Here is a 52,268-nt window from a genome sequence, read left to right as displayed (position 1 = left end):
TATGTATGCAGTAAAGAAACCTAAACTCAGGCATTCAGGTACACTTAACAAATATACAAACCACAATCAATTCACACATGATTGCCTTCGTTGTGGTCTGTCTGTATGACATAATTCAGTCACCACAGCCACATAAATCTAAAGTTAATAACTGAAGGGTCAAGATCCCAACTAAAGCAAACACTGAACACTATAATGGTGACACACAAATTGTGATTTTCTCAGTTGGTGATTCTGCTTGTTAACATCAGGTGTCTTCAATAATGGTCAATCATAACTCAGTTAACTTCTGAATTATGTCATTAACTTCAACTCTGCTTCAGTGTTACTTTTAACATTGCTTAGTGTTTATATGAGTCCACACTCAGAGTGTTAAATTAACACTGGGGATTTTGCTGTGTAGGAAGCAAGGTGGCTGGTGGCCGATATTAAGCTGATATATATGATATTACATAATTTAATTTTAAAACATGTATATGTATAATCTTTTTGTTTGTTTGTTTGTTTTTTGGCCCTTTGTGATGTCAACCACTATTTCTGAGCACTTTATATATGTGGGACAAATTGCATGGGATCATTTTGTGATCATTTTGCATCATTTATTTGAATCTTGAAGACTTGAAGTTACTATATGCTGCCACAAGTATTCTTAAATAAAAATCTCATCAATGGCAAATGAACACCAGAGCAACATAAACGGATTTCATTTTCAATTCGGGGGGTTTAACTGTCCCTACAAATCACTGAAATCCAGCAAGATGATACTGGAAGTCTAAAACAAGCCACTGCTACCTAATGTTTAATGTGGTAAATTCTTAATGGTTTTTCTGTTATGTTGCATGTGTAAGTACCTGTTTGGACAGCAGGCAGTGCATGAGGAAGATGAGCGCCCCCTGGAGAGTGTTGAGGATGATGAAGAGGTACAACATCACTTCAGTCCCTTCCTCCTTGAAGAGGAAGAAGCCAAAGACCCACGTTCCTCCGAGAACACACAACTGAGCCACAGCAGTCACCGTGAAACTCCTACACACCAAATACACTTCATCAAAACCAATGACAGAAGTCAAATCAAGAATGACTGAATCTGTTCAATACAATACAAGATCGCACACCTGATCTGGTTGAGTTTGGAGAGGTCTGGATTGAGACTGGAGAACTTTTTAGCCAGTTTCCACACAGTGATGATGAAGACAAAACCATTGAGGATCACAATGATGCAGACGGGTGCGAAAAAACTCAAGATGAAGTAGCGATCAAGAGAGAGCCAACAGCTGGAACATGTTAGAATGATAAATTAATCACAAGTTCATCCCTCTTTCCCTTTCATAATTCCTTTGAAAACGTATTTCTTATTCAGACAAGACTCTGGGGACATTTTTCTACAGGCTTTAGTTTATATATCACAGATATGTACCCTAATTTAAATCATGTGTTTGCACCTAAGATGAGACGTCAATACTTCTGGTACATTTCTGAATATCAGTATTCATAACTGTCAAAACTTTAAGAAGTACTCTAGCATATAGAGCTTTATAGTTGAGTCTTTATTATATACTCTATATTATATACAGCGAGCTGTGTGCATGATTATTAGCCAATTTACTGATCATATATTTTTTCTAAGCGTATTTTACCAATTCCAGAAACTCACTGTCTACTGGTCCCATATCCTGCTGGGAAGGCGATGGCAGAGATGGTGACGATGAAGAGAGGGACTCCGTATCCGACCAAATACATGTAGAGGTGTTTTAATGTGGTGTGAAACACCAGCACAACCATCCGGTAGAGCTGAACCCCCTCCAGCAGCATCCAGCAGAACGCAGACAAGAAGAAGAAATGAAGCAGACCGGCCACAATCCCACACGCTACCTGAGAGAGAAACACACGTCAGGGCATCCTCAGGATTGCTTGCATTTGTCTTTTTTGACTTCTTTTCATCTTTAAGGTAATGTCCAAACTAGTTAATCAAATCAGGTTCAAGTGTGCTAAATATTAGATACCCCCAACTATAAGCAAACCACAAGGTGACACTGGCAAGGAACACAAACTCCATCAGTGACAGAAATGGAGAAACAAACTTTAGGAGAATCCAGGCTCAGTCGAGAGCCAGTCCTCCACTGGCCAGGCTTCAATACAAGTAAGATTGTGGATTGATTTCTTTCAGAAAACTCATACAGTTCCTTGTCCTTGACGAGTAGGATACATCAGGATGCTTTCTTTAATGATGATTTGTGCCTATGACTGTATTGTTGACAAGGTCTATGCAGTGGATTTGCTTAAAACCTCTCACTGCCCAGTATGGACAAGGAAGCCTACTGTGAAGTCTTCTGTGCTCCCTGTAATGACCATGAAGGCATTATTTGAACTCTGTGTCTCCTGTCACGGCCACTAAAGCTGTCCGTGGACTCTCTGAACTCCCTGCTCCAGCATGGGCTTCTGCTCCACTAGTCCCACTGAGGAAAACTAGATCCACCCCTTTTTCCACATTTGTTCTCTGCTCCATCATGGTCTCCAACTCCACTGTGGTTGATTTCCTGCTCAATCTTGATGGGCTTAATTTGCATCTGGTCTGCCCTAGAAATCTCCTGCTGCCCATTTGCTCTGTTCTGGTGGTCTTCTTTCCCATATGTTACAACCCTGCTCTACCCTCCTTTGTGGTCTTTGACTCCGCTCTGGCCACCTGCCTTGTTGGCTTCCACACTAATTACCTGCATTTGCTGGCTTCATATTGGTGCCCTGCACTGCCTTGTTCCTTCCCCACTTCCACCTCACTGAAGGTGCCTGTCTTCCCTCCCCTGATCCACCTCCAACTCTACCACCCATACACATACACAATTATGTTTTATAAAAACAAAGATTAGTGAAATATGTTTTACAAGGAAATATTACTTCAGTCTGTCTACTTCAAAATGGTACTTTTTGTGAAAAATTACTAGCAATTTATGAATGAAGAAATGCTTTATTCACCACGTTTTTCATTATAAAGGTCATCTTTCTTGGTATTCAGTGAGCCATCTTTGATATTGTCAGAATAATGTCTAAACACTTTTCTTATTCAACACACCTGATTGGTGAGTCATGGAGATCCCACAGAGGAAGACGAGGTCTGCGATGAAGAGACAGATGCTCAGATGGAGATGAATGCTGGTTTCGGGTTCCTTGGATTGGAGCGGCAAGAACAGGAATGTCAGGATACAGAGAAACAAACAGACCAGAGACAGAACTAAACCCACACGCGTGAATCAAACACCAAATCAAATGCGTCCTGGAGGAGAGGAAGTAAAAATAATATCATTTAATTTAATCTAAAAATCCAAATGAAAAATGTGAAAATCTCAGTTTGCATGTACCTGGACAGGATAGAGAGCCATGAGCACAGCGAAACTACTGAAATGAGACAGTAACACACTGTATGAGTGCGGTTAGACCACGACCTCTCACAGCCCTCCTCAGACCACGCCCCCTCAGCCTCATCCCAGTACACACAGGAGTAAGCCACGCCCTCAGACTCCGCCCTCTCCTGAAGAAGAAGATTGATGGACAGTTCAGAAAACAGATTGATTTTCTGTAAATGAAATGTGTGTGTCTCCAGTGAGATCTTGTGCTGGTCATTAGCTGATCTGTCAGTATCTTCACCTCCACGTGTCTAAAGACGAGCGTCACCGACTCTGACAGATGCTTGGTTTTCTGCATTACTGACGACGGCCGTCACCACTTTAGAGTTGAGTTGATAAGTGACACTTCTCTCTTTATCATCTGATCTCTCATTGCTCATCTTGTGGAGCAGATCACTAGATGAGTTCAGATCTTTATAACTGACCAGAGCCACGAACGCAAAACCTGTAAACAAGAGAACATTCACATTTCGTGAAAATACTGATGGTTTCGTTGGTACCTATGATATATGTGCACTGGTTTTAGTTGTACCTGGATATGATTTGCCTACAACAGCTTCCCAGCTGGTGCTGAAGAGGGCGGAGTCTGTGCTCAGAGTGACACGCCCACTGGGTGGAGTCTGACCCTGCATGACTGCAACCTCAGCAACTGTCAATCACATGGACATTCAATTCAATTCAATTCAAGTTTATTTGTATAGAGCTTTTTACAATACAAATCGTTACAAAGCAACTTTACAGAAAAATTATGTTTTCCACAATATTTAGGACATACAGAACAACTGATTTAAGTCTTAATTAAGCACCATTAAACCTGAATGTGCGTGTAAATCCCTCTGAATAATAAATATGCCTTATTTTCAGTATTCAGTAACACAGCCTGACTGTGTCTGAACTGTAATGCATGTGGTTTCTCACAGGTGTTGTGCGTCTCCATCCTGGTCACAGGCTCTTTCAGCTGAGGTTCCAATCAGACGCATGCTGTTCTCCACCGTGTCCAGAAACTGATTCAGCGTCTCACTATCAGCAATGTTTCCTTCAGACAGCAGCTCATTGGTGGAATTGCACACATTCTTTGGAATAAATCAGAGACGTTCATTCATCAATGGGCAAGTACATTATCACAAACTACAATCTGAATAAATACTATATCGTACAATGTGTGTTTCACCTCCAGTAATTTCTCTCCAGTGGAATGTTCTCTGCGTGGATCATTCAGAGACTCACAGCTGTTCTTCAACAGTGACATCAAATACTTTAACTAGAATAAAATACATGGAAGTCTACAGGTGCTTCTCAATAAATAAGAATGTCAATGAAAAGTTCATTTATTTCAGTAATTCAGCTCAAATTGTGAAAACTCATGTATTAAATAAATTAAATGCACACAGACTGAAGTAGTTAAAAGTTTTTGGTTCTTTTAATTGTGATGATTTTGGCTCAGGTTTAACAAAAAACCCACCAATTCACATCTCATCAAATTAGAATATGATGACATGCCAATCCGCTTATCAACTCAAAACACCTGCAAAGGTTTCCTGAGCCTTCAGAGTGGTCTCTGACAATCATTGACACCCTTCACAAGGAGGGTAAGTCACAAAAATTAATTGCCAATAAGCTGGCTGTTCACAGAGTGCTGTATCCAAGCATGTTAACAGAAAGTTGAGTGCAACGAAAAAGTGTGGAAGAAAAAGATGCACAACCAACCGACGAGAACCGCAGCCTTATGAGGATTGTCAAGCAAACTGGATTCAAGAATTTGAGTGAACTTCACAAGCAATGGACTGAGGCTGGGGTCAAGGCATCAAGAGCCGACACACACAGACGTGTCTAGGAATTTGTCTACAGTTGTCATATTCCTCTTGTTAAGTCACTCCTGAACTACAGACAACTTCAGAGGCGTCTTACCTGGGTTAAGGAGAAGAAGAACTGGATTGTTGCCATTGGTCCAAAGTCCTCTTTTCAGATGAGAGCAAAATTTAATTTGGAAACCAAGGTCCTAGAGTCTGGAGGAAGGGTGGAGAAGCTCATAGTCCAAGTTTCTTGATGTCCAGTGTTAAGTTTCCACAGTCTGTGATGATTTGGGGTGTCATGTCATCTGCTGGTGTTAGTCCAATGTATTTCTTGAAAACCAAATTCACTGCACCCATTTACCAAGAAATCTTGGAGCACTTGCACATGCTTCCTTCTGCTCACCAGCTTTCTGAAGATGCTGATGTCATTTTCCAGCAGGATTTGGCACCTGCCCACACTGCCAAAAGCACCAATAGTTGGTTAAATGACCATGGTGTTGGTGTGCTTGACTGGCCAGCAAACTCACTAGACCTGAACCCCAGAGAGAATCTATGGGCTATTGTCAAGAGGAAGATGAGAAACAAGAGACCAAACAATGAAGATGAGCTGAAGGCCACTGTCAAAGAAACTTGGGCTTCCAGACCACCTCAGCAGAGCCACAAACTGATCACCTCCATGCCACGCTGAACTGAGGCAGTAATTAAAGCAAAAGGAGCCCCTACCAAGTATTGAGTACATGTACAGTAAATGAACATACTTTCCAGCAAGCCAACAATTTTACAAAAATGTTTTTTTTTTTTCAAGGGGGGGGGGGGGGGGTTATGAAGTATTCTAATGGGTGGGATTTTGTTAAATTTGAGCCAAAATCATCACAATTAAAAGAACCAAAGACTTAAACTACTTCTGTCTGTGTGCATTTAATTTGTTTAATACACAAGTTTTATAATTTGAGTTGAATTACTGAAATAAATGAACTTTTCCTCGACATCCTAATTTATTGAGAAGCACCTGTACTGGCATATTTACACGACTGAATGAGGCTGCTCTGTGCCTGTTTAAATTTGAAAACAGTGATTTGCAATGCTTATGCAACGTTAAAATAACATCCTCTTAATCTTACTCACAATGCAGCACTTGTATAATGTTAACATTCAGCAAATATCAATAACACAATCACAAATAATGTTTTTTTTCTAACAGCATATTCTATCAACATTTTATGAGAACAGACATAATGTACAAATAACATCTGAGAATGTTGCTCACAGAGTGTTTTGTCTTTACAATAAGATGAGAATGCATATCAGATATTAACAATTAAAGAGCATTAAATGTTTGTTATTTTAAGAATTTTTTATCATGACATAACTAAAAAGAAAAAGTGGAGATGTCCCCTGGGCATACTACTACTACTAATCAAAGGCAGAAGACCACATGCTACCTTCTCTGGTGTGTGGTCTGCATCAGACTCAGGTTTAAACTGATCACAGTCCATTTCTGTGCACAACAGCAAGAAAGAGCAACATAAGCAAACAGACAATACTGATGAACTTCCATACAATTCTCATTTGCAAAAATATATCAGTGCATTTAAAATGATGCAAATAATAGTTTGCCCTACTGTTGTAATTCTCACCGAAGCATTTAGTCTGGTTGTTGCCATAATTACTTTAACCCTGGTGACATTTGCAGCTGTAGCTGCCTGGATGATTGAAACAGTCTGCATTTCTGCCACAAACATTTGGATCCAAACACTCGTTGATGTCTGAGAGAGAGAGAAAATGGGAAAACAGTCTCTGTTAATGTGTAATTGCACATAATTAGACACACATTGCACATACAGCTGATCTGATCTGATCAGCATCATACAGTGCAAACTGCATTGTAGATTTTGTTAAACATATGTCAAATTACACTGATAGGCCAGAAAAACAAAGCTACCTTCACATTCTGCTTCAGAGCCAGTCGAGGTCTGAAACGCCATATCACCAGATCCAGAAAATTCATCCTCGGGACACTTGTTTTTATCTGACCGGAGGGAAAGACAGCATATGGCATGAATTATTGTTTTATTAGAAATGATCTAATTATAAATTAAGCCAGATTGTGTAATGCAATATTATCAAATGCTTTTACATTGTTTTGTAATTCCCTTTGAATTAAATGCCTTGTACCTTCACACGGGAAGATCTCTTTGAATCCTACATCACAGATGCAGGAGTAACTTCCCCATGCATTTACACACTGAGTATTATCACCACACACACTCGGAAAAATCCCACACTCATCCACATCTGTGTGAGAGATGGACACATGCCGGGAATCAGGAAGGAAACCTGCATTTTAATGTAGTAAGACTAGAACTACAGGTCTAGAATTCCCTCTTTTAGAGCACAAAAGGACAGACTTTCACTTTTGCACTGTTCAGTTAAACCACAAGCTCATAATTACCAACACATGTGTTTTTAACACGTTTAAATCCAACGCCACAACCACTGCATGTTGGCAGAAAGAGACCTGGGAAGAGTAGGAAAAAACAGAGATAAACTGAAATCATAGCAAAAAAGTTCAAAGCATCTAGCATGCAAGCCACACAATGGAAATTGGGTCATAATGAAACTGAAACTCTGTAAGGTAAACAACTTCACTTTATAAATGTGGCTTTATCATTTATTTTCACATATATATTAAATATTAGAAATGTATTTGTTTGATTTGAGCTAAGCGTTTACACCACAAATAAGGCAGGAAAACACAAATATGGAAATATTATTTGTAGCAGTGACATTACAACACACACACACACACACACTAAAAATATATTTATCTATTCAGCAACTTACATAAAATATTTAACTGGGAGAGCATTTGAAGCAGGTTCTGTGAGTAAAATATTTAAAGTGTTACACATTTATTCTTCCAGAGTGAACTTTATTACACTCCGAATTTTTGGCTTGTATTTCAAAAGTGGCTTCATTCCAGACATATGTCATTATTAGACTGTGATCTTAAAGTGTGAGTATTGCTGGAGGATAAATACCTTGAATTTTTGCTAATAGCATGATTGTATTTAAGGTTTAAGCTCCATTTAACGGATGGCAATATGAAGCGACAGTATTTGCAAAAACCTCTTCTTTCATAACATGACAGACATACTTGTGGGTTTCTTTTGTTCTAGTGGTTTTATGTATTAATGGCATATACATATAAGTTATATATGAGTGTGAAGAAAATAACTACATATATATAGATATCACACATTTAACAATCATTTTCTAATCATTAACAGTCCTGTACTGGTTGTTGGTTCAAAACAAAGAGGCATTGTTCATGTTTCAGACTTTTAACAGCTGGTCGAGCTTCATAAGCAGTCTTTGTTACTCAGAAAAGAAACGCAGTTAGTTTCTAACTGTCTCTGAAACATAGGCTATATTTGATCTGAACATCTGCACATCTTCAGTACTTCACAAATGCACTGTAAAACCCGACAAGTTAACTTAACTCAAATCGTTTGAGTAAACTGATTGCCTTGACTGTAATACCTGACAAGTAAACTTAACTCAAACGGTTTGAGTAAACAGATATCCTTAAGTTATGTTAACTCAAACCGTTTAAGGAAACCGATTGCCTTAAACCATTTAAGTTGAAAAAACTAACAGTTATGAGTACTCTGAACTTAATTCAGTTGAGTTCCCTGAAAGAAGATATACATTGCAATTAAGTGATTAAGTGATTAATTGAGCTTTAGTGATGAACACCTGCTGTTAACAAACATAATTACTGAAGAAAAGAGAGAAAGGAACAACAGCTGACTTCAGACACAGCCTAACTCAAACCTGACAAGTTATGTTAACTCAAACCATTTGAGGAAACTGATTGCCTTAAACCATTTAAGTTGAAAAAACTAACAGTTACGAGTACTCTGAACTTAATTCAGTTGAGTTCATTGAAAGAAGATGTACATTGCAATTAAGTAATTAAGCGATTAACTGGGTGCTGATTGAGAATTAGTGATGAACAGCTGCTGTTAACAAACAGAATCACTGAAGAAAAGAGAAACACAAGAACTACTACAACTGACTTCAGACACAGACTTAGATGAAATCAACTTAAATAAAATACATGAAATCTCTCAAGATCTGATTAAACAACCCCACAAACAGCATCACCAGCTCCACTTATTAATAACCAGACTGACTTTATTTCTGTCAGACGTCTACAGAAGATCTTATTGAGAATGAACTAAGGTTTAGATGTTGATTTATTGTTTCATTTGAAGTAACCATGTTAGAGATCAGTGTTTGCTTTAGTTGGGCTCTTGACCCTTGACTTCTGTCTTAGTCTTTTCTCTGGCTGTTATAACCGTGTGTTTTCTAAAACACATTTGTTGTAACTCAAAAGCCCAGAATAAATATAATCAGGTGTTAACCTGTACTTAGGTGTAGGCTGTTATACTTCATATAGGTGATGATAATTATTCATTATTATTCACAAATATTGATCTGTACAGAGTCTAATCTCTGAGGAAACAAATGTGTAATTAGTAGAAGTGGATCTAATACAAGTGACCCTAAGAGTCTGTGATAATCAGTTAATATAAAAATGGATTCATAAACATTTTGTACACATACATTTGTCTTCTATGCAGTAACGGGTCAAACACAGACATCAATAATCAGAATATGAACCTCAACAATGGTGACAAAAAAACATGCTGCAATGCATGCTGGGTACTATTGTAGTACAAAACTCATCCATGGCTCCCAGCATGCTCTGCAGCATTTTTTTTTTTTTTTTTTTTTTATGGTCACCATTGTTGAGGTTCATATTCTGATTATTGATGTCTGTGTGTGACTGTTTGACACCGTGGAAGACCAAACTGTTTGGAAAGTCATTGTATTAACTGATTATTACAGAAGCACTGGCTCTTAGAATCACTTTTACTATAATCAATCAAATTACACAACACATATTTCATCAGAGATTAGACTCCTAGCAGTTCAATAATTGATGATTATCATCACCAATATAAAGTATATCCACCTACACCTAGATACAGGTTAACACCTGATGGCATTTCTTCTGGGCTTTTGAGTTACAACAAATGTGTTTTAGAAACACACGGTTATAACAGCCAGAGAAAAGACTAAGACAGAAATCAAGGGTCAAGAGCCCAACTAAAGCAAACACTGATCTCTAACATGGTTACTTCAAATGAAACAATAAATCAACATCTAAACCTTAGTTCATTCTCAATAAGATCTTCTGTAGACGTCTGACAGAAATAAAGTCAGTCTGGTTATTAATAAGTGGAGCTGGTGATGCTGTTTGTGGGGTTGTTTAATCAGATCTTGAGAGATTTCATGTATTTTATTTCAGTTGATTTCATTTAAGTCTGTGTCTGAAGTCAGTTGTAGTAGTTCTTGTGTTTCTCTTTTCTTCAGTGATTCTGTTTGTTAACAACAGCTGTTCATCACTAATTATCAATCAGCACTTAGTTAATCACTTGATTATTTGAATGCAAAGTTTTAAAACTTACAGGGTTTAAATCAAGGCAATCTGTTTACTCAAACGGTTAGAGTTACGTTTACTTGTCAGGTTTTACAGTGTGTATTCACCACACAAGTCGAAGTCAAATCTACTCACCCACAAGAAGTGCCCACTTCAGCTCCATGTTAGAAACCATAAACATCTGCTGTCTAAGTCAAATACAGTTAATGCTTTTTGCAGGTTTAAGAGATATTAAATTCCTAAAGAACATCTGTCTGCAGCTGTAACTTCGCGTCTCAAACTCTTCAGCTCTTCGTCTGGTACCTTTAGCGGTCTTGATATTCCTCCTGCTGGAAAAAATATATTTCAAAGAAAGAAAGAAAAAAAACTTGGCTACTCATTTTCTTTACAGCAGTGGGCGTGTCTACGGTCAATTCGAGAAAAGATAGACGAGGGTAGACTTATGCCACATTTCCACTGAAATTACCCAGAACATTTGTACCAAGAACTTTTTCCCTATTAACTATTTTTCCCCCTAGACCTAATGCTTTCTGTTTTTCCACCGCGGTCTAAAGTACGGGGTTAGATTTGGCAAATAGTCTGGTGACGTAGGTCTGTGTGTGTTTCTCAATACAAAGTGCGCTGATTTTGGACGTGCATCCTCCTCGGTAGTTCAGACGCATTAGTCTCGGGAGTGTGATTTCCGCGACGACGCGAATCCGGTAATTCTGCAAACAGCAGCGTGCTTGATGACATCAGTCAGCTGACTATGGCTACTGCAATTTTCCTCACTGTATATTTAAATAGGATATTAAATTCCACTGCTTACTTTCATTTTTCATTGAAGATAATAGCCGCAGAAATGATCAATCAAAATGATTTTTAGCACTGTATAATTGATATATGCTTATGTTTTATTTATTTATTTTCCTTTTTATTCAAAACAATTCCAAACATGCTTAATATATCAGTAAATATCTCGATTCTCAAATATGTGTAAGTGAACGCGTTTTTGCACCTTTATAGATTGTTATTTGATCAATAAATGGTGATGGGCAAAGTAGTGTAATCTGTTTAACTACACATAAAAACCCGACTTTTATTTAAGTGCCTTTTCATGCCATAAAATATTTTTAATACGACTGAATTTGAATTTAATGTAAATTTTTATAACAATATTGTAAGTAACTTATTTTAAAACTTTCATTTTACAGAGAGTAAAAGAACGTTATCAAAGAACATTTTCATTCAGTCTAGCCAGAGTTCAGGCACTCTCAAAAACTCCCATTCAAATCACTGAAACACTTCACATTATGAAACGAATATCTTACTTACATTCGTACGCACATCTGCACTTTTTGTTGTTTCTGATGAGAGAATTCGCTAAATAATTCTGTCAGCGAGCAAGAGAACAAAACACCGCGTTTCAGTGATGACTCTTCTCCACGTCTCTGATTGGCCATTGCATTCATGAGCGCAACAGAATAGTTTCTGATTGGTTATCATGAAGCGTTGCACGAACGCGTGTGTCTCTGTCTCTGGCTCAGCGCCAGCCAGCGAACACAGCTTTAAATTTCGCATCTGATGCACACCGAGTACCGACCCAAAGACCCTAGTTCCTGGGTAAAATTCCTGTGGTGGAAAAGCGGCTTTAAATGCTTTATAGATTAAAAGGAATATGATATATGAACTAATTGTAATCATTCCTGCTTAATTCCATAATTTCACTGTAAAAAAAATAAAAAATAAAAAAGGTTGAAAACGATGTTAATAAATTAATTCTGTCGGAGTCTGGTTTACGCTTTTGTTTTGGGCTCTGCAATTAATTCAGGGCACGGTTTATGAGAATCAAATTATTAAAAACAAATTACAATTATAACTGATAGGATACAAATGTCTTTTAAAATGACACTTACATGTGCACTTTTCTATGCGCATCACACATGCTAATATATTCTCATACTTTGTACATATAGTCATTTGTCAATGCAATTAATTAATCTGTTATTTGTAAGTGCATTTTTATTTATATGTACTGCTGTAGAAAGCCTGAACCTCACAAAGAGCATTTAAATGATCACTGACAGCTTGCGCATTATAATTAAATTCGAAAGTGAAAGGGAAAGTAAAAACAAGCGTCTCTACAGTGCTGAAATGTAAAAAAAAAAAAAAAAAAAAAAAAAAAAAAAAAAACTTTAGTTCTGAAATGAGTCCATTAAACTATTTTCAAAAGATTCAGAACAATGTCTCATAATTAAGCCTCTTTAACCTAGCCTAGCAGCTGGAAGAGGTCTATATTTGTACTTATTCAACATTGAGACAAAAGCAAAAACGTATTGATCAATTAGTGGTTACAGATCCAGAGGAAGAAATGTTTTAGCTTCTATACTAACTGTTATTTATTTATTGCAATTATAAAATGAATGACCTTCACAGTCTAATGTGAACTAAACCAAAATACCTGCACACACTTAATAATAAAACAACTAGAGAATAAATCCACACACCAACATGTGATCCTAGTGTTTTTATGGGTCATGATTATTAATGATTTATCAATCTTTCTCCCGCATTCTCCGATCATCCTGCAGAGGTTACGTTTGTCGTCCAAAAACAGAAAAACGTGCACATTGATGTTAAAATATGTGCGTTGCTTGGCTTCGACCTGAAGGGGGAGACAGAATATCACAGAATAATCAGTTGAAAACACTTAAATGTCAGAAGATGAAAGTGAAACTATCTACTCGTCCAGAAAAGTCAATTTCAGCTCCATATTACGAAACAGATGTGATTTCTGTAATCTTTCAAAATCACATTGATTTCCTCTGTCACCTTGCACCCTCGGAGTCTCTGTCCATCTGGCCTTTAGATGTTTATTTCACCTTTTCCAAAAGCTTCTCTCCGGTTTTCCACAAGTTTTTGTTTTCCTGCTCATTTCCCAGAAATCCCAACACTTTCACTTGCTTCCACTCAGTTTTATTTGTGTATTCATTAGTTCTCTCTGTATTTGCATTGAAAAATATCATGTTTAACAACTGCAATCTTTGAGTTATTTAAGAATAATAATACCAGATCTTAATAATTAAATTATTTATGTCAGTTACTAATTAATATCAAACACGGTTGTTACAATTAATTGACAAAACCAAGAGAAAAACTGACTAGAAATATTAAAGCTTAAAACAATAATCTTTTTCAAAATACATTTTAATAACAAAATAAATTCAGGAACCATTTTAGCCGTTCAGATGACAAGCTTATAACTGTAAATAAAGCATATATATATATATATATATATATATATATATATATATATATATATTCTTTCTAAAGTTCAGCAGTTTTCAGATCTTCTGATTGGACAGGAATAAGGAGGACGAATTGACGACCTCCTGTCAAACTGAAGCTTTGTGGATAATCTTCATTTTTTACAAAACTGTTCAAGTGCTTAAGGGTTGGTAAAATCAGAATATGACAAGTGCTTTATATCTTGGACTCTCCTGTGCTGTCTTCGCTCCGTAGAGGTTTCTGTAAGAGTCAAGGAAGAATGAAGAAGCTGAAGAACCAGAAACACTGCTATAATGTCTGAAACACACACACACACACACACCTGAATGCTGCTGATACTGTATTCCACTTTCTTCTTGTGTGGACACATTCGGACAAACAGGGTGTAATACTCCGTCCTGACCTGAAGGATTCAAACATGCAAATTAAATTATATTTGGCTAAATAAATTACAGGTATTTCTGAGCAGCTCCAATCATATGCATTGGCTAATGGCCGACCAATATGGATTTCTTTTTTTGGCTGATGCTGATATATTAGAAAGCAGGATGGCTTAATAAAATATGATATATGTGACCTTAAGTATATATTTTTCAAAATTGAGATTTATACAACATCTTAAAGTTGAATAAACAAGCTTTCCATTGATGTGTGGTTTGTTCGGAGGACAATATTTGTCTGAGATACAACTATTTGAAAATCTGGAATCTGAGGGAGCAAAAAAATCTAAATATTGAGAAAATCATCTTTAAAGTTGTTCAAATGAAGTTCTTAGCAATGCATATTAATAATCAAACATTACGTTTTGATATATTTATGGTAGGAAATTTAGAAAATATCTTCATAGAACAGGATCTTTACTTAATATTCTAATGATTTTTGACCCATACAATGTGTTTTTGGCTCTTGCTACAAATATACCCCAGAGATTTCAGACTAGTTTTGTGCCCCAGGGTCACATATATGATGTTACACTATGTAAATAACATGCATAACCATGAAAGACTGAAATTTACAGTTTTTATACATTTTGTAAATTGTAGACCAAAAATAAATCTGTAATAATCCTAATGTAGTATTTGTCACAAATAATGAAATTGTTTAAATCGTGAATAAAAAGGAAGTAAATGCTGTAACCAACAGTTCACCCAAATAAAGTACTGGGGATATGCATGAAGTAAATATAACATGGATACCAACTGAATATAAAAATTGGATATAGCACAGCACAGTTTGATAAATCAAGAACTTAAACATTATGCTTGAATCTGTGCTCAGATGCGCCTTCCTTAGCACTGTCAAAAGGTTTGGTCACTTCCTAAATAAAAGCCGCTTGTAACACTTATCGGCCAACAGCAAATTTTATCGGTCAATGCCAGTAATATAAAAACTGCAAATATCGGTAAACCACTAATTCAGATTGCTGTGTCGCTTCTGCATAATTTTTCTTAAAGCTTGAAGAATGTCATCAACTGCCATCATACAGACAACCACGAGTGAGATACTTTGTAAATTTCTCCTTATGTGGTTGGAAAAGTGAAACATTTTTATTTTTAGGTGAACTATTACTTTAAACCACTGAGATGTTAAATCTAAAACAAACCCCTGTTAGCAGACGTTCAGTGGGTGAGTGTGTCACCATGTGGTTTCTGAGTCATGATGTGTTTTAGATACCGGTTTGGACAGCAGGCAGTGCATGATGAAGATGAACGCCCCCTGCAGGCTGTTTAAGATCGTGAAGAGGTACAACATGACTTCAGTCCCGTCCTCCTGGAAGAGGAAGAAGCCGAAGACCCACGTTCCTCCGAGAACACACAACTGAGCCACAGCGGTCACCGTGAAACTCCTACACACCAAATATACTTCATCAAAACCACTGACAGATGTAAAATCATGCCTGAATCAGTTTGGGGATAAGAACACACTCAGACCTGATCTTGTGGAGGCTGGAGAGGTCTGGATTGAGGCTGGATAACTTCTGGGCCAGTTTCCAGACAGTGATGATGAAGAAGAAACAATTGAGGCTCATGACGATGCAGACTGGCACGAAAAAACTCAAGATGAAGTAAAGATCGAGAGAGAGCCAGCAGCTGCAACACACATTAGGATAAGATGATGATTACGACATACAAAAGACTCGCTCATCCCTCATTCACATTACTTCCGACTCACACCTCCGACACAGCTATTTTGATGTCCTTGATATACTATTAAAGATAGTTTTTAGTTTTATATTTTCATTTTAAAGATTTAACTAAATGTGTTTTTTTTCATTATTATTTTTTTTTAAATATGGTTTGCATTAATAATTTGACACTTTTTTTATAATTGTTTATAATTTGAGTATTTCTATATAAGTTTTGATTAATACTTATTTTGGATTTAGTATAAGTTCATTTAAATGAAAATGAAAAATGCTACTAGCTTATTTTTCAAGACTATATTGTCACGGTTTTACGCTGCCTGAAGGAACACGGAGTCGAGGATAAACAGAATAAGGCTTTTAATATATCCAACACAGGGGATATCCAACATGGAGCACAGAGGTAGACACACGTAAGTAGCAAGTGATGAATGAAGACCCGACAAAACAGAACTGAAAGGACAAGGCTTAAGTACAAAGGATAATGGGGGAAACACAGGTGGATGGAATCATTAAATTAACAGGGACATGGAACACATGAGGAAGATAATAGACACACCTGGGAACTAATCACGGAAGACAGAAACTGGGTCACTGGGGCAAAAACATTAAATGAGTCCAGGTGTGTGACAGTACTCCCCCCTCCCGGTAGGTGCGTCCTCGCACCGTAGAAACAACAGAGGGAGGCGTGGGTGGGAACTTGGGAGGAGGTTCCGGTGGAGGACGGACTCCCAGGAGGGGGCCAGCAGACAGGGACCACAGAAGGAGGAGCCAGGGAGGAGACGACGGAGGGAGGAGCCAGGGAGGAGACAGGAGCAGGAGGAGCCAGATGGTCCACCAGAGACCAGCCAGGACGGAGATCCAAGGTGGAGTCGACGGCGGGAGGAGCCATGGTGAAGGAAGGGTCGACGACACCAGGGGGCCGACAGGCGGAGACTGCACTGGTGGGTGAGGAGCCCAAGATGGAGCAGCACAGCCGCAGAGCCAGGGTGACGTCGAGGATCCGGAGGGCCTAGGTGGAGCTGAAGGCTCAGGCGACCAAGGCAGAGGCGGGGTCCTGGCAGACCGCTGTGGAGCCGGAGTGACCGAGGATGGAGGTGGAACTGGAGGGAAGGAGGAGCCTGACAGAGCCGGAGGGATGGAGTGACGAGGTGGAACCAGAGGAGTGGAGTCCCGAGGCGGCGGATGGTCGACGACTGACCAAGGTGGAGCCGGAGGGACGAGGGAGCCCGGTGGAGCAGGTGGGATGACAGGCCACGGTGGAGACGAGGGAGCTAAGAGCCAAGGCGGAGCCGCTGGGTCGAAGGACCGAGGAGGAGTCCAGGGCTCGGAGGCTGGAGGCGGAGACAGGGCCTTAACACGCCAAGGCGGAGCTGGAGACTGGCAGTCCAGCGGCGAACCACCGCGCCCCGATGGCGCGGACTGAGGGTGAGCTGCGGGACTGACTGGCACCAGCAGGGATGACGAGGAACTGGCTGGTCTAGGAGGGGGAGAGAGGAGAAGGGTGGGAGGAAGGACAGGAGGATCAGGACTGGACGGAACCAGCGAAAGAGGAGTAGAGGGACCAGCAGGTTTGGGAGGAGGCGGGAGAGGGAGGCTGGGAGGGAATACAGGAGACACAGAAGATTCAGGGCTGGGCGGAACCAGCGGTGAAACAGAAAAATCATGGCTGGGCGGAACCAGCGGAGACACAGAAGATTTAGAGCTGGGCGGAACCAGCGGAGACACAGAAGATTCAGAGCTGGGCGGAACCAGCGGAGACACAGGAAACTCAGGGCTGGACGGAACCAGCGGAGACACAGGAAACTCAGGGCTGGGCGGAACCAGCGGAGAAACAGGAAACTCAGGGCTGGGCGGAACCAGCGGAGACACAGGAAACTCAGGGCTGGGCGGAACCAGCGGAGACACAGGAAACTCAGGGCTGGGCGGAACCAGCGGAGACACAGGAAACTCAGGACTGGGCAGAACCAGCGGAGAAACAGAAAACTCAGGGCTGGGCGGAACAAGCGGAGAAAAAGAAAACTCAGGGCTGGGCGGAACCAGCGGAGAAACAGAAGATTCAGAGCTGGGCAGAACCAGCGGAGATACAGGAAACTCAGGGCTGGGCGGAACCAGCGGAGAAACAGAAAACTCAGGGCTGGGCGTAACCAGCGGAGAAACAGAAAACTCAGGGCTGGGCGTAACCAGCGGAGAAACAGAAAACTCAGGGCTGGGCGGAACCAGCGGAAATGGAGCAGAGGAAATGACTGGAGGAGGTAGGAGTGGGAGACTGAGAGGGTATACAGGGGAATCAGGGCTGGACGGAACCAGCGGGGAAACAGGAAAATTAGGGATTACCTCCATAGACCAGTCCATCAGATCCAGAACTTGCTCCATACGATCTTCAGAGACTGTATACAGCTCACCCTCAGTCGCAGGAGTGTGGGCAGGGCTTTCCTCCACGCCCTCGATCTCCACGAGGACTCCCACGATGCACGGTGTTGCCGGCTCACACACCTGGTCAGTCGCGCTCTCGAGATCCTGTTCCCTGTCAATGGATGGCTCGGGCTCTGCGGCTGCGGTGGGCTCTGGCTCCGTGTAGCGAGATGGTGGCTGGCTGGTCTCTGGGTCGGGAGTGGGGCTGGCGAGGTCCTCTATGGGGCAGACGGTGAGAGATGAGCCATTTCTCGCCAGAGTCCACTCCACGTATGCGGCGAAATTCTCTCGAGGACCATCTTCGGACGACAACGCTCTGCATTTGGAGTTCAGGCTGGTGTTGTAGAAGGTGCAGAGCGCGCCGTCCGGGTAGCTGGTGGCATTTGCTAATAGGAGAAACCATCTGGTGTGGTCCTCGAGAGAGCGTTCTTCCTGCTTCAGCAGAAGGATGAGGAATTCGGGACGATAGAGGGGATCCATAGAAACACTAAGAAAAGAAAAGACTTTGAAAACACAAAAACAAAACGGAGGGAAGAACACGCAGTTTTCTATTTTCTCTTATTAGGTCGGGTCTTCTGTCACGGTTTTACGCTGCCTGAAGGAACACGGAGTCGAGGATAAACAGAATAAGGCTTTTAATATATCCAACACAGGGGATATCCAACATGGAGCACAGAGGTAGACACACGTAAGTAGCAAGTGATGAATGAAGACCCGACAAAACAGAACTGAAAGGACAAGGCTTAAGTACAAAGGATAATGGGGGAAACACAGGTGGATGGAATCATTAAATTAACAGGGACATGGAACACATGAGGAAGATAATAGACACACCTGGGAACTAATCACGGAAGACAGAAACTGGGTCACTGGGGCAAAAACATTAAATGAGTCCAGGTGTGTGACATATATTTTTAAGGGTTTAGATTTCGTTTTAGTTAATTATAATAATCTTCATGCCCTACTGACTTTCTTTGCTCTTCCACAGAAAGTTCAGTCAGACTGCAAGTCTAATTTTAAAACAGATGAATCCTGATTAGATCTTGCCTGTGTATCTTCCTCATATTAAACATGTCACCCGCCCATGGAAGTTATTATGATGATAACAGATTGTGACTGGAATGGCATTACATCTCAGACTCTGTGAATGATTAAACTGGATTTACAGCTCCTGAGTTGATGTTTGACCATGAGGCGGCTGAAGGAGTGTTTCTGAAGCCTAGATATGAATTACTGATAAAAGCAGACCTGCCAAACGTGGAATTTTTTTCTTCTGTTATACAGTGTTTAAGAGTAAACAGTAGGGATGAAAAATACAGTCAGCCCACAGTTCAATAAATACCTTGTTTTTTTAACCACAGTTTTTGGTTTAGTTCTTTTTAACAATTCTATTTTTAAATGCTATTTAAAAAAAGAAAAAAAAAAAAACTCCAGTGCACTTTAATTAAAACTATTTGTATTAAGTCATGAAAACATTGTCTATCATATTTCTACTTGAAATTTATTTTGAGAAAAGTATTATTATTATTATTATTTTTTTGGATTTGACATTATTTAGTGCTATAAACAAATGCAATGTCCGTTTCATGGCACCCTCGCGCAGAAAATCCCAATATGCGTCACATAAGTAATAGAGCTCAGGACGCTCAAGGAAATCCCTAATATGGACAAAAATTACATTTTGTTGAAACTGAACAAAAGATGATAGAAACGCTTTGAGTGATGACATTCAAAAAGAACATTAAGACAATAAACTCTCTACTGTGGCAATGTTTATATGTATTCTTAAAACCACCTCTGGTATTTTAATAATTAAGTATATTTATAATCAATTGCTAATCGACATCTTTATCACAGTTTATAGAATGTATTTCTGCACAATTATGTGATAAGAAGCCACATGAGATTACAGTCATTACAAGGGAAGATACAAGGCTCGTGTTGTTTCTCAGGTGTTTCCTCATCTCAGTGCACACACAAACAGAGCCATCTTGGAGAGACATAAAATGCTCAGTAATTATTTAAAAGCAAAACCAAAATTGGCTCTGACAGGTAGAACTCTTCATTCTTTTGCTGTTGATTGTTTTGAATACTGCGCATGAACAGAGGTGTCACAAGGTGTTTGCATAGTTTAGACAAATTGTACCAGCGTACTTTGAGATCAAAATGCATACCAAAGTGATATAATGCCTTCTGCAGACACACTTCTACAAATAAACAGTGCTGGATGCAGACACTCACTGTCTACTGGTCCCATAACCTGCTGGGAAGGCGATGGCAGAGATGGTGACGATGACGAGAGGGACTCCGTATCCCACCAAATACATGTAGAGGTGTTTTAATGTGGTGTGAAACACAAGCACAACCATCCGGTAGAGCTGAACTCCCTCCAGCAGCATCCAGCAGAACGCAGACAAGAAGAAGAAATGAAGCAGACCGGCCACAATCCCACACGCTACCTGAGAGAGAAACACACGTCAGGGCATCCTCAGGATTGCTAAGAGTAAATGTTAATCTGTGTATTACCAGGGCTGCGTAGTAACTGATTACATGTAATCTACATTAAATACTCATAATTAGATTATATTACATTTTAAAATGCTCATAATCAAATTACAGTTATATTTTTGTTGATTACATCCACAATGTTATTCACACAATACCAGTAAATTATGATTTAAATTATTTATTGATTCTTCTTGGTTACGCAAATATTTACATAAAATGTTTACAATTTTGCAAACATTACAGTAATGTTACTTTAGAATGTTTTCTAAACATTCTAAAATATGTAGTAGTAGTCGACCGATATTGGATTTTTTTGATATCCTGGAAAGCTTCGGCCGATAGGCGAAAAATTAAATGTGTAAAATAAACATACTTTAGATGATAATGTATTTTTCACAAATACATAAATAGTGTGATGAGCGTCCCAACCGACTATCAGCGTTGCCCTGGAAATGGACAAGGAGCACCTGCATCCGCACGTCACAGGCTGATCGGCCACAGCTGCGGCTCGTTCAGTGATGGCCAGATAAGCCATTCAAGGCATGGTGAAGGGGGTGAGACTCCTCTATGCTAGAGACTAAGGCCACTGAGCTCTCACGACTCACCCAGCATTGGCTCATGGATGGAGAGCCCACAGCCAGCCAGGTAACGGAACGCATGGTGGTTAATCGCCTCGTCCAAGCCCTGCCCTGTCACCATCGGAATGCAAAATCTTAAGACAACGCTGGAATTATCAGAGGCGATCAAATTGGCGGAGGCGGCCCACCACCGTGAGGCTACGGAGCAAGCACCGCCATGGTCCCAGAGGGTGGTCCAGGAGCAGTGCGTAACGAAGGGCATCACGTGGCCAGTAGACAGGCCAGTCTCCCCAATCCATGGGATGAGCCACTGCCCACAGTGTCCTCATCCACTCCCGCTTGGACATGGCAGGTAGGCTGTGTTCTTCATAAAGATCTGCCACCTAGAGCCCCCGAGGCAAGGATAAAAATCAACGGTAGTGCTGTTAGCCTCGTCCAAGCGCACATCTTACTTCCCTGTGGAGAAGCTAAGTCCCTGCTGCCGATTGCCTGCATCTATGGTGACACGCGGCAGGTGCCAGCCCGCCGTGTAACTAATTCAGCATCACCTGGAAACTATCCCGTAGAAGTTGGGATGGTAAAGGATCTGCCAGGGCCGGTTCTGCTAGGGAGGGACTGGCCGGGATTTGAGACTCTGTTGGCGCGCAGGAAAAAAACTCTGCCGCCCCTTCTCTTGGCCTCGGATAGCGGGAAAGATGGTGAGTCCCCTTCCCAAAATCCTAATCCCAAGACTGAGACCGTATTGCAGCTAGCGCTTGCCCATCCCTTGGCAGGGCATCTCGGCATGGCTAACGCATCCGGGATCGATTCCATTGGCCCGGCCTAGAAGCCGAGGTAAAGTGGGTTTTTTTTCAGGCGTGCCCCATCTGCCAAAAGACCACACCGAGACCGTCTCCCCCCACACCACTCATTCCGCTGCCCATCATAGAGGTGTCATTTGAGTGCATCTGAATGGATGTGGTAGGGCCATTGCCAAAGTCAGCCCGGGGACACAAGCACATCCTGACGATCGTAGACTACGACACTGCCAAGAACATCGCAAGTAAGCTGTTCCTTTTCTTTAGCTGAGTCGGCATCCCAGCGGAGATCCTGACCGATCAGGGAACCCCATTTATGACCCGAATAATGGCTGATATCTGCCGGCTACTCTGGATAAAGCAGCTACAGACAACCGTCTACCACACCCAAGCAGACGGACTCGACAAAAGGTTTAATTAAATGCTGATTTTGCAGTGGAGTATCTCTTTATAAAGTAAGTAAACACTGTAACCAACAGAGCACTCAGTATTCTGGTAAGTTTATGTCCATTGGGAAAGATATTTTTCAAATAAAGCCAGGGTAACACTGATTTAACAAACAGCACACAGAGAAAAGGACACGAATATGACAGTGGGCAAGTGCATAAAGCACAGCATAATTTGAAATCATGAGTTTAAAATGTTTAGAGCATTAAGGTCACAAGGACCGACCGTCATGCATAGAACATGTGATCATGCTGGATAAAAATGAACAATCTTCACAAGATCTCACAGATGGATTTGATTAAGTTTGCAAATTAAATGTCCATCAGCCATTCAAAGATTTGTTTAATTTATATAAATGCGTATTTCCTTAATGCTGATGGCAAACGAGTAGTACATCAGCCATGGCGATATATCGGTCGACCACTAATATCTAGTAACGTCCACCTACAACGGTTTCAGGTAAACAATCCATGAATGAATTAAAGATGTTTTTGTGCTTATGTTTTGAGACCATAATTCAAGAGCATATAATTTTGAACATGTTCTATTAAAGTTACTGGAAGAATGTTTGTTTGTAACTTTGAGAGAACCTTTCCGGAATGTTGGCCAGAGTTCTGAGAATGTTTCCTGTTAGCTGTAGTTTTTGCACTCAGACACACCTGATTGTGAGTACTGGTGATCCCACAGAGGAAGATGAGGTCTGCAATGAAGAGACAGATGCTCAGATGGAGATGAATGCTGGTTCGGGTTCCTTGGATAGAGTGGCAGAACTTGAAAGTCAGGATGCAGAGAAATAAACAGACCAGAGACAGAGCCAAACCCACTTGTGTGATCAACACCAAATCAAATGCGTCCTGGAGGAGAGGAAGAGGGAAAATCATCAACATTTAATCTAGAATCTGAATTAAATATGTTAAACCCCTGTTTTCTGGCTCACAGATGTACCTGGACAGGATAGAGAGCCATGAGCACAGCGAAACTACTGAGATGAGAGCAGGAACACACTGTATGAGTGCTGTTAGACTCAGTCCTCTTACAGCCCCGCCCAGACCACGCCCCCTCAGTCTCATCCCAGTACACACAAGAGTAAGCCATGCCCTCAGACTCCACTCTTTCCTGAATATTGATTGACAGTTCAGAAAACGGAAAAAAATACATGAATGTTAGATTTTCTACAAATGAAATGTGTCCAGTGAGATCTTGTGCTGGTCATAAGCTGATCTGTCAGTATCTTCACCTCCACGTGTCTAAAGACGAGCGTCACCGACTCTGACAGCTGCTTGGTTTCTTCATTACTGACGACGGCCGTCACCACTTTAGAGTTGAGTTGATAAGTGACACTTCTCTCTTTATCGTCTGATCTCTCATTGCTCATCTTGTGGAGCAGATCACTGGATGAGTTCAGATCTTTATAACTGACCAGAGCCGCAAATGCAAAACCTGTGACCAAGAGAAGATCTCCTCATGAAAGTGCTGATGGTTTCATTGGTACATATATGTGCACTGGTTTTAGTTGTACCTGGATATGATTTGCCTACAACTGTTTCCCAGCTGGTGCTGAAGAGGGCGGAGTCTGTGCTCAGAGTGACACGCCCACTGGGTGGAGTCTGCCCCCGCATGACTGCAACTTCAGCAACTGTCAATCACATGATCACACAGAACTAGGGATATGCCGGTATCATATTTTCCTGTTGCGATTATTTGCCTTTGCTTTTATCACGGTATAATCATGGTATTGAAATTTGAAAAAGGGGTCATAATACAGTATAACAAAAATAACTGAACATTTAAATACAATAAAGCAATACAGAAAAATATAAAGTTAAAAGTTTTACACAGATTAATGTGCAAAAGAACTATAAAGACCAACAGGTATTACTTTAAAAGAAGACGTCATTTGTTAACCATTAACATTCACAATGAGCACTAGCTTCATTTGCTACAGAATTAGTTATTAATCTTTGTTTAAAAAATACAAGTCTTAGTTCATGTTATGTCATTAAATAACACAGTTGCATCTTTTGATTTTAACAACGTCTTATTAAATATTGGAATATCTAAGATTAATGAATGTTCGGAATAATTTTTCATTGGCAGTTTATGTTAACTAATTAATCAGAATCAGAATCAGAATGAGCTTTATTGCCAAGTATGTTTACACATACGAGGAATTTGTTTTTGTGACAGAAGCTCCTCAGTACAACAGAATGACAGCGACAGAACATAAAACACATAATGAAAGAATAAAAAATACAAATAAGTAGATAGTGAATGACAATATACAAATTGGCAATTGTAGGCAGGTATATTTACAAAATGCAGTTATGTATGTACATGTATATTATGTGCAAAATTTAAGTGTATACTAAGTATGTGTGTTAGATAAATAAGTGTATGTGTATATAAATATAAAGTGTTTGCAGTTAATTATCTAATGTTAACTACTGAAGCCCTAATGTAAAGTGTGAATTAACAATAAAGAATCTAAACTCTAGGGCATGTTGTAGTCCAGATTAAAATGAAAAAAGAAGTTTGAAAATAAATAGCCTATTAAGTCTAAACATTTAAGTATTTGGCTGTGATGAACACCATTGCAAATCCACAATTCTGAATGGCTATTTAAATACGTTTTAGAAAGTAGCACAGCTGCTTTATTTTTGGGGTTTCCAGAGTAAAAGCTGCTATTTTTCTGCAGTTTAGCTCCATCTGCTGTCAGAGAATGAATGTTTTTTTCATTCAGCACGTCTCTCACATGTTCCCATGTGCTTCTCGTGCATGTTTTTTTTTTTTTTTTACACCAAAGCCATTTGTGTCTTTTAAGCATCATACAGCAGTGTTGTGCATTTTGACCAGCTGATGGGAATAGTATTCTTAAAATGCATTCCAAAGTCTGAATAATTTGTAATATATATAATTATTCACAGGATTTAGAAGTGCCCACGATAACAATATAGTGCATATTAATTACCGTGATATATCGCATCCCCGAATACCCCCGAATGTCTACACAGTAGGGCTGTGCAAAAAATCGAATGCGATTTTCATGCACATCTCATCAGTAAAGACGCTCTTTTAATTAGAAGTATTATCTCCAGCACGTGTGTTCATATCAGGGTTGCCAGGTTTTCACAACAAATCCTGCCCAGTTGCTTCTCAAAACTAGTCCAAAAGTTCGAAGCAACCCCAATACCAATAACGAGATATTTAGCCCCTAAAATGCGAATTTTACCATGACAACCATGCCAAAAAAAACGTATATTTTAACCCCGGGAAGCATTTTTTTTTTTTAAATCTGGGAACCTCCTGGAATCGCGATTAGTTTTGGACTAGTTTTGAGAAGCACCGGGGCAGGATTTGTTCTGAAAACCTGGCAACCCTGATCTGAACACACGTGCTGGAGATAATACTTCTAATTAAAGGAGTGTCTTTACTGATGAGATGTGCATGAAAATCACGTTCGATTTTTTGCACAGCTCTACTACACAGAACTGATTTCAGTCCTAAACAATTACAAATTTGTGAAAATCTGTGTTCATAATAAAATATATTTTTCACAACAGTATTTCCATTCAGTAATCAGAGTTTCTGCAAGTTTTATGAACCTAATTTTACACATCACATCTAAAGTAAAGTTTTCGGTTTAAGAATATTTTCACTGATTGAAGACCAGAAACACAATGAATGTGTAATGCATGTTGTTTCTCACAGGTGTTGTGTGTCTCCATCCTGGTCACAGGCTCTTTCAGCTGAGGTCCAATCAGACGCATGCTGTTCTCCACCGCGTCAAGACAATGATTCAGCATCTTCCCGTCAGCGATGTTTCCACCCGACAGCAGCTCGTCAGTGAAAGTAAACAAGTTCTGTCAAACACAGTGAGATTTAGAGGAATATTCCCGGTCAAACTGAGAAATGCAGAAGCAAGCAGAAAGAGGAAGTAACCTCCAGTAACTGCTCTCCTATCTGATGGCTGTTTGGGCCACGCATAGACTCACAGCTGCTCCTCAACAGCGCCAGTAAAGTCTTCAACTAGAAGAAACACAGAAACCAACTCTAAAGATTTTTAACTAAGTTCTAACAAAATAATCATGAGGAGTCGTTCTACCTTTGCAGGCGTGTCCTCTGTGTCAGACTCAAAGTGGTCGCAGCTCATCTCTGCACACAACAACAAAACAGTTCATTGTTTCCCACATCAGTATCTACACCATGAACACTGATGTGCACATACAAACTGAACACTCACCAGTGCATTTTGATTGGCTATTGCCATAGTTACTGTAACCCTCATGGCATTTACAGCTGTAGCTGCCCTGATGATTGGAGCAGTTGGCGTTTGTGCCACAAACATCAGGAACATCTGTACATTCATCTTTGTCTGTGAGAGAGAGAAGATGGATGAATATCGATTCCTATTATATTATTGTTTTATTTAATAATATTGTTAGAATTTAGATTAGGTGGGCAGACTTGGCCTTTTCAAGTCACAACCAATTCTTCAAGTCAGATCCCAAGTCCTCAAAGAGGATAATTGTGCTTTAGTGATGAACAAGTGCTGTTATTGAGAATTACAGAGGATCAGATGTTGATGTTTTATTGGTTAAAATTGTGTCACCATCATGGAGATCAGTGTTTGCTCTAGTTAGGCTCTTGATTCTTGAGTTTCTGTTTGATCATTCTATGTAGCAATGTGTGAAGTGTTGTGAGACAGAGAGATCAGTATTATGCAGTGAGCAGCTATTAGCTGTTATTTATATGATGAGTCATCAACATCCATCATCTCGACAATGGTAATAATCAACCAACTGCTTCATGCTGCAATGCATGGTTGGTAAAACCATAGAAAAAATTACCATCCTGCACTGCAGTATGAAAAAATGTCACCACTGTTGATGATTTTATATTAAGTGTTCATGTCTAAAAGCCTGAGCCGGTAGAGTTCTTTTTTTTTTTCAACACTGAAGTATTACTCTTTTATTTGTTTAGTGGGACTTTTGTTCAGTAATAGTTGAATGACATTCAATATACTAAAGGGTCACCACCTCATAAACTTCATTCATCATGAGTTATAATCAGAAAGTGTAATCTCCTCTACTACTTCAAGGTTTGATTAGGCAAAGCACAAATGTTTGCTATGAAACAACATGGCAATTATTTAGAAGCAAATTACTTTGAATTATTAAAAGGGTGAAGAGGCCAACTAAATTAAGTGACGTGACATTCAGCCAAGTATGGTGACCCATACTCAGAATTTGTGCTCTGCATTTAACCCACCCAAAGTGCACACACACAGCAGTGAACACACACACACACACCCGGAGCAGTGGGCAGCCATTTATGCTGCAGGATAGATGCTCACCTGTACAGGAGCCGTTCTCATGTTTGAGAAACCCTGGAGAACAGTTGCAGTGGAAGCTGCCAAGTGTGTTAATGCAGCTGCTGTGAACTCCACACACTGAGGAAACACACTCATCCACATCTGCAGCCGACACACACACACACACACAGACAAACGTGTTCACATGTAAAGTAGTTAAATGATAGCAGTTAGAGAGACGCTGGGAAACACATTTATCACTTCATGTGCAAACATCTAAGTGGACTTTGTTAATGATTCCATCAGCCAGACTAAATGAGGTTATGTCGAGGCAACTCATACTGTTTGCAAAGTCTCAATTTACAGCTGTAGCTGCCCTGATGATTGGAGCAGTTGGCGTTTGTGCCACAAACATCAGGAACATCTTTACATTCATCTTTGTCTGTGAGAGAGAGAAGATGGATGAATATCGATTCCTATTATATTATTGTTTTATTTAATAATATTGTTAGAATTTAGATTAGGTGGGCAGACTTGGCCTTTTCAAGTCACAACCAATTCTTCAAGTCAGATCCCAAGTCCTCAAAGAGGATAATTGTGCTTTAGTGATGAACAAGTACTGTTATTGAGAATTACAGAGGATCAGATGTTGATGTTTTATTGGTTAAAATTGTGTCACCATCATGGAGATCAGTGTTTGCTCTAGTTAGGGTCTTGATTCTTGAGTTTCTGTTTGATGTTTCTATGTAGCAATGTGTGAAGTGTTGTGAGACAGAGAGATCAGTATTATGCAGTGAGCAGCTATTAGCTGTTATTTATATGATGAGTCATCAACATCCATCATCTCGACAATGGTAATAATCAACCAGCTGCTTCATGCTGCAATGCATGGTTGGTAAAACCATAGAAAAAATTACCATCCTGCACTGCAGTATGAAAAAATGTCACCACTGTTGATGATTTTATATTAAGTGTTCATGTCTAAAAGCCTGAGCCGGTAGAGTTCTTTTTTTTTTTCAACACTGAAGCATTACTCTTTTATTTGTTTAGTGGGACTTTTGTTCAGTAATAGTTGAATGACATTCAATATACTAAAGGGTCACCACCTCATAAACTTCATTCATCATGAGTTATAATCAGAAAGTGTAATCTCCTCTACTACTTCAAGGTTTGATTAGGCAAAGCACAAATGTTTGCTATGAAACAACATGGCAATTATTTAGGAGCAATTTACTTTGAATTATTAAAAGGGGGAAGAGGCCAACTAAATTAAGTGACGTGACATTCAGCCAAGTATGGTGACCCATACTCAGAATTTGTGCTCTGCATTTAACCCACCCAAAGTGCACACACACAGCAGTAAACACACACACACACACACCCGGAGCAGTGGGCAGCCATTTATGCTGCAGGATAGATGCTCACCTGTACAGGAGCCGTTCTCATGTTTGAGAAACCCTGGAGAACAGATGCAGCGGAAGCTGCCAAGTGTGTTAATGCAGCTGCTGTGAACTCCACACACTGAGGAAACACACTCATCCACATCTGCAGCCGACACACACACACACAGACAAACGTGTTCACATGTAAAGTAGTTAAATGATAGCAGTTAGAGAGACGCTGGGAAACACATTTATCACTTCATGTGCAAACATCTAAGTGGACTTTGTTAATGATTCCATCAGCCAGACTAAACTAAAGTTTTAACAACATGGCACTAATGGTAAACAAACCTAATTTCTGGAAGGTAAACACAGACCTTTAATGAAAAAAGGTGATTTCTGAATTGTAAAGATGTTCTTTGGTTTGATTAACAGCCAAATGAAAAAAGCACTATGAGTGAAGCTGCTCACCTTCACATCCTGAGCCTGTTGTTGGTTCATGAAATCCTGGTGGACAGACGCACATGAAGGAGCCCATGGTGTTCACACACTTCATATCACCTCTGCATTCATGTGTTTTCTCAATACACTCATTGATATCTGTTGGGGGAAGCAGCTGATATTAGTAACAGTATTTAAATCATTGTAGTGGACTCTTTTATCCCATAATCCTCTCTCGTACCCCTACACTCCCCCGATGTTGCTGTGAAATTGGCTGTTATTGATCGAAATCCTTCATTACAGTTGCAGTAGTAACTTCCAGGTGTATTGAAACACTGAACATGATCACCACACAGACCCGGATCTGTCACACACTCATCTATATCTGTAAGACAATCAGAAAGGAAACAGCATTACAAAGTTAAAAGAGAACTACAGTTACGCAAGTTCCCTTGTGTGAGAGACATACAGACAGAAACATATTGTGCTGAAACAAATAAAGTGCTCAGCTGTTGTTTCTTTGTTCGAATCCAATGTAACATTTAAGTGATTCACTAGACACCAAGAACAGACCTGGTCAAGAAAAAGAAAAAACAAGATCTGTATAATTCTCTTCAGGCATCCATAAATCTATTCTTCCATCCATCACAAAAAGTCTCCCGTCAAGCCATTTTAAACTCTTAAACGAAGTTCCAGTCACACCAGACATAATTATATGATTTAAGTACAATATAATCACAAATGTGGCCTCAGCTGAAGGGTGTTGTTAGACACAACCAAGAACAGTTACAATGACTACAGACACAAATGTAAATATATAATATATGCAAATTAATTTGTGATGATAGCAGTTAGAGAGACGCTGGGAAACACATTTATCACTTCATGTGCAAACATCTAAGTGGACTTTGTTAATGATTCCATCAGCCAGACTAAATGAGGTTATGTTGAGGCAACTCGTACTGTTTGCAAAGTCTCCTTTTCTATGACAAACCCAAGATTATCTAAAACATTTGTCAAACATCAGAGCTCACGGCATGAGATGCAATATGTCATAATGCAACTCACCTTGATCTATTTCTGGAGTGACAAATAAACATCCTTTCAATCCGATGTTTTAACATGTTTTGCAAAGGCAAATATAATGTTTTCATTGGTTAGGTGATAAATTAATGGTACCTGCATGCAAAGTCATATTGCAAATTATGTTGAGAAGTAGCATACTACAGTTTCATGGCATATCATTGTTTTTCTTCCTCTGATCTGGTGGCAAGAACTGATTCTGAGAACTTATATTATATGCTTAAAACTGTTAAATGCATCACATGGATATTGGATAGTTATAATCAGGGTCAGGAATTAACTGGGGCTTTGGGGGAAAGCCAACATAATGTATAAAAATCCCTGTGTTTTTATCTAATACAGGCCTTTTTAGTTATAGATATAAGCACAGTTTTAACAACATGGCACTAATGGTAAACAAACCTAATTTCTGGAAGGTAAACACAGACCTTTAATGAAAAAAGGTCATTTCTCAATTGTAAAGATGTTCTTTGGTTTGATTAACAGCCAAATGAAAAAAGCACTATGAGTGAAGCTGCTCACCTTCACATCCTGAGCCTGTTGTTGGTTCATGAAATCCAGGTGGACAGAAGCACAAGAAGGAGCCCATGGTGTTCACACACTTCATATCACCTCTGCATTCATGGGTTTTCTCAATACACTCATTGATATCTGTTGGGGGAAGCAGCTGATATTAGTTACAGTATTTAAATCATAGTAGTGGACTCTTTTATCCCATAATCCTCTCTCGTACCCCTACACTCCCCCGATGTTACTGTGAAACTGGCTGCTGCTGATCGAAATCCTTCATTACAGTTGCAGTAGTAACTTCCAGGTGTATTGAAACACTGAGCGTCATCACCACACAGACCCGGATCTGTCACACACTCATCTATATCTGTAAGACAGTCAGAAAGGAAACAGCATTACAAAGTTAAAAGAGAACTACAGTTACGCAAGTTCCCTTGTGTGAGAGACATACAGACAGAAACATATTGTGCTAAAACAAATAAAGTGCTCAGCTGTTGTTTCTTTGTTCGAATCCAATGTAACATTTAAGTGATTCACTAGACACCAAGAACAGACCTGGTCAAGAAAAAGAAAAAACAAGATCTGTATAATTCTCTTCAGGCATCCATAAATCTATTCTTCCATCCATCACAAAAAGTCTCCCGTCAAGCCATTTTAAACTCTTAAACGAAGTTCCAGTCACACCAGACATAATTATATGATTTAAGTACAATATAATCACAAATGTGGCCTCAGCTGAAGGGTGTTGTTAGACACAACCAAGAACAGTTACAATGACTACAGACACAAATGTAAATATACAGTATTGTTCAAAATAATAGCAGTACAATGTGACTAACCAGAATAATCAAGGTTTTTAGTATATTTTTTATTGCTACGTGGCAAACAAGTTACCAGTAGGTTCAGTAGATTGTCAGAAAACAAACAAGACCCAGCATTCATGATATGCACGCTCTTAAGGCTGTGCAATTGGGCAATTAGTTGAAAGGGGTGTGTTCAAAAAAATAGCAGTGTCTACCTTTGACTGTACAAACTCAAAACTATTTTGTACAAACATTTTTTTTTTCTGGGATTTAGCAATCCTGTGAATCACTAAACTAATATTTAGTTGTATGACCACAGTTTTTTAAAACTGCTTGACATCTGTGTGGCATGGAGTCAACCAACTTGTGGCACCTCTCAGCTGTTATTCCACTCCATGATTATTTAACAACATTCCACAATTCATTCACATTTCTTGGTTTTGCTTCAGAAACAGCATTTTTGATATCACCCCACAAGTTCTCAATTGGATTAAGGTCTGGAGATTGGGCTGGCCACTCCATAACATTAATTTTGTTGGTTTGGAACCAAGACTTTGCCCGTTTACTAGTGTGTTTTCGGTCATTGTCTTGTTGAAACAACCATTTCAAGGGCATGTCCTCTTCAGCATAGGGCAACATGACCTCTTCAAGTATTTTAACATATGCAAACTGATCCATGATCCCTGGTATGCGATAAATAGGCCCAACACCATAGTAGGAGAAACATGCCCATATCATGATGCTTGCACCTCCATGCTTCACTGTCTTCACTGTGTACTGTGGCTTGAATTCAGAGTTTGGGGGTCGTCTCACAAACTGCCTGTGGCCCTTGGACCCAAAAAGAACAATTTTACTCTCATCAGTCCACAAAATGTTCCTCCATTTCTCTTTAGGCCAGTTGATGTGTTCTTTGGCAAATTGTAACCTCTTCTGCACATGCCTTTTTTTTAACAGAGGTACTTTGCGGGGGATTCTTGAAAATAGATTAGCTTCACACAGACGTCTTCTAACTGTCACAGTACTTACAGGTAACTCTAGACTGTCTTTGATCATCCTGGAGGTGATCATTGGCTGAGCCTTTGCCATTCTGGTTATTCTTCTATCCATTTTGATGGTTGTCTTCCATTTTCTTCCACGTCTCTCTGGTTTTGCTCTCCATTTTAAGGCATTGGAGATCATTTTAGCTGAACAGCCTATCATTTTTTGCACCTCTTTATAGGTTTTCCCCTCTCTAATCAACTTTTTAATCAAAGTACGCTGTTCTTCTGAACAATGTCTTGAACGACCCATTTTCCTCAGCTTTCAAATGCATGTTCAACAAGTGTTGGCTTCATCCTTAAATAGGGGCCACCTGATTCACACCTGTTTCTTCACAAAATTGATGACCTCAGTGATTGAATGCCACACTGCTATTTTTTTGAACACATCCCTTTCAACTAATTCAACTAATTGCCCAATTGCACAGCCTTAAGAGCGTGCATATCATGAATGCTGGGTCTCATTTGTTTTCTGAGAATCTACTGAACCTACTGGTAACTTGTTTGCCACGTAGCAATAAAAAAATATACGAAAAACCTTGATTATTCTGGGTAGTCACATTGTACTGCTATTATTTTGAACAATACTGTATAATATATGCAATTTAATTTGTTAAAGTTGTGGATGTTAAAATGCTTAATCATATATAGCATGTGCTGCTATAAAAGGATTGTTTGGATTGTCTAAGAATCACTACCAAGCCAAATAGATTCTGTTTGTTATATCAGTTTTGTGAAAATAAAAGATTGATCATTTTCGTTGGAGAAATCACTTAAAATATTTATTTATTTTTTATTTATAAGTTTATTTGTATAGGGACAGTACAAAAGAAACATTATCCCAGTCAAAACTGGGAAATATGTATTGCACATAGAGTATAGCATAAGCTAATTTGCATCTCAGGTCTCTAGAAAGGCTTTTCTAAAAAAGTTAAAAACAAACTATACTACCAAATTACTCACACAGAACATCCTAATAATATATATGATATTCAAATTACTCACTCACCATTAATATTGCATATAAATGATATTGGAAATTCATTAGAAACATGAGAAAAAAGAAAATATCTACTTGGTTGAATAGACAGCTTTCAAAATGCAAGGCGGGTTTTTTAATCCCCAAATATCATGCGTTAGCTACTTCTCTCACGACGTGTAACTCGTCGTGGGCGCTTTGACGCAGCCATTTTGAGTAATAATTAAAAATAATCAAATGGCATCATTTAAGTTTTCTAGAGAAGGGCCGTATGTCCATTACGGGTTTTAAAGGGTTAACATTAAAATAGTCAGTCGAAGTTGCAATTGAATAAGCTAACTCTGCTAACCTAGCTACAAAAACAATGCAAAATAGCTTATGCTGTGTTATTTGACTTTAGCTGACTGAGTAGCTAGTGTAATAGTAGGTAAAAATCTGACAGACTTTATAATAGCGACAACGATTATGTTATCTTATTATAATATTCATTAATTTATGTAACGTTAAATCATCACACTACCCTCCTGCACCCGCCCTGATTAACACTCCCTTCCTGTTAATCATCTAACTACAGTAACATGCGTACCATTTCTATTACATTCTCCTGCCCAGCCTATCCCTCCTTGATATCACTATCAGACACCTGCACCTCTATATGGGTGCCGCCGGCACCGCCGTGGCTAGTCACGTGCTTTGTTCACCTGTTCTTGCAAAATGTCGTCAGGTACTGTAGGCTTGGAAACGGAAGCTACAGCACTAAACATGTCAGTAGAATTTTTATTTTTTTGGCCCGCAACTTCTCCGCACCCCCCCATTGCGCTTCTGCTTGTTTCTGCACTTAGCCACTGACTGCATCTGACACAAGAAATGGAGGGGGAGGTGTGGAGCCTGTTACAGTTTTTCTCAGTCGATTTGGTGCATTTTTCAAAACAGAAATGAAATTCTCAAAACTACTTGTACAACCTCCACATCATTTAGTCATTTATACACATCATAAAACCAGTTTATCATTCTTTTGAACAAGTTGCGATTGCTTTTGTACATTCATGCAATTGATTACGCACATTTATCTGTTGTTTCCTACATTATCAGTTGCTCATGTCATGTTGCTCAAAATGTATTATATGTATGTATTTAATTATATTATGTAATGTATCATATACTAATGAAGAAAATGTAGATGATAAACCAATGATAAACCATTTCTTTGAAATAGCTCAAAGGTTCATCTCATGAATCTTCAGGAAAGCTTATACTGTATAGACAGAGGACAACACAAGAGTTACAAATTCTGACAAATGACTTATTTTCATCTTTGTGTCCACATTTCTTTTTCACAATGACATTGTAAAGGTTGTTGTTGTTGTTGTTTTTGTTTTTTTGACTGTGACTGTGAATTCTATCCAGTCTCTTTCATTCAATATCCCACATACAGTAATGTGTAAATGTGTACGTTTGAAATGGATATATGGCATACATAAGCATATGGCATATTGTTCAATACAGAGGTTTCCATCAGAACATCCCTCAAGAGTACACTATTATATTGACAATATGACTAAGCAATTTGACTGTCTTATCCATAAACTATGACACAAGGACTTGTCATTCTGATGGCACTGATATGTTCATTGACACAGATATTTATTTTTGAGAGATGAACTCAGGATTTAGAGCAAGAGACTGGCTTTTGCAGGTAATCCATGGTGTTTTGCTATTTGTACGAGTTGTTTTGAGAATTGCACTTACTATTTTGCAAATCTCAAGAATGATTCGAGAAATGTACCAAAGCGACTGAGAAAAACTGTAAGAGATGATTGGGCCAGTCCAGTGTCAGTATGGAAAATTAACTAATGGGCCGCTATCCCTACTTTATGGGCCAGTCGTTGTCCAATAAAAAAAATATATATATATATATATTATATCGACCGGCCCCCAAGTGCGTCGGCCCACCGGGCATTTGCCCGGTTTGCCAGATTACCAGTCCAGCCCTGAATGTAAGTGAGTAATATGATGTAAGTTAGTTTTGTAAATAGTGATTTATGTGACTTCAGTTATTTTTTATTAAACTGAAATTGGAGTAAAGATTTTTTGGAAAACCACATCCTGGCTTCAGTCTTCATTTGCTGCTGAATTGTGTTATACACACATATAGAAACATAAGGAGAACAAGAGATTGATTGGTAGAGTCCTTTACAAATGTAATTAGCCATTAATCGATCAACTGAATAGGGTGATCTATCCTCATTAATCATGCCCTGATTTAAAATGTATGTAAAACTGACATCTGAAAGATGTTTCTAGACATATGCTTTCCAGATCAAGAGATCTTTAACAAACATCTTGCAGACATATGTGTACTATCTGGGATACAGACGTTTACAATTCAAACAACATAATGCATAAATAAAGTCAATTACCAACACATTTCCTTTTAACAAATGTATATCCACTGGAACATCCACTGCATGACGGCAGAAAGAGACCTGGGGGTGACAGGAAAACAATGTAAAATAATGATGTAAAATGACTTACTGTTTTAAAAATTAGTTATTAAAATATGGCTGTATAACATCATTGAATGTGCATGCAATTTGCAGTCAAATCGTAGATTCATCAAATGAAGATTTCGCAGGTCTTCAATATTAAAAAGTTAAGGTTATTGCTTTTAATCGCCTCACTTATTTATATTCTCTTCTGGATAAATTATTTTAGAACTGAATACTTAACCTATTTTGTGTGGTTGAAAGGATTTTAATCTTACAAAAGAAAGAGAAGCAGAGAGCCCCACCAAACTGTAATATGTTAAGCATATTGCTGATTTTTCAAAAGATTCACCACACACGTTCAGCAACATCTTAGGAAAGCGTTAACAGTATGTTTTATCTATGTATGTCTGCAGGCTTTTTGAAGGAATTCCCAAAGAAAACCAGTCTCTAACTGACTACTGTTTCATGTCCTGAAGGTCTTTAGATCTTTCAATAGCACTTGTAGACCCCGTTTCTGCCTACAGGACAAGCTCATACAGGTTCTTCACATTTCCTAAAAACTAGAAAAACATTCAGAAACCGTTGCGATCCTCATCTCAAGTGAGACGTCGCCTCGTTTCTTCGGACTCTATCACCAGTTTGTGAAATACTCCAACCACAAGGTGTCCCTTCTTCCCTAATACAAATGACTCATCCTCAACTGATTTAAGAATGAACAACAGTTGTTCGTCTATAAATAATAACCAGCAAGACTATTACATAAAAACAGATATTCATTTTATTATGTTCCATCTAATCCATAGTAAATACTATAGTGTTTTTGAACCTTACTATAGTGAAGTGTAATATACTGTATATACAGTATTGTTCAAAATAATAGCAGTACAATGTGACTAACCAGAATAATCAAGGTTTTTAGTATATTTTTTATTGCTACGTGGCAAACAAGTTACCAGTAGGTTCAGTAGATTGTCAGAAAACAAACAAGACCCAGCATTCATGATATGCACGCTCTTAAGGCTGTGCAATTGGGCAATTAGTTGAAAGGGGTGTGTTCAAAAAAATAGCAGTGTCTACCTTTGACTGTACAAACTCAAAACTATTTTGTACAAACATTTTTTTTTTTTTTCTGGGATTTAGCAATCCTGTGAATCACTAAACTCATATTTAGTTGTATGACCACAGTTTTTTAAAACTGCTTGACATCTGTGTGGCATGGAGTCAACCAACTTGTGGCACCTCTCAGCTGTTATTCCACTCCATGATTCTTTAACAACATTCCACAATTCATTCACATTTCTTGGTTTTGCTTCAGAAACAGCATTTTTGATATCACCCCACAAGTTCTCAATTGGATTAAGGTCTGGAGATTGGGCTGGCCACTCCATAACATTAATTTTGTTGGTTTGGAACCAAGACTTTGCCCGTTTACTAGTGTGTTTTGGGTCATTGTCTTGTTGAAACAACCATTTCAAGGGCATGTCCTCTTCAGCATAGGGCAACATGACCTCTTCAAGTATTTTAACATATGCAAACTGATCCATGATCCCTGGTATGCAAAATGCAAAATGTATAAATAGGCCCAACACCATAGTAGGAGAAACATGCCCATATCATGATGCTTGCACCTCCATGCTTCACTGTCTTCACTGTGTACTGTGGCTTGAATTCAGAGTTTGGGGGTCGTCTCACAAACTGCCTGTGGCCCTTGGACCCAAAAAGAACAATTTTACTCTCATCAGTCCACAAAATGTTCCTCCATTTCTCTTTAGGCCAGTTGATGTGTTCTTTGGCAAATTGTAACCTCTTCTGCACATGCCTTTTTTTTTAACAGAGGGACTTTGCGGGGGATTCTTGAAAATAGATTAGCTTCACACAGACGTCTTCTAACTGTCACAGTACTTACAGGTAACTCCAGACTGTCTTTGATCATCCTGGAGGTGATCATTGGCTGAGCCTTTGCCATTCTGGTTATTCTTCTATCCATTTTGATGGTTGTCTTCCATTTTCTTCCACGTCTCTCTGGTTTTGCTCTCCATTTTAAGGCATTGGAGATCATTTTAGCTGAACAGCCTATCATTTTTTGCACCTCTTTATAGGTTTTCCCCTCTCTAATCAACTTTTTAATCAAAGTACGCTGTTCTTCTGAACAATGTCTTGAACGACCCATTTTCCTCAGCTTTCAAATGCATGTTCAACAAGTGTTGGCTTCATCCTTAAATAGGGGCCACCTGATTCACACCTGTTTCTTCACAAAATTGATGACCTCAGTGATTGAATGCCACACTGCTATTTTTTTAACACACCCCTTTCAACTAATTCAACTAATTGCCCAATTGCACAGCCTTAAGAGCGTGCATATCATGAATGCTGGGTCTCATTTGTTTTCTGAGAATCTACTGAACCTACTGGTAACTTGTTTGCCACGTAGCAATAAAAAAATATACGAAAAACCTTGATTATTCTGGTTAGTCACATTGTACTGCTATTATTTTGAACAATACTGTATTATAGTATTTACACTTTGTTAATGAATGCTACAGCAAACTAGTATTAGTGAACCAATAAACTTTAGTTTTTACTACAGTAACAGGGACGTAGATTACCCCACTTATCATCACGGAACTTCGTCCCCCGCACTTTTTCGGGCAAATGTGTTCGTATAGAGGTTTTCAAGAGCTGGTGTGAATAAATATAGTTTTAAACTCAAAGAGACAGGATAGTTTGCGAATGACCTGATGTTTTTTCCGGACCAAGAAGGCGAAATAAACATCACGGAGCGCTAAACTCTCCTGCAGTGTGTGTTTCATTCATACTCAAAGCCGGAGGGTGCTCTCACGCAGAGTTTCATACCAGGAAACTCCTAATATGTGCAACAGCGTCCTGCTATCGCTCTATGAAACAGTTGTTTTCGGGTTTTTTTTCAAGTCCAAAAAAATCTCCAGCAGGTGATAAAGTATATGCACAATGCAGTGCTAATTGACAATAGCTGTTTTCTATTTTAATATATTTCAAAATGTTATTTATTGAGATTCCAAAGCTGAATTTTTTTGCATCATTACTCCAGTCACACGATCCTTCAGGAATAATTCTGATATTCTGATTTGCTGCTAAGAAAAAAAAAAGAAAAAGAAAAGAAAAAAAAATCTTATTATGAAAATGTTGAAAACAGCTGAGTAGAAGTTTTTCAGGTTTCTTTGATGAATAGACAGTTCAGAAGAGCAGCATTTATCTGAAATATAAATCTCTTGTAAAATGATGACTTTATCAGCTTTTTATTTCAAATAAATGCTGATCTGTGGATCATCCTATTCATCAAAGAATACTGAAAAAATGTACTTTTTGTATGTTTTTAATATTGATAAACAGCAAATCAGCATATTAAGAATGATTTCTGAAGGATGAGACACTGAAGACTGGAGTAATGATGCTGAAAATACAGCTTGGATCACAGGAATAAATTACATTTTAAAATATATTCAAATAGAACACAGCTATTTTAAATAGTAAAACTATTTTACAATATTACTGCTTTCGCTGTATTCTGGATCAAATAAATGCAGGCTTGGTGAGCAGAAGAGACATCTTAAAAAAAAAAAAAATACTTATAAAACTGTTGATTGGTAGGCTATATAGATTACAGAAATTTTATATTGTAATGTTTTATATTATATTGTAATGGCAGCAAATATATATATATATATATATATATATATATATATATATATATATATATATATATATATATATATATATATATATATATATATATATATATATATATATATACACATGCCCGTAGGCAGGGGGGGGGTTCCATCACTTTTTTTTTTTTTTTTAATGTGATTATTGTCATCATTGTTTTAATCAATGCTTATGACATATATGGTTGCTGTTTCAAATAAATATGATTATTGTAGCTGGACGTACGTGTACGTGTGTGTGCCGCGCGTGCAGTTCAGAGTTCAGAGAGAGTTCGAGAGTTCTTCTCGCAATACACTTTTCAAAGCAACGGTGAAGAAGCATCGCCTCTGAATGATGGGGGGGGGGGTATTTTTATTAAAAGGTTTTCTATATTTTATCCACTCAATTCCACTCACAAAATTATAAAAACACCAAAATATTTGTAATTTATTTTTATAAGTACCTTGTTTGTCTTCCAAAAAGTATGACGCCAACTGTTACTGGATAACAGGAACATATAACTTTGCAAGTAAACTATACAAGTGGCTTTGTTTGTGAGTGTGTGTCGTGTTGGTGCACAATGAACGCGATACTTTGGTACAGTACACGCTTTCGCGTATCTCTGGTTTAAGATTACTCACAACGGAAATGGACGAGAATACTCTTTAAAACAACACACACATATAACGCTCTTACGGTCTCTGACACGCATATTCCCAGAAGTCTGGCTACTAATCCCACTTCAGTATGACACAAAAAGATTCACCACACACGTGAACAGAATAAAACTAAATCTACTCACCCAAAAGAAATGTCCATTTCAGCAACATCTTAGGAAAGCGTTAACAGTATGTTTTATCTATGTATGTCTGCAGGCTTTTTGAAGGAATTCCCAAAGAAAACCAGTCTCTAACTGACTACTGTTTCATGTCCTGAAGGTCTTTAGATCTTTCAATAGCACTTGTAGACCCCGTTTCTGCCTACAGGACAAGCTCATACAGGTTCTTCACATTTCCTAAAAACTAGAAAAACATTCCGAAACCGTTGCGATCCTTATCTCAAGAGAGACGTCTCTTATGGTCACCCTAATTTCAAATAACAAGGAGGTTTTGCAGAAGAATCATAATGTTGTCAGTCTGAATTTGAAATCTGTATTAAGTTCCCTGTATGGTTCCAGCATTAAGTATTAAATAAACCCAGAGTAGCCATGGAGTAATCTACTCCTGCAAAGCCAACTTGGTTATTGTTCTACTAAAATTAACATGCTACTTACTTGGACTTTATTGGTAAGAAATACAAGTTAATTATTATATATGTATTTTTTAGGTTGGACTCCGGGATGCTTCACCTGTGGTGCTCACACAAAGCAAGTGTTCATGTGTGGCAGGCACTGCTTTGTGCAATCACACGGTTGCCTAACTCTTTCAAAGTGCTCATTTTTCCCAGCTTAATTTATCTGTTGTACCCCCTGAGCTTAGCTGCACTGAAAGAGAACAATCCTGGCATAAACCACAAACAATGGTAATTAAAATCCGAATTTTAGCCTTATCTATAAGACTGTATAATCACAATATGTGACATTGTGAAACTTAGACTAAAATCTCAATGTAATTCTGAGATCAGGAGCATCAAAGTTAAATTTCATCCATTTAATTCACCATGATTTCAATATTTGACATGATCTTATTCAGTTCATATTAAAGATATCAAAGTTATATTTTCACAGAATGTGCTTTACATTATGTTGGATAATTTTATGTAGAAACAGTTTTTTTTTTTTTAAGTGCATTCTATGTTTGTAGTTTCAACATTGTCATTCTCTCTAATATTACTTGCATTTGTCTGTCAGGGTGTAAAACCAGGCCCCATCAATGCCATGGTCATCACAAGACCAGTAGCAAATCGTACTACACAAGGTGGAGTGAGGTAAGTTCAGCAACCATTTTTTTTTTCTTTAGTACAAGGATGCTGAGGACAAAGATAACTTGTTTAACAGCATAAGGTCTTGCAATGAAATGCAGCAGTGTTCTTATGCATTTAAAAAAATACAGAGTATAAAAAGTATAGATATAGTAATTAGAGCTATAACAAATGTAATGTTAGCAACAACAATTTTCAAGCTAAACATTCCCCTACAGAAGTGGACTCTATAGAGGGATGGTGGGCCTTTTACCAGATCCATGCATGTTTAGAGTTGAGGAGGCATACGCAGAATTCAACCTTGAGGACAAGCCACTTGTTACCACCATGAACATGTCACCTGACAAGCCACTTATAGAAAGTGCATTCGGGTTGGTCCAGGAAGGAAGCGTGTTGTCCTACCAGCAGCCTGTCTTAACATCACGGTACATCACACTACATGATGCCCCATCAACTCCACCTTTGCCTCTTGAAGGACATCATCTTGCTCCATCTAAATGCATGTTTGTTTGCACTGGGGAGGAGCTCTTACACCTTCAAAGTCTAAACACACCATTAGATATGGCTAAGAAAATTGAAGAGGCAACACGCGAGCAAAGCTCTTGTCCTGACTGGCATCAGCTTCGCAGATCAAGAGTAACAGCTTCCAGGTTTCGGGAGATAAGTCATGTCAGAGGCCTGGGCTCTGCAGAGTCCCTCGCAGAGCGAATAGTAAGGACGAAAGAACCTGAGATACTTTGATCTCCTGAGAAACAGACAATACAAACATACACGAGCATCTTCGAGACACCCCACAGAGTGGAGGAGCAGGAGACCTCCTCCCCTTCTGGCCATTTGTTTCATTTTAAATCCCTTCTTCCTTCTACTCAGTCTGCTCAAAATGATTACATGAAAATATCAATGCAAGTGAACTAAAACTCATGTCTAGTGTCATTGGAAATGTCTCAGTGCAACTGGTACAATGGTCTCACTCTCACAAAAGTAGATTAGAAGATAATACAGATCTGAAGAGTCAAGAGAGATCTTGATTACTGTGATGGGAGTGTCCTTTCCTTGGGACCTGAGTTAATGCAAATTCCAATTGTTAGTTTCTGTCTTCATCTCGGGGGATGTTTGTCTTGGTCTGAGGTATTTAAAGGATTGCAGCAAAAGGATCAGGGCGATTTCTGTAGCCAGAAAGCCCGTAGTGTGTTGTGTGTCTCTTCACTTCATACTATGTATTTTCTAAGGTCAGGTATGCATATTTTACTTTTAGATTCATCTTTGAGAATTTGATGTTTTGTATTGATATGATTTGATGTGTTTCAATTGGATATGTAATTGGCAAAATACATATCTACCTGACTGTTAATAAATTGTTACATTTTGATTCTATTCTGTCTTACTCTGTAATTATTGACTGTAATTATTGATAGTAGATTACGTTGTATCCTTGTTAGCAACATGAGCACCCGAATGAATGAGTTAATATAAAAATAGAGTTAACTAGAATAATCAAATGTCAGAAGAATATTAATTAAAAAGGCATACAACCAATTTGCATTTCAACCTAAATTCGAGGTCATACTAAAATGGAATCAGATTAAATAATAAAATGGAGTCAGATTTGAGTTTAACCTAAAATGAATAACTACGCGCTGAAAGACAGAACACGCAGGAAACCTTCATCCAGCACCGGATACCTTCCTTGGGCCGAGTGTCTGGACCTTACAGAATCATCAGAGGAAGCCGACAGACGGCAGAGATGAGAAGAGTGCTGAAATGGAGTCGGAGGTAACCGTGGAATACAGCAAACTGAAAAATGTTAACTACTCACCCTGTGGTTTAATCATCCATCCAAATGCTCCCTGGCTTGGTGCATCCCCTGATGGTGTGGTCTTTGATCCAACTGACAGTCCTCAATTTGGACTTGTTGAAATTAAATGTCCTAATGTCAAAAACATTATTGACTGCAAATATATGCAAATGGACAATGGGTTTCTCACCCTAAAAAAGGGCCATGCATACTATTACCAAGTGCAGGGACAGCTACTGGTCTCAGGAATGCAGTGGTGTGATTTCATGCTGTGGGCCCAGGAGGATTATTTTGTCCAGCGTATCTACAGTGACACTTCAGCGCACAAATTTATTAGAGAGAAGGTGGATTATTTTTACTTTTACACATACATGCCTAAATACTTGTCAATGAAACAGTAACTGAAATTAGAGAAAGAGAAATTACATCTGTAAAACAACACTCAAACCTGTTAATAAATGTTTATTTGTATGATGTCTGTTTCTTATGTTCAATTCCATTCTCTTATTTGTACAGTTTCATTTACAGTAAATTTCATTTATCTTTCTTCTCATACGTTTTTTTTAAATAAACCGATTCAGAGTTAACTTAAAAAATGGCAATGAAATAGTAACAGTTAAAGCAGTGATCCTCAAATCTGGGTCGCGAGATCCACTTTCCTGCAGAGTTTCGTGGTAACCATAATCAAACACACCTGTCTGTGATTTTCTAATGATCCTAAAGACATTGATTAGCATGCAGGAAAGTGGATCTCGTAACCCAGATTTGAGGATCACTGAGTCAAAGTAAGCCATAAATGTGAAATAGCATACAAGTACTCAAGATAAACAGTCATATAAGAGTTGATCTCATTTGATCCATGTCTTCACTAATGCCTTGTTTTGATAATTTGACAACAGACATGCAACTGTAAAAAGTTGATTAATGTTAACACTTTGGGAAAGTGTGATGACACAATCAAAAAGTTTGTTTTGTTTAATCCTCCTGATGACTCGTTCCACATGCACACGCAGTCTTGCTATTGCCTGTGTTTCTTTCACCTGGTGTGCTGGCATCTGCTTTAACCTGGAGAGAAACGGTGGACAGTACACTTTGCAACTGACACAGTCACTAATCAGAAAGCCTTTATCAACCATAACTGCCATGTCTTCTGTCAGTCTTTTTGTTATCCCACACTGTTTAAAGAGCTCCCTGTCACTCATTGACCCAGCATAAAGCTGAGAGACAAATGTCACTGGTCCATGAGGAGCTATTCCAATGAGGCATTTCATTGTGCAGTGAGATTTGTAATTTGAGTACATTTCACTTTGGAGTAGTGGTTAGGACAGTATTTGACATCTGATCTCAGTGCAGTCAATGATGACCTGTGTGTCTGGGAAATCCGTGAACTCTTCAAGGAGGTTAGATTTCACATCAGCTGCTGAAAGCCACACACACACTGATCCCAGCAGTGTATAGAGGTAGTTTGTCCACGTCGAAATTATTCTGCTCACTGTGGAAGGATGCATATGAAATCGGTGTGCCAGGTCTCTCTCCTTTAAACCAACTGACAGGTAGATAAGGAAAAGAAAAAACTCATCGATTGGCTGCAGCAGCTGTCTCTGGAAAAGTAAAACATGCGTGAAAGGTAAGTTAAGTGTATAAAAACATATAGATAACACATTGTAAATACTGCCCTGTACTGTGTTCTGTAAATGTACAGTCACACTTATCGTGTGCATGCAAGTATATAACCTACCTCTGATGGTGGCAGTACACGTGTGATATCTTCATGCTTTCTAGCAGCAGATTTCGATATAGACACACGAATGATTTTGTGCATGGATGGCTCGATTAGCCACCAGAATGACATCAGGTGACGGTAGCTGGGAAACCTGTAAGCAGAAGTCTTATACTGAATACATTTACAAATTGTTTACATACATCTAAAACTGAGTATATGTAATCACATCTAAATGTAAGATTCTACCAATGTTTAGAATTACCTTGTGTAAAATCTGATGTCCTCATCTGAGCCGAAAAACCGCTCCAATCCAAAATCACGCTGAACGTGTAGCTCATGTAGCTGTTTTTTCAGCTCCTCCACTTCATTAGAGAGTTCGTCTACTTTAGCACATGCCAGGTCTAATGAAGAAGGCTCAGGAATGCTACAGTAATCATGATCCATTGTTACATCCATGGGTACGGGTTCAGCGGATACCACTTCAGCAGGCCTCTCTCTCCTCTCCCACACACTGGGCCGCAGTGCTTTAACTGTGTAATTATTCCAGGCAAAGAGCACTGGCACAGCGCAAGTTACCAACTTTCTCCGTGCCTCTGGTGTTTGCGGTTCACTAAACTGATCAATGCTAAAATGTTTACTGCAAACCTTAGAATTGCTGGTAGGACAAAAATCGTCTCGGCTTATGTTCACAAGCAACCATTTTCTAAGGTCGACATCTGCAGGAAAACTGAAAACTTAAAGTTCCGTTGAACTTTGCAGAAGATGTACATAGCGGAACACAACAGTGTGCGCTGTATACCTTCTCCTGTCTCTGAAATCTATAAACACACTTTTTTTCGTAACATTTTATCCAAACGCCAAAACAATGGCCGACAACCGGAACTCAGCGAGCCCTATTACTTCAAAGCGGAAGTACGTCACGAATCTACGTGCAAGTAGTGCATTGAGACAAGTGAAGCCCATTTTTAGCGTTTTTTTAGCACTTCCGTTTCTGACGCGCAGACTCAAACTAAGCTTGATGACGTCAGCAACCTGTCTGACAGATGCAAATCTTCTAGTAGCTGTGCGTGCAAACTGCCATCGTTAATCTTGCAGAGACGGTGAGCTTGAGCGGGAAGTTCTTTGGCGTGAGTGAGCAGGAGTAAGTATTCTGATTAATTATTTTGTATAGTATTTTAAAATGTAACGCCAGTACGCCATATTAAGTTAATTGCCTGCGAGCTTCTCCTCCTGTCTGTACGGTAATGCGACAGAGAGTTGAGTGGTTATGACGCAATCGTTAGCCTATTTTTACAAAAACTGTTTCTACGGGGCCATAATGTAACATAGAAGGTAATGGAGCCCTTTATACATTGTCGTGTATCTTTAGAAATAAATAATGGACAAACGGAGTCTTTAAACGCCTCAGATGTAAAGTTATTCGCTGTCAAAGTGACGCCAAAATGAATGGGAATCAATGGGAATGCTAACGCAAGTGAAGTTCTGCTACAAGATCGCGGCACGCAGCCGACTTCAACTTCCGGTCGACTTCCTTGCCACCTGGCGAATACACGTCAGCACCGACCGCGGGGGCGCGCACGCAGCACAGTGTTGCCAGACATACGATAATTATCGTATTTGTACAATAAGTTTTACCTCTGTACGATTATATGATCAATAATGAAAAAAAATCCAGTAATGTACGATAATTTCAGAATTTTATGAAAATTTAAATTATGGTAGTTGCAGTCATAGGGCTTCTTTACTCATACACGAAATCGGCTCATTACAGACACACTAAATGCGTTCGTGTGCACCTGAGGGTGTGTTAAGAGAGTGCCCTGCTTTAAAGCCAACGAGCACTGTTGCGCTCAAAGACAGCAAGAACTTCTTCAACATCTGGCAACACGCAGGATTGCGATGACAGCGGCTCAGAGGTGGAGTTAACTGCACCACGGAAAAACAGCTAAATTCCTTCTTCACTAGACGCGACAAAGCAAGTGTTAAAAATAATGTTAATATGAGTTTATATGCGCTGCGACGCAGACAGTCACTGAAAATAATGGGATAGTATTTTGTCTCACTGCTTCCGTCCAACAATAGCTACGCCTTGTTATCTGTGATTGCAATCCGTCAAATTTTTATCCTTTTTGCTTCTTCCTCATATATAAGCGTGATTTGAACTCGAATAACATTCCGTAGTCCAGAAACTTTCTTTAGGTAAAGTTTAATAACAAAATTAACTGGAAAAATGTTACACGGTCAAAAAACTGTTTCGCTTCAATATTGCATCACAAAAAAAAAACTAACGGCCCTGGCCGGAAATGACATCATTGTCAATATGAAATATAATGCACATATTCAATTATTTACTTTTATAATTATTTACAATTCTTAACACACAATTATTTATTTATTCCACATCTATATAAAAAAAATAAATAAATAAAATGAATAACATATGGCTCTTACACATCCGGCCCCTAATTGGCTGGGCAGGACACCAAACAATTATTATAAACATTAATACTAAGAGCCCTTAAACTTGGACATTTATGCATAAGAAATAGCTACTTAGTTCTTCCACATGTTTCTTTCATTATCTTTACTCTTGATAGTTCCTTGTTAGTCCTCATGCTTAAATTGCTTCTTGAATTAAGCACAATTTATTTACAGGTCTCTCCAGTACATTTGTTTTGGTCTTTAACTTTACACGGCATACAGTTCCACTGGAGTCTGGTATGGTCTGAATTACTCTTCCCATTATCCATGAATTGCGAGGGGAAGAACTGTCCACAACTAGAACCACATCGCCAGTTTCAAAGTTCCTTTTTAATTTTGACCATTTACTGCGTTCTTGTAGAATGGGCAGGTACTCATGAGTCCATCTGCTCCAGAACAAATCAGCAAGGTATTGGATTTGCCTCCAACGTTTTCTCGCATATTGGTCCTCCTTATTAAAAATACCTGGTGGTAAGCTGGGTTGAGTTTTCAACAACAATAAGTGGTTAGGTGTCAGAGGCTCAAGGTCATTTGGATCTTCTGAGGTACTAGTTATTGGTCTGTTGTTGACAATGCTTTCCACCTCGCACATGATGGTATGAAGACTGTCATCAATAATAGTCTGTTCCTTTAAGAGTGCGTCCAGTATCTTTCTTACAGTACGGATTTGACGCTCCCAAACCCCACCTTGATGAGAAGCAGCTGGACTGTTGAAGATCCATTTAATCCCTCTCTGTAGCATGGTGTTTCCAATTTTGTTATGGTCCAGGTTCCTCAGTGCTTCTCGCAATTCTCTTTCTGCGCCGACAAAATTTGTTCCATTGTCTGAGCGCATGACTGACACCTGTCCTCTTCTACTTATAAAACGTCTCAAAGCGTTTATGCATGAATCAGTGTTCAAACTATCTGCTATCTCAATTTGTACTGCTCTGATTGTTAGGCAAGTGAACAACACTCCATACCTTTTTACAGTACTCCGACCCCGTTTTATGTCGAAGGGTCCAAAGTAATCTACGCCCACGTTCGTGAAAGGGGTTTTATTAGGTAGCAAGCGGTCTTCTGGCAAGCTTGCCATTTTTTGCTCACCAACTCTTCAATGGGCTAGTTGCATATCTCCGCCATCTTGGATTTCCGGTCTTGCGAGTGTGTGCGTAGGTATTTCCGGCTGTGCTTAAAGTCAGTGCAGAGAACCAGAGAAGTCCAAATATTACCTTCTATATGTTTACAGGATTTATAATATCACTTCATATGCAAATAAGATATACACTGCTATTATGACTATACTACAAAAGTTAACTGAGCCAGTGGATTTGAAACCTGTGTATGTTTCGGTCCTGTTGAATTAAATACACTAATGTTCACTATTGTTCACGAGATGAAAGTTTAACTCATGGTGTGTATACACAGCTATATAATGTATTTTATCTTACCAAATATGTAAATGTACAAATTACTTATTTCTTGAAGATGTTTGCATTGTTGTTATTATTATTTTTTATATTAAATATTTACCTCGTGAGACGTGGGCTGTGATTTATCTTCAGAAGTATCCATTTCTCAATTGTACACATACATCAGTCCGTTTTATCGTTATTTTCACCAAGATTATTTTACACAGTAAAAATATGTGACTTTTAATATCTGTTTAATCTGATAATTAATGCAAAACAATAACAATGGCTACTCGTAGACAGATAATGATTTATGCTGCAGATCTTTCACAAAACAAATAACCAGATAAAAACACACATGACTGCAAACAGCGATCTTTTATTTAAGGCAAACCTACCATAATTATACTACGTTTAATTGTATAGTTAGTTATAAATTATGTTATCAAATAAAGTTAATAAAACGCTTTATCAGAAATCTCTGTGCGTCTTGTTTGACAGTCAGAAACATTTATCTTACATAACAGAACAAAACCAGCTCTTCGAAAATGAAAAGTATTGCATATTTGAGAGGTTAGTGTTTGAAAAAAGAAATCCCTGTGGACCTGAACTGACGCTGATCCACATAATCAACAGAAGAATAAAGCAATCTCCGCGTTGTATCTTGATGAATTTCCACACAGAGGTACGCAAAATATAGGGAGGATGTTTCCCCATGTTTTTGATATACCACTATGGGCTGTTAAATTTGAAAATCTTTAATTATATACATCTAGCCAAGTTTCATATGTAAGTTTCCCTTACAGTCAATGCGAGCGTCGCAAGACCGGAAATAAGTACGCACACACTCGCGTCGCTGAAGCTCACCGGCGCCATCTTGTGCAACTAGCCCATTGAGTCTGCGACAAACTGCACATTTATGGATAAGTTTTCGAATTGCTGAATTGGCTTGGGGATCCAGAATTTTTGTCTGAGAATAGATAACATGTAGTTTCGACCACAGTGTCCACATCTTTGATGATTATCATTTAAAATGAGAGTTGAAATCTTGGAGCATTTTGAGAGGATTGCGGGATGTCTGGATTCCTCTGGCATGGCTGCTCTGTTGAGCCTACCTCCCACTCTTAGTATCCCATCCTGAAGTACAGGGTCAAGCTTGAACAACTTACTTCGTTTCTTAACAGGAATATTCTTTCTCAGAGCCTCAATTTCATCCTGAAACTGTTGTTTTTGACTGAATTGAATGAGCTGAATTTCTGCTTGGTTCAGGTTTTCCAGGCTCAATGACCTTTTCTCCATTGTTGATCTGTATTTTTGCATTTGCTCCTGTAGAAGAGATGCTTGTTTTTCTGGGTCTTTCTCTGATTGAGCAATGGACTCTTGGAATTGTCTCCTTACTTTACATAATTGTAAAATTGTTTCTTTAGTCTCATCATCCATGCCACTGCCTATTTCAGACGAAACCAGCTTGAGTAGAAATCAATTAGCTTGCTTACAATGTCCTTGCCTTCTTTAATGTTAAGAACATTGACTTTGATTTCACCTTTGATTACAGGGTCTTGTTGTGCTCCTTGATTAATTTGATCTCTGCTTTGTGGCCATTCTTCTTCTGGTTTCCACAAAAAGTTGGGCCCTTTAAACCATCTTTCTTCTTGCACAAAGTCCTTTGCTTTAAGACCTCTAGGTAGCTTGATCTGCAGGATTTGACTTGGACTTGACAAACCTCCATTGCAATGAAGTAGTAGCATCCCGTATGAGTGAATCCTGTTTGCTACAAATGTTTTGAAGCGTGCACTATCATTGCCAATGTAGCTGAGCACTGTAGTGCCTATCCGTCCAGAAAACCGACTGCTGTAGTGGAATTTGAAGCTCTTGTCTAAGTATTTTGTCTAATTTGACGGCTATAGTTGCTGCTGTCCGCTCAAGTCTAGGGATTGTGATTTGTTTGAGAGGGCTAACTCTTGACTTTCCCATCAACAATGAACAATGTTTCTGATTTTGTTCATTTGTAAGTACCAAATAAGTGGCTGTGCCATACGCACTCTCACTTGCATCAGAGAAATGATGCAGTTGCCTTCTGTTGTGTTACCAAACTTTTCTGGTTTTACACACCCTTTTGATCCAAAAGTCTGAGAGGTGATTTAAATCTTCAAGCCATTTGACCCATTGATCAGCTCGTTTACCGTCAATCTCTTCGTCCCATCCATATCCTTGTTTGCACATATCCCTCAGAAGAAGCTTGACTGGTAAGATGAGTGGCACCAGAAACCCAAAAGGTCATAAATTGAGTTAACAACCGAGAGAATACCTCTCCTACTGAATGGCTTCTCTTGTACCTTGATCTTATATTGTGAAAGCGTCATTTTTCTGTACACCACTGGATG

General features: G+C 38.9%; 3 protein-coding genes and 1 pseudogene across 4 annotated transcripts; 1 reads left to right on the top strand and 3 right to left on the bottom strand.

The window, feature by feature from the left end:
• Positions 1-851: 851 nt before the first annotated feature.
• LOC113100066 (CD97 antigen-like) lies at positions 852-11,348 on the bottom strand (annotated as a pseudogene).
• Positions 11,349-13,190: 1,842 nt separating this feature from the next.
• On the bottom strand, positions 13,191-41,834 carry LOC113100068 (adhesion G protein-coupled receptor E1-like). The gene is made up of 21 exons (XM_026264936.1): positions 41,377-41,834; positions 36,822-36,887; positions 31,806-31,949; positions 31,595-31,723; positions 30,231-30,374; positions 30,020-30,148; positions 29,592-29,711; positions 28,209-28,328; positions 27,096-27,227; positions 26,958-27,007; positions 26,795-26,881; positions 26,562-26,715; positions 24,375-24,491; positions 24,093-24,295; positions 23,801-23,971; positions 23,515-23,709; positions 20,767-20,984; positions 15,899-16,057; positions 15,642-15,813; positions 14,290-14,370; positions 13,191-14,207 (listed from the first exon to the last, which is right to left on the bottom strand). The coding sequence occupies exons 1-21, from the start codon at positions 41,402-41,404 to the stop codon at positions 14,163-14,165; spliced, it is 2,664 nt and encodes an 887-aa protein (XP_026120721.1). The 5' UTR covers positions 41,405-41,834; the 3' UTR covers positions 13,191-14,162.
• A 65-nt stretch (positions 41,835-41,899) lies between these two features.
• Positions 41,900-43,309, top strand: LOC113100067 (uncharacterized). Of its 2 annotated transcripts, XM_026264935.1 has the most exons (3): positions 41,900-42,095; positions 42,424-42,500; positions 42,713-43,309. In XM_026264935.1, exons 1-3 carry the CDS (start codon positions 42,093-42,095, stop codon positions 43,233-43,235), a joined length of 603 nt encoding a protein of 200 aa, XP_026120720.1. In that variant the 5' UTR covers positions 41,900-42,092; the 3' UTR covers positions 43,236-43,309. The 2 variants fall into 2 exon arrangements, with proteins under 2 accessions (XP_026120720.1, XP_026120719.1); XM_026264934.1 differs by lacking the exon at positions 41,900-42,095 and having other exon boundaries at positions 42,357-42,500.
• A 1,813-nt stretch (positions 43,310-45,122) lies between these two features.
• LOC113100069 (uncharacterized) lies at positions 45,123-46,850 on the bottom strand. Its single transcript, XM_026264937.1, has 3 exons — positions 46,275-46,850; positions 46,028-46,163; positions 45,123-45,890 (listed from the first exon to the last, which is right to left on the bottom strand). Exons 1-3 carry the CDS (start codon positions 46,466-46,468, stop codon positions 45,609-45,611), a joined length of 612 nt encoding a protein of 203 aa, XP_026120722.1. The 5' UTR covers positions 46,469-46,850; the 3' UTR covers positions 45,123-45,608.
• Positions 46,851-52,268: the final 5,418 nt, after the last annotated feature.

This window comes from Carassius auratus, unplaced genomic scaffold (genome assembly GCF_003368295.1).
Source record: "Carassius auratus strain Wakin unplaced genomic scaffold, ASM336829v1 scaf_tig00217156, whole genome shotgun sequence".
Classification (NCBI taxonomy): Eukaryota; Metazoa; Chordata; class Actinopteri; order Cypriniformes; family Cyprinidae; genus Carassius; species Carassius auratus.
The sequence above is the reverse complement of the archived record's forward strand: the minus strand, read 5'-3'. Positions and strand labels throughout refer to the sequence as shown.

Excerpts from the sequence above, each read along its gene's own strand:
- LOC113100068 (XM_026264936.1), bottom strand. The coding sequence starts at position 41,404 with ATGTTGCTGAAATGGACATTTCTTTTGG. Across the intron at positions 31,950-36,821 it reads TGTTAAAAGGAAATGTGTTG|ATATAGATGAGTGTGTGACA; the intron begins GTAATTGACTTT and ends ACTGTCTTACAG. Across the intron at positions 24,492-26,561 it reads GATGGAGACACACAACACCT|TTGCTGAAGTTGCAGTCATG; the intron begins GTGAGAAACAAC and ends TGTGATTGACAG.
- LOC113100069 (XM_026264937.1), bottom strand. The coding sequence starts at position 46,468 with ATGGATGTAACAATGGATCATGATTACTGTAGCATTCCTGAGCCTTCT. Across the intron at positions 46,164-46,274 it reads GACATCAGATTTTACACAAG|GTTTCCCAGCTACCGTCACC; the intron begins GTAATTCTAAAC and ends TTCTGCTTACAG. Across the intron at positions 45,891-46,027 it reads GTGTACTGCCACCATCAGAG|AGACAGCTGCTGCAGCCAAT; the intron begins GTAGGTTATATA and ends TTACTTTTCCAG.
- LOC113100067 (XM_026264934.1), top strand. The coding sequence starts at position 42,367 with ATGTTTGTAGTTTCAACATTGTCATTCTCTCTAATATTACTTGCATTT. Across the intron at positions 42,501-42,712 it reads ACTACACAAGGTGGAGTGAG|AAGTGGACTCTATAGAGGGA; the intron begins GTAAGTTCAGCA and ends ATTCCCCTACAG.